Source organism: Arachis duranensis, chromosome 8, assembly GCF_000817695.3.
Source record: "Arachis duranensis cultivar V14167 chromosome 8, aradu.V14167.gnm2.J7QH, whole genome shotgun sequence".
Classification (NCBI taxonomy): domain Eukaryota; kingdom Viridiplantae; phylum Streptophyta; class Magnoliopsida; order Fabales; family Fabaceae; genus Arachis; species Arachis duranensis.
Genome location: NC_029779.3, coordinates 36,615,982 through 36,688,070, shown reverse-complemented (window position 1 = coordinate 36,688,070; position 72,089 = coordinate 36,615,982). Strand labels below are relative to the sequence as shown.

At 32.7% G+C, this 72,089-nt stretch overlaps 6 protein-coding genes across 9 annotated transcripts; 5 read left to right on the top strand and 1 right to left on the bottom strand.

Moving 5' to 3' along the window:
• The first annotated feature begins 13,014 nt into the window (after positions 1–13,014).
• Positions 13,015–14,557, top strand: LOC107462491 (transcription factor MYB41). The gene is made up of 3 exons (XM_016081093.3): positions 13,015–13,193; positions 13,337–13,466; positions 13,741–14,557. Exons 1-3 carry the CDS (start codon positions 13,052–13,054, stop codon positions 14,555–14,557), a joined length of 1,089 nt encoding a protein of 362 aa, XP_015936579.1. The 5' UTR covers positions 13,015–13,051.
• A 2,290-nt stretch (positions 14,558–16,847) lies between these two features.
• LOC107462501 (ubiquitin carboxyl-terminal hydrolase 14) lies at positions 16,848–23,172 on the bottom strand. The gene is made up of 20 exons (XM_016081098.3): positions 22,874–23,172; positions 22,411–22,582; positions 22,164–22,276; positions 21,744–22,080; positions 21,385–21,479; positions 20,977–21,110; positions 20,837–20,893; positions 20,654–20,731; positions 20,296–20,350; positions 20,175–20,216; positions 19,813–19,893; positions 19,235–19,433; positions 19,092–19,149; positions 18,890–19,012; positions 18,554–18,642; positions 18,374–18,463; positions 17,928–18,095; positions 17,692–17,810; positions 17,469–17,598; positions 16,848–17,303 (listed from the first exon to the last, which is right to left on the bottom strand). The coding sequence occupies exons 1-20, from the start codon at positions 22,985–22,987 to the stop codon at positions 17,125–17,127; spliced, it is 2,433 nt and encodes an 810-aa protein (XP_015936584.1). The 5' UTR covers positions 22,988–23,172; the 3' UTR covers positions 16,848–17,124.
• A 12,594-nt stretch (positions 23,173–35,766) lies between these two features.
• LOC107462505 (tRNA (guanine(37)-N1)-methyltransferase 1-like) lies at positions 35,767–42,848 on the top strand. 2 transcript variants are annotated; one of them, XM_052252488.1, is made up of 11 exons: positions 35,767–35,948; positions 36,944–37,008; positions 37,700–38,631; positions 39,459–39,557; positions 39,919–40,038; positions 40,137–40,303; positions 40,445–40,515; positions 41,343–41,485; positions 41,853–41,964; positions 42,148–42,260; positions 42,471–42,848. In XM_052252488.1, the coding sequence occupies exons 3-11, from the start codon at positions 37,804–37,806 to the stop codon at positions 42,612–42,614; spliced, it is 1,797 nt and encodes a 598-aa protein (XP_052108448.1). In that variant the 5' UTR covers positions 35,767–35,948; positions 36,944–37,008; positions 37,700–37,803; the 3' UTR covers positions 42,615–42,848. The 2 variants fall into 2 exon arrangements, with proteins under 2 accessions (XP_052108448.1, XP_015936589.1); XM_016081103.3 differs by lacking the exon at positions 36,944–37,008.
• Positions 42,849–48,413: 5,565 nt separating this feature from the next.
• LOC107462488 (uncharacterized) lies at positions 48,414–49,901 on the top strand. The gene is made up of 4 exons (XM_052253380.1): positions 48,414–48,666; positions 48,817–49,160; positions 49,364–49,534; positions 49,635–49,901. The coding sequence occupies exons 1-4, from the start codon at positions 48,414–48,416 to the stop codon at positions 49,899–49,901; spliced, it is 1,035 nt and encodes a 344-aa protein (XP_052109340.1).
• Positions 49,902–53,697: 3,796 nt separating this feature from the next.
• On the top strand, positions 53,698–67,588 carry LOC107462498 (universal stress protein PHOS32). 2 transcript variants are annotated; one of them, XM_052252655.1, is made up of 3 exons: positions 53,698–54,597; positions 66,908–66,949; positions 67,272–67,588. In XM_052252655.1, the coding sequence occupies exons 1-2, from the start codon at positions 53,847–53,849 to the stop codon at positions 66,913–66,915; spliced, it is 759 nt and encodes a 252-aa protein (XP_052108615.1). In that variant the 5' UTR covers positions 53,698–53,846; the 3' UTR covers positions 66,916–66,949; positions 67,272–67,588. The 2 variants fall into 2 exon arrangements, with proteins under 2 accessions (XP_052108615.1, XP_015936582.1); XM_016081096.3 differs by lacking the exons at positions 66,908–66,949; positions 67,272–67,588 and adding exons at positions 56,025–56,068; positions 56,385–56,685 and having other exon boundaries at positions 53,701–54,597.
• LOC107462499 (universal stress protein PHOS34) lies at positions 64,328–67,588 on the top strand. 2 transcript variants are annotated; one of them, XM_016081097.3, is made up of 3 exons: positions 64,328–65,159; positions 66,908–66,949; positions 67,272–67,588. In XM_016081097.3, the coding sequence occupies exons 1-2, from the start codon at positions 64,418–64,420 to the stop codon at positions 66,913–66,915; spliced, it is 750 nt and encodes a 249-aa protein (XP_015936583.1). In that variant the 5' UTR covers positions 64,328–64,417; the 3' UTR covers positions 66,916–66,949; positions 67,272–67,588. The 2 variants fall into 2 exon arrangements, with proteins under 2 accessions (XP_015936583.1, XP_020985158.1); XM_021129499.2 differs by lacking the exon at positions 66,908–66,949.
• Positions 67,589–72,089: the final 4,501 nt, after the last annotated feature.

Genomic DNA, 72,089 nt, shown 5'->3' with positions numbered 1-72,089 from the left:
ATTTAAAAAAAATATCTTTATTATAATTATATTAAATCAATATTCAATGTATTATTAAAATAATTATCAATCATCAATATTTTTATTCATTCTAATTATATTAATTGATATAGTTCTAATTCTCATTCATGTACAATAATTTTATTAGTAGATAATTATATTTACAATAATTAATTCTATCCACAAATTTATTATTAGATAGTTGTATCTACTGTACAATGTGTGTATGTATATATATATAAGGAGTAATAGTGAATTGTAACAATTATTTATCATATAGAAAATTCGTACCTTATATATAGTTCTTTTTCTGTTTATTATTTTTATACCTAATGACCTACGATTCTATTAACAGTATTATTTATGGTAGATTATGTAATGAAAAAATTTGAAAAATAAAGACAAGAGTAATGAGTAAAGATGGTTTGTAAGTGCTATTGTAAGATCACAGACACTTGAAAGATAACTACACAGTGAATAACGTGGTATATAAAGAAGTTTTTGAAAGCTTATAATGAAAAGGTAATAACGAAATCTCTTAATTAAATTTATTAATTTATTAAAATTTATTACTATCAATTTAAAAAATTGACAAATTTTAGGTGCTAATGGATAATACATTTTTATTGTACATTTATAACTTGAGAATATTAGAATTATCATAAAAATTCGTATTATGTTATTTTCCTAATAAGTAATTTTATGATTACATTAATCATATAATTTTGTATACTAACATTGATATAGTATTGTTTCATCTATCAACTGATTTTGATATTTTCTTACACATATAACAATTTATTAATAAATTTAAATATTATTAATTATTTATAATTACATTTAGTATATATATCTAATTTATTAAAAAAAATAAATTACTAAAAATAATTAATAATTATTTTAAAATTAATATAATTAATATTAAACTAAAAAAAAACAAACAATACATAATTCATTATTTTTTATTAATTAAATTATTATAATTTAAATTAATTTTAATAAAATAACTTAAAATTATAATTTCAATTTATGTCATCGTTACATTTGTTTGGAGACGAAAACGAAGAATAAGGAGGCATTTTTCAAAAATGAATTCATCCCCGATTCCCCCCTAGTGTGATGACGACTAATAAATACGACACAGTAAATACACTTAATTAATTATTTTATTTTATGATATTTTATTTTCTTATTAAAAATATGACATAATTGGTGAAATATATTGAGTACGATACCCTAGAATTGCTTCTTGGCCACAACATCTTGAATAAGCATGCAATTATTTCGCAAGGACACGTTAAGCTACCTGTTTGTATTTGCACCATTCATTGCCAGACAAAATTGTTGTTTCTAAAATATTTAAAAATATAATTATTATTTATGTTATTTTTTTATTATAAAAAAATGATTATTATTTGAGGAGGAATATAAAAATATAATTAGTTTAAAATTTTTAAAAAATAATATTATGATAAAATAAGTTTTTTTTCAAATTATTCAACAATTATTTGGATTTTTAGTGATAAGTATTGACGTGACCATGCATGATGCAATATTTGACAAATTAAATTACTTTACCAGCACACAATGCAATGTCTGGAGATAATTAATGTATATGTGGCTCTTCCCCTAAACACACACTGATACTTACGTGTTTGATTTTCTACTTAACCCACGCTTTAATTTATGCTATCATATCACTTGAAAAGGATCAGTTGCTTGTTACATTCCAGGTTCTATATATACATTTATTTGCATGTTCAAGATTTTTAATAACCTAATGTTGTACATACATGTTTGCAACAGTTGTTATGTATATCTCATACACTTTCTTTTATGATATAAAAGATAAATTAATTTGTTCACATTTTTTTATCAATTTTTTTAATACAAAAAATAAAAAATTAATAAAAAAGATGTATATAAAAATATATATATATTTATCTCGTAAAATAAGGCTTGTATAGTTGTATTGATGCTGAAGCTGGAAAGCCTATATCAATTATCATAGCGATGGTATCTTCGTCATTCAGGGGCGGAACTACATACTGCAAAAAGGGCAGCAGTCTCCCTTCTAATTTTAATGTTTTATATGTAAATTATATATAAATTTTAATTTAATTTTTTTAAAATTTATTTTAATATTATTTTATTATATAAATATTTTTAATTTATCTAATATTTCTTTTAGTTCCGCTCTGTAGTCAATGGCTACGTAGCATACGTATGAAGGTTCTGGAATCGTAGTCAACAGCTGTCCTACTTTTATTTTGTCCGTGTATTTGAATATTGAAACAAAGATTATGTGATGTAATGATGCTTTTTCATGGATATGCTAATTAATTCTTGGCTAAAGTATGTATTTGTTTTTCAAAGTTTTAAAAAAATTTTAAATTAAAATTAATATTTAATTTAATTCTCAATTTAAAATAAATTTTAATTTTATCTCGTTTTTTTTTTAATTCTTAGTCAATTTTTTTACCGTTAAATGTACATAACCATTATCCTTAATTCTAATCTTAATATTTTCTCCAATCTGAACCTGGACTTCTTTTTTGAACAAAGGACAAAGAAAATTCAACATATTAGTATATTACAGTAGAGTGACTAAAAAAAAATAACACATACAACAAAAACAATAAAAATACAAATATCATTAATCTATTATTATATTTGATATTATCATTAACAATTAAATAGTTCAATATCATACTACTTTTTATAGTTTAACAACTATCTTATTTTAATGTCTTCAATGCTATCTTTTTTGTTCTTAGATATTTTCGTATTTTGTGTCAATCAGATATTTTAAATTATTATACAAAGAATCTAATGAACTTTTTTTTCTGCTCATATTTTCTGTTAGACACTTTTGTTCGACTCTCAAACAGTTCTTTGATCATACCTGAAATAGCCCAAACTCTATTAAAGTATGTCAACCATACACACTACGCCTGCTAAATAAACTCATAGCAAAAAGACAAATTAAATGATGAACAAATTCTACATTTTTTTTACACATAACACATGTATTATCATTTTAATGAATGACTCCTAATCTACTCAATCGTTTTTTAGTATTCACCATTTCCACTAAAATAAACCATACAAAAAGCTCAATTCTTGGCGAGACCAAACCTCTCCAAATTGAACTAGTGAAGTTATAACTTGTGACTTCCTCCGAAATAGTCTCTATCTGCAATACCTGCACAAAAGAGTTAGCAAAAAAAATACTTTTGTTATCAAATTTTCATATCACTCTGCCCTCTCTATCAGTTGATAATTTAACTGGCTTTAACCTTTTATGGAGTTGGTTGACAAATGCCAACTCCCGTTAGAATAACTCTTTTCTTCAATAAAAATTTCATATCTATTCTAACCCATTTTAAAACCCACAGTTTCCTATAATAGATCCTTATTGGTTTGAAATAGAGAAAAGCCTAAAAGAAAACTCCCTTTCAAGGACTCACCTTGTAACCAATTATCTTTCCAAAATCAAGTTCTTCTCCCATCCTCTATTTTCATAGACAACCTACTAATCATCTTGTCTTTTTCCTATTGCTCCTTGAAATTTAACTTACATATATCTTTTCACATATCACCTCTTGAAGGTAGTAACTAATTTGATAATATTATATTGGGATATAAATTATTACAAGAACATACAATCTTATTCCATAATGGACATACAATCCTACTTTAAAAAATGCCAACACTACTTAAACAGAAGTGTTGTATTCTTAATCACCGCATCTCCCACTCCAATCCACCTAACTTTTTCGGTGTCTGCACTACTTTTCATTTTACAAGAGACATACCATTGTTTTCATTCTCTTTAATCCATAAATTTTTTTTTTGCAATGCAATCAACTTCTCTACAACCCTTTTTGGCATTTTATATAAGCTAAGATAGTAAACTGATAAGCTATTAAACACAGACTTGATAAGAACTAACTTCTCAGTTTTGTTGAGTACTTTCATTTTTTTTAGAGACTGAACTTCTCTTCCACCTTATCTATAATCGATTTTCAGGTCTTCACCATCCGAGAATTTGCTCCTAAGAAAACTTCAAGGTATCTCACAGGTAGAACAGCTTTCGTACATTCTAGTAACCCACACATATTTGACACCCACTCTAACTCACAATTAACCAAATCAAATTTGACTTGTCAAAGTTATTACTCAAGGCAGACATGAATTCAAAACATTACAGGAGCCTCTTATAGTTCAAAATTGTCTCTGCCTTTGGTGGGTAAAACAAAATAGTGTCATCCGTAAACTGAAAATATGACAGTTCTATATTATCTCTCCCAACCAATAGTGGGATATGCGCTCATTTCTGGCTACCTCTCCCACCATCCTATGCAATACATCAACAACAAGAACAAACAGGAATAGAGATAGTGAATCTCCTTATCTTAGACCTCTTTCCATCTTGAACGGTTTGGACTGTGACCCATTAATAAGAACTGACATAGAGGCTGTACTTACATATTCCATTACCTGTGCCCTGCATCTATGACCAAAGCCCATATTTTGTAACACAATATCCACAAACTTTTTGAAAATCTAACTTTATAATTGCACCTTCTTCTTGTGCATTCTCAACCACTGAACCATTTCACATGCAATGAGAATGCCGTCATGTATTTTTCGTCTCTTCACAAATGTACTCTATGTCTCTCCTACTAATCTTGGCATCATTGAACTTATCCTTCTCACCAATACCTTTGCATCACCATGTACACATATCCAACTATACTAATTGGCCGAAGATCTTTGATCTCCTTGGCACCCACAAATTTTACAGCTAACGCCACCCAAGTTACATTCACGCCCGTTGATAATTTGGCGCTTTGGAAAAAATCCTAATACAGCTGTAGTGAATTCATGACCAATCTCATTCCAACCCTTTTTGATAAAGTTCATGTTATATCCGTCATTACCTGAAACTTTAGTCGACTCACAATCCCAAACAACCTCTTTAATTTCCACAACAGAGGACATTACTTCCAATGCTGTAGCCTCTTCTCCATCAATCTTCTTCACTATTTCTTCCCGAAAATTAATCATTAGAGCATATTCCTGCCAATACATATCTTTATAGAACCCTCTAATCGCAACATTTATTCTAACCTGATTCCGTACTAACTTTCCATGAAGTAACAATGCATCAATTCTGTTGTTTCACCTTCTAGCGAGGCTACTTAATGAAAGCACCTAGTATTCTTATTCATATTTCTTGCATGTCGAGATCGAGACATCTGCTTTCAATGAATTTCCTTTCGAATATATCATTTCTCACAACATCTCACTAGGGCCTTGTGTCTAGCCTCCACCATACCGTCATATGCGCCCTTACTTACCATATCATCAATTTCCTTTAATGCATTTAAGTCAGTTACCTTTTTTTCTTGAACAATTTTAATTGCTCCTGATTCCAATTATTCAAAATTAATTCGTGAATTACTATTCTATCCTTCTCTTCACTGTGATCCATTGACTTTGCCACCACCAATTCAGCTGTCAGATCAAATAATACTGCCAACCTTTTCATTCATCTGTCACTTAAATCATGGTTTTCCTTCGTCCTTCATGAATTTTCACCTACTAGAATACTCTTCGCTCCATATATCTCATGTCCCACTTCCTTTACAAGAACATCAAACCCATTAGTATCGACCGTTATGTGAATTCATTCACTAATAACATCAAACATACATGTATCGATTTGGACTCTTTTAGAGCTAAATGATAAGCCTGATTTCGTCACTTCATCACACCATACTACTTCCCCCAATAACCACCTGTCATTTTGAATATTTCTGTGGACCATACATGCAACGACACTCCAACATATTCTAGCCAAACTCTTCTAGCCTCACTTTGTTCTGATTCTTCCCATCTCCAAACACTATGACAAAATTGCAAAAGTCTATTTATTTTGAAGGTAAAAGACTTCTCTGCATGCTTCACGGAGTCAAAAGTTAATAGTGCCTTATATGCTCCTAATTTTCGGACTTGAACAACCTGAGGCAAATTCTTACTAACTGCCTTCTTTAATGCATTGAAATCTATGGCCGTAGTCGTCCCCTCAACTAAACTCCTTGCTAACCAACCCATATTCTTTTGTGCAACTGTCACTTCAACCTTCTTCGTCCATCTATTTCCATTTGGGTTATTAACCGTCGTCTTCTTCATCGTCACTTTCCCACCTGCATGAGTAACCATATTGTCCCCACGTTGAGTCTGCCTATTTCCAGCAACATTTTTTACTCTTTATTTGGCATGCACTCTTTTTTTCTTCTCCCCATTGTCCTTTTATACTTAGCATCTTTTACTGAGATTGTCTTACCTCATAATCTCATGCGTCCATATCCGTTATAGCCTTCAAGGTCCCTTTCATCGTGTACTGTTGATGCAAGCTAGATACCGATTTAAAATTTTTCACAAGTTATGAAACTTAATTTCATCAATACTATAGTCTAAACCGATAAATAATCTTAATCAGAGTTTAGAAAGAAGATTGTCACAAATCAAAATAAATAATCAAGAATGTTAATTTTGGATCATTTTCTTAGACTTGCAATTGTATGTATTAAGGTTGGTTGTGAAATTGAGAGTTTTCAAACATAATTGCGAAAATTTAAGAGATTAAAAAATTAATGGAGCAAATAACAAATAAATTGCAAGAGAATAAAAATCAATAACCAAATGAACAATTAGCTAAGCAATCATGAAACTAAGAACAATTATAAGACAACTATACATTAGAAAATAATTAAATTGAACTAGGAGTAATCAAAGGAATGAGCTAAAGAAAGAGATAACAGTCAAATGATTAAAGGATCTTGGCTAGGATTGAGATTCTAGACTTTCCATCATTGTTATCAACCACAAACATAATAATGGTGAAAAGTTAATTTCACTTTGTTGACCTCTAACTAATGAGAAAAATCAAGTAGGTATAATTAATCTCAATCTACAAATCCTAATCAACTTATCAATTAAATTTGATGAAAGATTAGCATTAGTGAAAACCAAATTAACTAACAATCTTAAATTACCAATCAATATTGGACACTGATAACTCAAGGATACCTAATTACTCAATCCCAAGCCAAGAATTAAAAGTTCTACTCCATACTCAAATAAAATATTTCATCAAACACTTAGTGTGCAATAAAATAAAACGTTATGAAATTGCTAAAATTAACCAAAACTATATCTAATCACTAATACCAATCAATTAAACATATATAAAACATAAAAACATCAATTCATTAATAGGAATTCAAGATTCACAAGGTTTATGAACTAAGAAAATAGCAAAGTAACTCAATGAAAATTCTAAAAAAATTAAAATAAGAGAACAATAAAATTAAAGCAAAACTATAACTAAACAAGATTAAAGTTTAGAATTGAATGCAAAATTAAAAAGAACCCTAAGAAAATCTAGAGAATTTCTGTTATTAGAAAACTATGAGCAAAACTATAAAAACTATGTAGAATGATTATTTTCTCGGTGTGTGTATCTTCCCTTGAATCTAGGCCTCCAATGCTTCTGAAGGAAGCTGGGTTGGGCTCAAAATTAATATCAAAATTGCGGTCTCGTGCCTTTTTAAGTTAGGCGTGTGCTGCTCATCTTGCGTACGCATGCATCGTGTGTACATACAAATTGGCGATGATATGTATACATGATATTCAGATCTTTAAATCTTCATTTCTTTAAGATTTTTCCATTTTTTGCATGCTTTCACTCTATCTTTTTAAGCCACTTATTTTATCAGTTAAGTCTGAGATCACTCAACAAACACATCAAGACATCCAATGAAATAAAGATGAATTAAATATTTGATAATTCAATAGTTCCAAAAAACAATTTTAACATTAAAACACAATTAGGAGAATTTCTTGAAAGCATGCATATATTTGATAGATAAGTGTAAGATAAGCTGATAAAATCTACTATTTTCAACCCTAAATTTATTACAAAATATGAGTTTATCAACTGTATAAAAGCAAAAAGATATAATATATTATTTTTCTGTTTTTGAAAAAGATATGTCATTAATTTTTCTTGTCCAGTTAAATAACTGAAATAATTCTCTATTCAAAATATCTTTAAATAAATTGTCGAAGAAAATAGAAAAATTATTTTCCAAGCGATGATACCCTTCTTTGTTCCAAACCTTAAGAATTAAGATCCTTATTGCTGATGAAATTTTCTAGTCCTATCCCACTACGTGTTTTTTCCCTCTCTCTCATCTCTCTATCTAAACCTGAACTTTATCCCACCCAACACCTATCCCCCGCCACTGTCTATTGCGCCTCCCTTCCATGGTTCATATCTCTATCTCGCTGTCCTCTCTTACCACCGTGCCCCTACCTCCACCATTTACTCTCACCATACCCATGCCTTCCTCTTTTTCACTTTGTCTTTTGGCTTAAAAAATTAACTAAGAGTTTAATAATGTATAAGAATAAAATTAAAATTATTTTAAATATTAAAGATAAAATTAAATTAAACATAACGTTAAGAATAATTTTAAAAAATTTAAAAATATTAAAGATAAAAAAATCAAACAAAAGAGTTAATTAGTGATGTTCACATATTAGATTGGATATTCAATCGGATATGCGAATTTAAGGCGTTTCAATTTAAAAATAAATCTTGTTTTTAACTTTTTTTTAATAAATACACTACTTTTTCGTATAAAAAAAAATAACACAACTAATAAATAATATAATTTTTATTTTTAAATTGGACAGAATTTGCAGATCACATCGAATAATATTCTTAGCCTAGTCGATTAGATATTATCTGTGAAAATCGGATCGGATTAGTTCTTATTTTGTTCACTCTAGAATCAATTTTTTTTAGCCAATATCAACTAAATTTTTTAAATTATACTTTTATTCATCTTTATTCACATTTCTTCTTCCTCTTCTAAACATTATTTATCCTTCATTATCAGTCGTTACTGCCAACCACCGTAAATCCTAAATCTAAATTATTCATCTTAAATCTTAAATTTTAAATCGTCCAAAAAATAAAAATTAAAAAAAAGTAACTTTAATTTACATTAAAAAAAGAAATTGGTTAATATTAACTAATAAAAAATTAATTTTTCACTATAACAAAATAGAATTTTTGCAACGATGTTTTTTAACTACTTAACAATAATTATAAAATTGCCGTCCATTTGCGCATTGTCATCGCTAGTACATTGCGAAGATTTAGACAGCAGTTGATAAAGCTGTTGCTAGTTTACAACATTTAATGTGGTCTTTTTTCTGCTACAAAGAGCAATAATTTTAAATCAATAAAAATTATAAAAGTAATAAATTTTATGGAAAAATAATGTTTCTCCATAATTAAAGTAATTAAAATTTTTCTATAATTAAAGTAGTAAAATTGTAAACCAACGTAATTTTCTTTAATTTATATATATATAAAAATTTAATTTTAATACACTAATAATATAAAATATTATATATATTTATGTAATCACAATCNCATTTATAAATGTATATATATGATATATCTCCCTTATCATATCATGAATGCTAAGTTTGTTAGGAAAACTATATGATGTATGTGAAAGCGCATCAATGATATTCAAGCTTTGAGATTATTAGTTGACTACGTAGTACTCATTAATAAATTGCAACTCTTACTTTGTCGTTTTCAATTATTCCAAGTAATAATGCCTTCATGATTGGTCCACGTAAAATTTATGTTTTATGAGTTTCATGATGTTTTCCAATTGTAACTTTTATTTTAATATATCTAATGCATGCAACTAAGACATTTTTCACGTATATATTTTCAACCCTTTCCTCGAACTTTAGTTCCTAATTGGGTTATCAAAAGCTGTGAAATTTGAAATTAAGGTCTCAAATTAAATAGTTTATCGCAGCATTTTCAGTTTCATTTTCAACCATTGCAGGCAAGTCTAGTGTGCTATTAATTCAACGAAATGGACTATATATGGAGATGGCTTCTTCAGTCAAAGAGATATTGTGACGCTAATTCGGGTTAAGTACTTCAATCCTGCTAGGGGTGATTATTAAAACATAAATAATCTGCCAAATTATATGATTAAAAGGTTGCGACTTCTACAAAATTAAATATTATTCTTCAAATATGTAATTATCTAAGTTTAAAGGCTAATCCTTAAACATTCTTTGTAAAATAAAGAGTGTTGTATTCTTTGTTAATTAAATAATTTTTAATCTTTAATTTATTATATTTTATATCAATAATTCAAATTTAAAATTTAGACTTTAGAATTTAAAGAGCAATGCACTTTTTTAATTTTTCAGAGTATATTAATATTCGCCAAATTTAAAGTCATCATTAGTTTATTTGAAAAGATTATTAAATAACAACTATTTTTCAACTCAAGACTTTGATAGCAATAATTTCTGAAATAAGAAAAAAAAGGTAACATATGTATATGTTTTAAAAAGAAAAAAGGAGAGGACTTTAAAGTCATTGATCATCATTAGATCATTTCCGTTGATACTAAAAGAAATCATGCTTAAAATTGAACATTGTTTAATAAAAATCAAAACCCTTTTTCAACAACTTTCATGTGTTCTTCATGGATTGAAGTGAAAGTTAATTTTCAATTGTGGTCGTCTCTTAATTAACCCACAGTACCATCACATACACCACTCATTTTCTTGTTCTCTGAAATTCAATGAGGCATACAGCAGAACAAATTTTCCACACGAAAGAACATGTATGGCAAAACAGGTAAATTTACTATAAATAATTAGGGTTTAGGATATACTAGTATAACTATGAAGAAGAAGGTCAAATAACAGCGATGGAGAAGAATCAAATTTTGTCTTTCTTGTAATTTTCACCTATCACTTAGACCCTTGTTATATGGTTTGTCATAACCAAAATTCAAAATTATGTGTAAAAAAATTGATATGAAAGCTACTTATACACATCATTTCCAATATTTTCCATATTAATCATCATTAGTCTACATTTGATGGAAATATATTCATATTATAAATTAGTTATTATTAGTAGCTTTTGAATTCTATGTATAAATAATTATTATAGACCTTTATCTAACACCAATAATATTTTTAAATAAGAATCATAATGTACTTGTTAAAACAAAAACATATTATTGAATCCTTGCGTGAAACTAACGGAACATGTAATAGTAATATTAAAGTCTATACAGATATATGATAAGATAATTTTACCGTATAATGTTGAAGTGAGACCAATGGTCTATTTGGTCACATGTGAGAATAAAAAATATTGAAGTCAAAACATTTGTAATTGGAAGCAATTTTCACTGTTTTAGTTCGTTTAAAAATAGTATCTCTCAACATTTGTTTTGCCGTGTAACACTGTTGGCTATTGATGAACATAGTAAGAACCTTCCATAACAGCTAAGGCCAGTTATTTTACATACTATATATGGTACATACTTTGTAAACAAATTAAATGAAAAAATGAAGATATATATATGTTGACTTTTGACCAGAACAGATCAGAGGCGTTCACTGTAGCGCCGTCTGTATCTGCGTCAGTTGTGGAATAACGTCGCAATATGTCTTGCATGTCTATGGTGCCACATGTCATGTGTTTATTTATCAAACTTTATTTTCATTATTGGTAGAATTATTGGATATGTATGTGTTTCTTTTAATTTTAATCCATTATTCATGTAGAAAAATTTTATACTAATTGATACATAACCTATATCTCGATTACTCGAAAAACTTGGAACGAAACAATAAATTTGGATCCGAGTATTTAAAAAGAGAGACATAATCAACAAAATCTGATCATTTAAATCAGAACACGATAACTGACTCAGAATTACAGATCTATCTGCAACTGACGAACAAAATATCATTTATAAAGTCAAATACACAACCTCGACTAAAGATCATATTCTATTTTCAATTTTATATTCACTTAATATATTCACTAAAACTCCTTATTGACTTAATGAGTATTGGAATATCTTTTGTAAGTATTTCTGTCGTGGTGTTCAGTCCTGACCAACATATAGCTCTTCCTCCTTTTTTGACGACACCCTGATCGAAATTACTATAGCATATATATTTATTGTATGAAAAAAATTTACATAAGTTATCTTCATATAAAATTAATACTTAAAAACTATGAATATTATCTAATGATTTTTAATTTCCAGTTTCACATGAAGACAATGTACACAAGTCTTCAGCATATTGTATACGTTGAGCTCTTTTCAAAGTTTTTTGCGTACTAAACTGTTGATGTGGATAACTGTAGTGTTTGTGATATGGAAGCACATGCATGCTTTCAAGAGTTGAGACAAAAGCCAGCAAATAATTTTTAAATCATTGGTCCAAATTAGTCATTTTGATGTTAATCACTTAAGAAAATCAAATTACTTATCGGAATTACAGGTTTGCCCTTTGAACATTTTATTTTTATTATTATTACTATTACTTACTAATAACTATCATAGTCTCTTTCCATGCATTATGCTTACGTGAGTCATGACAGAAGAAAGGAAAGAAATAATTAAATAATTGAATAATAGAGAATCATGAAAATTATTAAATATATAATATTGAGGGGGTTAAAAACGAGTTAACATAATTGACATTCAAAAAGTTTTATTGAAAAACATGGAATAATGTACACATATATAGTTTTATTATTTTTTATATATATAATAAATATGACGATAATATTATATATATATATTAAGTAAATATAAGGCTATAAGATGCTTTAATTTAATTTCTCATAAAATGTATTTTTTATTCTTTTCAGTAAGACACGTCTCCTAAGTAATGAACAAAGGACGGTACCGAATCCCATTGACTTAGATTATGTTCCTTACATTGCTTTCTCATCCTTCTTCTTCTCCCTTTAACTATTTATATATATATTCTATGCTTTCTTATTTATTTCCTACTCCTTATTATTGCTTGCAAGTAGTAGAGCCTTTATCTCCTTACAACAAGTGTTCATAATATTTGTTTTTTAACTTAATATAAGTAATTAATCATCATGGCCAAGTCTTGTTCTAGTGAAAAGAACAATAATAATGGATTGAAGAAGGGTCCATGGACTCCGGAGGAAGATCAAAAACTCATTGATTACATTCAGAAACATGGACATGGCAAGTGGCGAACCCTTCCTAAGAATGCAGGTACTTTAATTTAATTAATAATCATCTTAGTTATATAAGTGTAGGTGTGTTAGATAATAAGGTATTATACATTTATGTATATACTTAATTAACATGAATATATTTGTAATGATTTAATAATGTTGAACATGTTTAATATATAGGATTAAAGAGATGTGGAAAGAGTTGCCGGCTAAGGTGGGCTAATTACTTGAGGCCTGATATAAAGAGAGGAAGATTCTCATTTGAAGAAGAAGAAATTATCATCCAGTTACACACTGTTTTGGGAAACAAGTAAGATTATTAAATCAAACCTAGCATCACCTAAAGAATGTTATCCTTCATTTTTAATAAGTCTATGTATAAATTATATTAAAGAAGAACCTTTTTGAATTTGCACATGTAATGTACAGAATTATTGCCAACTAATTCATAGACTTTTCGATTGTGTAAAGAATTAAAATTCATTTCATATACAGTACTCTTCAAAGTCAATTATACATGCTTAACTTAATTTGAACAGCATTATTTATAATTAAACTAAACTTTTTTGTGTAATGCTTATTAGGTGGTCTACAATTGCTGCTAATTTACCCGGAAGAACAGATAATGAGATTAAGAATTATTGGAACACTCACATCAAGAAGAAATTGTTGAAGATGGGGATTGATCCGATGACTCATACACCACGCCTTGATGTTTTTCAACTCTCTTCAATTCTAAGCTCAACCTTATACAATAACAATAATTCACCCCAAATTAATAATAATTATTACCCTACCCTCTTTGGTATTGGATCATCAAGTGTTGCAAATAATCCAAGCCAAGTCCTAAGTTTGCTCGCATCTCTTCTATCATATCAAAGCAGAAACAATGACAACATTTTAAATCAACAAAACCAACTTGGTACTATTAGCCCTCTATTATTGCAAAATCAAATGCACCTTAACCCTAGCCAAGCCTTCCAACCAAACCAACCTTGTGCTAATAATTTTCATGTGGAAACCCAAAACATGAAATCAAAATTAGAGCCTCAAATCCCTTCAACTTCTACCCCTTTTAGCCATCAAAATACATTACCAAATTTGTGGCACTATAATGGTGGCGGTTACATGGCTAATCAACAAGGTTTTCCTTCCTTGCTGGAAAATAATAATCAGATTTTGTGTAGTGAAGGGATTATGGCTAATTTCAATTTGATGAACTCAATGTTATCCTCTTCTACAGCTTCATCTTCTAGCCCCAGTAATTTGAATTCATCATCTTCAACAACATTTGTCAATGGGACAACAACCACCGAAGATGAAAGGGACAGTTATGGAAGCAACATGTTGATGTATAAATATAATATATCAAACGGATTGAATAACTCTGGACTTTTGTGATTGCATTGAACTCAGTTTTATCATTTCAAGTTGTGCTGTAATATGCTGATTATTATTATTATTATTAGTTTTGTCAATACTTTACATTTGTTTAGTTCAGTTTTAAGACTTTTTGAAGGTTCTTTTTTATAACACTCATGAATTTATTATTTACTAGATGATTTATTATTATTATCTTGCAAGATTCGTAACTAAATATATAAAATATAATATCACATTTACTTAATTTTAATAACCCAAAAAATTAAACCCAAAATGGCACGCGCTGTATGTGTCACAGAACTCATGTATATTAGATTATTACTCCTTTGGTATCTAATTAAAGAAATATATATGATAATTACATCTACCAAGTGTTTTGTTACATGAAACAAGCTGCGTTTATTTCTAAGAACAGGATAGGATAAGACACTGAGAATAGGATAGAATAAGATACTGATGGACAGAAATACAAAATTTTGTGTTCTTGTATTCTTTTTGATGATAAACTAGAACAAATTATAAAAATTCAATTTATTCTCATTTTTTTTCATTCAAAAAAATTGAGAAAAAAATATAACAATAAAAAATATATTTATGAAAAAATAAAAAATAAGTTGTGTCCCTTGTTAGTGTCTCCGTGTCCTTCCTGTCATGATGGACACAAAATACACTAATTTAATGTCTCGTACACATTATCTTTGTCTATGTCTCCTCTGCCAAACACGACTTTGTATCTCGTGTCTCTGTCTCAGTGTCCTATCTTTATAAACAAATGGAGACTATATTATCTTTTGTGTCCACCAATCACAATGTTTTCTAGTCTGATACATAATATAGATAAACATGTTGCATAGGTAAAAAGTTATACTTTATTAAAATAAAAAATGTAAGGCAACTATAGAAATAAATAAACATAGATTTCAATTGGCAACTGGCAGAACATAATTGATGGGACAGAAGATTTTTCATCCTTTGAGGATTTGAGATTTCGTCCACACAACAAAGCATATATATATATATGGATAGCTTGATTAATTAGTTTATAATTCAAATTGTCCAAAAGTTAGGCAAGTCCTAGTGAGCATGTACCATGCATTAATTAACTAATCAAACAATGTGTGAACATTGCTCCATCCCTTAGAGATAGCTAATCAAGAGAATCATAACTTTATTTAGATCATTTTTAAAAAAAAAATATTAGGTGAATAAATTATTTTTGTATCTGCATTTAATCAAGTATATTTTTTTTGTTTTTCTTATGTTTCTTCTATTTTGTTCTTCTTCAATTAAAATTTTTTATTATCAATCCTTAAATTATTTAACCAACTTAATTAAACTTAGTTACTAAAATGATTTGGTCATATAGTATTACCGATTTTTAAAAGTATATGACATTATTGGGCTATTGTGGATAATAAGTCATCGATGAACACGGTTAATTAATTAAGCTTACCATAGCATGGTCACGTACAACTCTAGGTTTCTTGCATGTTCCAAATATGTAATGAACAATAATCTCGTAAACAGTTCGGATTTATGAATTCAAGTATAGATTTTTGCGAGTCTTGTATGGAAAGAAATTGGGGTGTAAATAATTGCTGAAGAAGTAACTCTAAAGACTAGTTATTCTGGATGCATTTCCATATTTGGGAGGGACCACATAATTGGAATTTGAAAGTGAAGAGAAAAAGCGAATTGTGGAACTTGAACGCTACACTGAATAGAAACACATACACTCATAAATCATTATCACAACAGTCTACAACCTCTTCCGTCTACGCATCTACTAAACTGTTTCAAAGCTTTGACTCCCCCTCATTTTTTCTCTGTTAAAGTTCCCAATAAAATCCACTTCATGTTTCACGTGTCTTAAATTAAAACATAACATGAATAAGAAAAGAAGTTAAGTATATCATTTACCTCTCAAATGTTTTATTTTAATTTTATTCTAATGTTTCAATTATACTTTGAAAGTTAACACTCTTGACAGAGATAATGACGTTGCAATTATATGCTACCATATCACTAACATATAACAACTCTCAGCTGACACATCAACGTAAATTGCCACATCACTCGTATTCACCTGAAAGCCGAGTCCTAAGATATGTTCCTCGTAACACTGTATTTAACGTTCTCTGAAATTTAAAAATATTTTGTCGTCCCATCTTTAAATATATTAGATGCAGTGTGGTCTATCTTTATCCTAAAAGCATTCTCTTAAACTTCCATTCAACTTCTACACTAAGAAGTACTTGCCGGGATATAAGGTGAAACACAATCTAGCCGTTAAAGAGAAACATTCTCATGCATAAACTCATCAAATAACGCTTTGCTATTCAATTTCCAAACAGTTCATTTCTATGAATATCTGAGATAGGTATGAACGTTCGGTCTAGTTCTCACAGAATGGAAGCACAACTGGCAGACCCAAAAAATAATGGTACAGCCAAAGATGAGTGTTTACCATGCCACCAAGAAAGGTATGTAGTGTAGTAGCTGGTTTGTGCCATTCTATCCTCTTTACAGATGAAATGTTCATCATCACAATGTTCAAACATGTGATAAAAAAAACAGTATCTAATTCAACCATCAATCCTCTCGAAAAAATATAGATAGCCCATGTCCTTAGGAGGATTGACCGAAACCGCAACCTTGGCGTCATTGAAAATAACCCATCTACCTTCTTTCAAAATGTGAGCTACATAGTGACCACAATGTGTCGAGGTTCCCATGTGGCTAACAATTCCTATAAGTCGATATTCTGTGAAAAGCCAAAGGTACCCAAAAATTGATTAAAACCAACATGAACACTAGAATGAAAAATAATGGAATTTGAGCAGAGAAGTAGGATGAAGTATCACACCATAGGGCAATGACAATTACAGCATATACCAAAACAAAGTAATTGAAAAAGGTAATAACTTACTTCCTCCTCCATCTGACAAGCCAATATCATTTGAAGCAGAGGTTGTGTTTGATGCACTAGCATCCATACTAGAAACTGATGCATCGGGATTGCTGAATATCCACTCTGTTGCCTTCTCAATGTCTTCACCCTACAAGGCAGGTTTTACCAGTTCAGACTGTCTGGACGAACTCACCCAACAAAATCCAACAACGGGGAGAGGTAAACATCATAGAATAATTACCGATGCCTTCAATGCCTTTCGAGCAACATGATCTTCAAATCCAAAAGAAATGAGTATGTCCACTTTTGATTGATCAACATTGTCAGAGCTGTTCCCTTTTGAAATAGGGCTGTCAATATCTAATTAATAGAAAAAAATTACCATTATCCCCTGAATATTAGGTTTACAACGAAAAGCAACCACAAGATCAGCTAAAAGTAATTGATTCGCATGACAAAGGAAAGCAAAATAGAAACCTGGATCATCCATGTGAGATAGTAACCAATTCATTGCCTCCTCTACTCCAGCATTTAAGGTGTTAATAGCTGCCTTCTGACAATGAAGCTGGTTAAAACCCATAGAAACCAGCTGTGCCACAATGTCTTCATTGGCGGAAGGTTGGTTTGAATCCTCGTCAATGGGTTCTGTGCAACATGATGCAGATGTGGTTAGTTAACTTAAATACCATCTTCGAAAACCAAGTAACCAACACAGAATTCTAATAGAGAACATATTACACAATACAAGCAACTCATTCAAAAATGAAAACTTGACATGGTAAACAACCCATTGATGCGACAGAATGGATAAATAAGCATATATAGAATACATATCCAGACTGATTAATCCCAACATAGTTTAGTTGACACAAGCATGTTTCTCTGAAATCAAATATCTATTATCTACTTAAAATGTCACATACCCGCATCTGGTAACAGTTCTTCCCCTGGGTGATGACCTTTGCTACGCATATGATTAATATCTATGATATCAGGAACATCTATGTACACATCTGAAAGAAAACAAGTTATTAGTAATATGAAATTCTTTGAAAAATAATACTAAGCAAAGTGCATTAATGACATCTTGATAGAAGAATTACCAAGCTTTTTGGGCACCCATCCCTCCTCCATGACGAATTTCCTCATATGTAACACAAGGTAATCAGGGAATGATGTGAAACCAGCTGTCCTGCAGATCAAGAGTTTCAGAAGCAAAATTACTTCCAATGTACTATTAATAATAACACCACCACTACTTAGGACAGCAACAAAATATACCAGCCAATGCATATTTTTATCTACCCAGCACAAATGAGGATAACAGATTAAATTTCTCATGAAGCCAAGGAGCCATAAAATACCATATGGAACTTCTATCCTGTATGAACCAACATGCATGTCATTGTAATATAAGCTAAATTTTATTGAATGCTCACTTCAATGCTGTTGTCTTTGCTTTTAAGGCAGTGCTGTAAAAATCATGTATCTCCTCTGGAGCTGAGAAGTTTCTAAGGCAAGCTTCTAAAGGAACTCTTGGACGTACAATCTCTTCGGCCGACCTATTGGAAAAAATATCATTAGAAAAACCTATATAAGCAAATCTAGGAAATAGCAAGATCCCTGAGAATCTGGACTTACACATCCTTCCCTTCAGAAAGCTTCTCTGCTTTCAATTTGCGAAATAATTCCATTTCTTCTGCAATTCTCAAAGAAACAAAAGCACTAGATATTAGATCTAAATAATTCCCATTTAAGTCCAGGCTTATGATTTGAAAAACCACCTTTATTAGTTGCTTCGTGCAATGGGATATTAAGAGATAGAATGTAGTCTTGTCTTTTATTATATGCAACTTTTCCAGATGAACACAAGATTCGATCTTCAATACCAAACTTGAAACACTTTGCAGGATCTAGTTCAGCTTTCCCAGCATTAGATCTTTCAACTTGATCGAGAAAATGAAGGAAAAATTCTAAAGCATCCTAACAATATGTTGGAAACAAACTGTAAGAAGATAGCATAATAAATGTCCCTGAATGGAAAAAATTTAGTATATCGAAAATAGAAGGAACAAATTATTTTCAAACAGAAGTCCTTAAGTTGTCAGTTTTAGCGCTAGTAATAGGCCAAAATTAATTATAAGACGTAAAATTCATCATAACAATTGCAAGTAAAACATATCTACTTCCCATCTTCTAGTGCCTTGTGATGAGAGGAAGATACATTCTAAGGTTCATATATATATAGAATAAAATACTAAAATTAGATTCCAATGCAAGTTCATAAATAACTATGGACATCTCCAGCAACATAATAACACACTTTTTATACTATTGATTCATGTTAAGGGAATAAAAATACCTGTTGCCGCATAGATGAAAATTCAGGATGACTGGCAGCAATCACAGACTTGAACATTCGTGGAGGTATCCCTTCCTGTTTCTAATGTTTTAGTATATTGCAGAGGGGAAACCAGAGACAACAGGAAAGAAAAAACTAATCAAAATTAAAAACAATAAGATGAAACAAATAAAAAATTCTGATGAATGCGCATTAAAAAAGAAAGGCCGGAAGGGGGGGTCCCATTGACAAAAACTAGTAGTGAATATAATCCTAGAAAAATACACTGCCCGCAGAGGAAACTGATCAATTAAAAAATTTAAGTATTCATGATGACAAAAGCTGACTAGAAATCGTAGTCATCAAAGAGATAGAGAAATTACTGGAGTCTTAGTTGTGGCATCAATGCTTGAATTGTCATCATTCTGGAGGAAAGAAGGTGATATTAAGAACAAGAACATATCTGAACATATATTCAACAGAAATGTATTGATGGTTACGCACCTCATAGACTGGCATAGAATATTTGCCAGATAGTAGACCATGGGCCAGTTTTGTCCTGGAGTAAGACAAGAACCATTATTATACTTTTCTTTTGAAGATTTTTGTATGGGAAGATAAATCTGTTTTGAAGAAGCTATTCATCATTTATAACCTTTTGCTTTATTAAGAAGAGAGAATGACATGTGTAATTAATACCCAAATCCATGTTTACCATCCGAGAAGTATAATAGTATATTATAAACAAAAGATCCACAGATGCAGTGCCGAAGTTGTTCCAAGAATTAAGACACAGCACATACTGATTTAGAAAAGAGATTGCAACAGATTTCTAATAAATTACAACAATCTAGTTACTTACAGTTGCATATTCAAGTCGACGGTTGGATCAGCAGGAGCCGTCTCAAATGCCTTTTTCAGACTTTGGTTTATATAGTACCTGCCACACAATCATACCAGATATAAGATATTGAAGCAACTGCGAAATTGCAAATATGGTTCAAACAATTTGAAGGCGGCAAAAATATACAAGACACGAACAGACCTTGAACAGAATGATCTTGTTGTGAACACAACTTGCATAGTTGCTGCCAAGTAACAACTGAAAGAAATAAAAATGAGTAAAGTAGAAAGCAGATAAAGTAGTACACTGTAGCAACCAAGAGTCAAACAGGCCTACTCTACCTGTTGCCAAGATTGACCAATCCCGTGTATCCAGGTCCAAAAATTGGTTCCTTTTCCTCTCCGCTTTCTTGGATCCGATTCCAATCGAAATTGGTATTGTGATCAAGTTCTCTTTCGGCGGTCGTCATTTCAGTCTGAATATAATAAATTGGCAATTAGATAACATGTAACATTCAAACTCTTATGTGACATCATGTCCAATGCATAAACATCCAACAATACTCACATTAACCTAATGCTTAGAAGGGGAAGAAGCTTGACAAGCAATCGGCATATATTTGCACAATGAAACATTTTCTTTTTAAAGATGGTCAAAGGGCACAGTCATAAGTTCGGGTGAAAAAATGCCACGGAATTCAAGTACCATCAGGAATATATCAAGTTATCAACACAAGAGAAAGAATTAACCTTTTGTAGTGATGAGAAGTCAATGCCAAAAAAGGCCAGATGCTGTGCTAGATGTGGGTCTAAGACGCTGTTGTCCTCTGGATACGAGTAAACGTCTGAGCTGCCAAAATACATTATCCATAATTAGCACCGAATGTGAAAACAAAAAAAGATTAAAAGAAAAAAAAACCTACTAGCCTCTCCTTCACATTACTTATTTAAAACCAACATTACAGCAAAACAATGAAGTTTGTCAACATAATGATCATGTGGGCAATGGTAACCCTTCATGATTGCAAAGTGAATCAGGCAATACAAGTAATCATTGAAACTACTAGGACTATAAGAATGTCAAAGCACAATATGCTGTAGGGCATCACCTGCTGCTTCCAAATCAGCAGTGATAGTCCCGAGCTTTACAGCAAGAGGGTAGCCTGTCTCATTGTAATGCTCAACAGCATGGTTGTTTCCACCACTTCCATCCCAATTTCGCCTCCCACAAAGAATCATCCCATCAGTCAGATTTAGCCAAAGATTATCCGTCTTGTCACACTTGGCACATTTCCAACCAGACGGAGGGATGACAACACCATTGTCAAGTTGCTGTAAATTCATTGCATAGGTACTAACTGTTTTCTTATCAGCAGTCCAGGCTGCAACCTGCTCCTTCCGTTCAGCACCCTCAGCTAGTACTATAGCATCTGCAGCCAACCTTACCTGGAGTATTTTTAACGAAATAAGAAAAATACAAAAGAAATACACCACCATAACAAAAGACAGAAAGAACCATAAACAAGTACCTTCTCTGGCAATTCAACAGATGGGAATGGAAGAGATATATAGTTTGGTAAAATGACTATACTATGAGTTTCTTCATATTCGGGTTCATTGTTGTCGAATCCCCCTTCAACCCCTACAAATTAACAAGATATATAAAAGATAATACATCCATAAAAAGAACAGCAAATTTGTCAAACTGGTAGATAACAGCAGAAGCAACGGCAGAACACTGAATATTAGAGCAAGCTTAATTTTCATTTCACGAACCTATCGCCAAGCGGGTTGGTTTCTTGGTAGGCCTGTCTTCTGGAACCAGTTTCTTAGTCTTCTTTACATGCAAATAAACAGGGTTACCAGTCTTCTCGAAATTCCAACCCACACAGTCCTTCCCAAAGGCAAGGAAAGTGAACATGTCGATGTACAACCCACCCTCTGACTTCTGAAAAATAGAATTCAAAAAGAAAATAATGATTCAGCACCAATCAACATGCATCAAATTCAAATCACAGTGCAGCCCAACATTCAACAACAACAACAATATCTATATATAACCTATCATTTGAATAAACAAAATCCATCAAAGAACTAATTTTGATTCCATTTCCAGCTAAAATGAGCCAAGACAGTAGGAATCCAAAGAAGAAGAAAAATTGCTCAGTGAAGCTCTGGTATTCAGGGGGGAAAAGAAAAGAAAAACCCTAATAGTAATTTGATTTGGAATTTAGCTTACGGGGGTATCGAAGGAGAGGCAGCATTCATGCTTGAAGATGCGATTGGTGGGTTCGGGGATGCGAACGCGGGAAAGATTTGATCGAAGCAAATCCATAGGCTCCACTTCCATCATCGATTATTCTTTACCAAACACACCACTCGCCACACTGTACCCTAGAAAGAAATCCTTTTTGGTCTCGGAGAGAGAGATAGAGAGAGCTAAAAGAGTTTTTTGAGTAGCAGAAGAAATGAAGAAGAGGGGTTTGGTCTGGGGTTAAGAAAAAGGAAGAGAATCGGTATTTGCCCTAAAACACTATGCCAAGTTAAGTATATCCTTTGTGCCTACCTGCTTCTGCAAAACCCAATTGGGCTTCTCTGTCTTTTTCTTTTTCTTTTTTTGAAGTCTGTTGTGCCAAAAATTTGGCACAAACAGTTAAGATCGGAAAGAATTCAATAGTTAAAGTCAAATATCATATATGTATAAAGTATATTATAGTTAGAGAAAATAAAAATAGGTTAAGTTTAGTAGTCAAGTTATTTTATTTGTAAGATTATTTGTGGTTAAAGTTTGTTTGATACTCAAGACTACTTGAAATTCAAGACTATTTGAAGTTCAAATTTATTTGAAGTTTAAAATTATTTAAAGTACAAGTTTACTTAAAATCTAAGGTTATATCAATTAGTTAAGAATTTTTTCTCTATAATACGATTAGTTTCAATAAATTAGGGGAACTTTCATTCACTCATACACTTACTCACTCTAAGAATTCTTAGTCACACTAACGTACGGAAATAAAAGTCACGAGTCCATCTAAGTATTGGGAGACTCCATTTTGCTTATCAAATATTCTCCACATAGAACTCATTTACACATACAAGTTCATACAAGTCTTTTTAACCTAATTCACCTCACGCGTCACTGGCTAATCAATTTTTCAATCAACGCGCAAATATATAACTGCCTTTTTCGAAAGTATTTTGTTTTCTTTTTCGAATTTTTTCAGCGTTTTTGATCTACGTTCTCTTCCATCTCCGCGTTCTCTGTGTTTCTCTTCATTCGTTCTCTACGTTCTCTTTCGTTATCGTCGTCACCAACACCATCTCCTCATCCTCTTCCTCCTTCTTTTCTCATTGAAATTTCTTTTCCTCATTCTATTTTCTCATTCTCCTCCATCATCTTCATCATCATGATCATTATCGTTATAGTCATCGTCGTCTTCTTTCTACACTATCGTCGTTATTATTATCGTTATCGTAGGATTTTTATTATATTGATGACGTTGTCTAATCCAAAATTGATTTGGATGTGTTTTTTTTTATAATTCAGCCATTTTCGGGTGTTGTTTTCAAACTGAATTTGTGTGTCGCAACCATTAAGTAATTTTGGTGCATTTCTGAGTTAATTGAGGTTTGTAGCAAAATTTCGGTGTAAAAATTAAAAAATTTATGTGTTATTGTTAAGAAATTTTGGTGTATTTTTATTCTGATAAGTTTTGTATAATTCAAAACTCTTTCTCTTCATCTTCCTCCTCCTCATCTTTTCCTGCTTCTTCTTCTTTTTCATCATCATCATAATATTCTTCTTCTTTTTTCTGATTCATATTTTTTTTCTTATTTTACCTTCTTAAGTTTCTTTTTATTTTACTCTCTTAACAAGAATAAAAAACAAACAAATAAAGAAGAAGAAGAAACACATAATGCTGCAAAATTACTAAGAAAATGATGAACCTACATTTATTCAATTAAAAAGAAAGAAAGAAATAAGAAAAAAAAGAAGAAAAATTGCAACATTAAAAAAAATATTTTTGTGTATTTGTAGCAAAATTTCAGTGTAAAAACTAAGACATTTATGTGTTATTATTAAGACATTCGGTGTATTTGTATTCTAATAAGTTCTGTATAATTCAAAACTCTTCCTCTTCCTCCTCCTCCCTATCCTCTTCATCTTTTGCTGCTTCTTCCTCCTTTTTATCATCATCATCATCATTATCTTTTTCTTCTTATTTTACCTTTTCAAATTTCTTCTTATTTTACCTTCTTAACAAGAATAAAAAAATTAAACAAAGAAGATGAAAAAATACATAATACTACAAAATTATTTGGAAGATGATGGACCTATATTCATTCAACTAAAAGAAAGAAAGAAATAAGAAAAAAAAAGAAGAAGAAATTTTATACATGTTTTATTGAGTTACATGTCTTTTTGAACTCACATTGTATGATGCAATAAAAAAATAATAGCGGTATGTTTTAGTTTGTGTTTCAGTGTACTTATTGATGTTGTCCTCTTTATACTGTAACTAGACAATAAAATATTGTTATTATGCTTCTGATATTATTTTGTACATATTTGAGTGATTTGCAATTGGTTTTGTTCATTTATCAAGAATTTTGTTCATCAATTTATTGTAACAAACCATAAAATTTTGTTCTAGTGCTTTTGGTATTATTTTATGCATATTTTATTGAGTTGTATGTCTTTTTGAACTTACATTGTATGATATAATAAAAAATAGCGGTGTATTTTGGTTTGTGTTTTAGTGTATTTTGTTTGTCTTTCGATGTATTTTGTGTGAATTGAGGTGTACTTGTTACTGTTGTCCTCTTTATGCCGTAACTAGACAACAGAATATTGTTATTGTGTTAAAGGGGGTTCCGCGGTTACTCATTTTCGATATATAACTTTGGTAAGAGCCAGTTCATCTAAATAGAAATCTTAGGAAGAATTAGGTTGCTTCGTTCTGATGTTATTTTGTACATATTTGAGTGATTTGAAGTTGTTTTTGTCCATTTATCAAAAATTTTATTCATTGATTTGTTGTAACAAACCATAGAATTTTGTTCTAGTGCTTCTGGTATTATTTTATGCCTGTTTTATTGAGTTGCATGTCTTTTTGAACTCGCATTGTATGATGTAATCAAAAAATAATAGCCGTGTATTTTGGTTTGTGTTTTGGTGTATTTTGTTTGTCTTTCAGTGTATTTCATATGAATTGAGGTGTACACTTGTACTTATTATTGTTATCCTTTTTATGCTGTAACTAGACAACAGAATATTGTTATTATGCTTCTGATGTTATTTTGTACATATTTGAGTGATTTGCAACTGTTTTTATCCATTTTTCAGGAATTTTGTTCATCGATTTTTTGTAACAAACCATAAAATTTTGTTCTAGTGCTTATGGTGTCATTTTATGCATGTCTTTTTGAGCTCACATTGTTTTACTCTTTTAACAAGAATAAAAACAAAAAATAAAATAAAGAAGAAGAAAAAATACTTAATGCTGCAAAATTACTTGGAAGAGGATGAACCTACATTCATTCAACTAAAAGAAATAAGAAAAAAAGAAAAAAATGTATTAAAGAAAATATTTTTGTGCATTTGTAGCAAGATTTCGGTGTAAAAAACTAAGAAATTTATGTGTTATTATTAAGAAATTTTCGGTATATTTTTATTCTGATAAGTTCCGCATAATTCAAAACTCTTTCTCTTCCTCCTCCTCATCATCTTCTTCTTCTTCTTCATTTTCTTATTTTATTTTCTCACAGTTCTTTTTGGGAGAAAAAATCAAACAAAGAAAAAAAATACATAATGTTGCAAAATTAATAGAAAGAGAAGAAGGAAAAAAATGCAGCAACAACAGCAGCAATAAAAAGAATGACGAAGGCGTGAAGAAGAAGAAGAATGAACCTAAGAAAAAAGAGGAGGAACACAAAAAAAAGGAGGAGGGGGGAGGAACGCGGGGTACAAACATTGGAGGAGAAACGCGATGAAGAAGAAGAAGAAATAAAAAGAATGACGAGGACACAAAGAAGAAGAAGAATGAACGTAAGAAAAAGGAGGAGGAACACAAAGAAGAAGGAGGAAAAAAAGGAGGAGGAGGAGGAACGCGGGATACAAACATTAGAGGAGAAACGCGAAGAAGAAGAGGAAGAAGAAACACAAAAAAGAACGGCGTGATTTCACGAACACAAAAAAGAACGGCGTGATTTCACGAGTGTGTTATGTAAGTGGGTTTTGTTAGATTAGGGTTAGCTTGTTTGGACTTGTTTGCCAAAAAAATTTATATGTGTAGCAGGATTGAATAAATTAATAGACATGTTAATACTTATTATTCACTCGTCTAATATAAAATCAATTTTTTTACAAAAAGTTAACGAGTTAAGCCTCAAAATGATTCATGAAGTTACACTTGAGTCTTAAAATGGTCCTCCAAATTAATAATTATCTAATTTTGTCCTCAAAATTATACTCCAAAACTCATAATAGTCCCTAAGACATTTTTTGTCCATTGTTGCCATCGAAAAATTGAGCTGGACTAATTTTTCTCACGTTGACACTGACTAATTGATATAGCGAAAGAAACCCTATTTTTGCAATTTGGTCCTCTTAAACACCAACACCAACACCAACACCAACACTTCACACTTTTCTATTTCATTGCATTATATGAAAATCTCAACTTTTAGAGACCCACAATTCCTCTTAACCTTCCTCCATTCCACACTCCTTCAAATGAACTACCACGACTGCTAACCCACCGCCAGAAAATGTCGCCGCATCAACGCCGCCTAAGAAGAAGAAGATTGTGACGCAAATAGCAACAAGAAGGAGAAGAACAGGAATAACAATAAGACGAAGAAACTTAATGGCGGTATCTTTACTTCGTTTGCAGTCCTCGACGTGCAAGAATATCACAACTCCACTGCAACGCTCTGCCACCATTCCAACCACGACAACTTCTACTCCCGCGCGCAACGAAGAAGAATCCCACGAAGTAAAGAAAAAAAAGTCACATGCCATGCCGTAGCTCTACCGCGGCGGTTGTGGGTGAAGGACCATTCGGGAGCGTAATAGGACGAATGCAACAAGCCTGAATTTTTCAAAGAAGAGTTTAGAAAAGCATTCAGAATGGGAAAAACAACATTTGATTCAATTTGCGACGACCTCAATTCGGTGATCGCAAAGGAAGACACCACCTTGAGGAATGCAATTTCAATACGGCAGCGTGTGGCCTACGTGGAATTAAACTTGTTAATAAAAGGGGAATTAAAGTTGTTTTATGATTATATGAAAAGAGTAGAACAATTCGGGGATTAGGTTTTAATTAGGAGGAAAGGAACCAAATTGTAAAAAAAAAAAAAAAATCTTTTGTCATATTAGCTAGTCATTAAAGTGTCAGCGTGGTAAGAATCAGCTCGATTTTTTTATGGCAAGCTATGAATAGAAAATATTTTATGGATAACTATGAGTCCTGAAGTGTAGTTTTAAAGACAAAATTAAATAACTATTAACTTAAAATACTATTTTGAAACTTGAATATAACTTTAGAAATTATTTTTTGATTTTGTTAAGTTAGAAAATGAATTATAAATTTGTGGATATACAATAAGAAAATCATGTGGCATAGGTTATCGTTAATTTATTTTGTTTAAAATAAAGTCTAATAAATAACGAGATATTAAAAAATAAATTTAATTTTAATGTATTGTCAGTATAAATAATTTTATACGTGTATTCAATTATGTAATATTATATCAACAAAAATATTTACTTTTTATATTAATTATGTAAATGATTATAAAAAACGAGTGTAATTATACGACTGTATATATAACAAAACGTTTTATATTTACTATTCATCAAAATTAAACTCTTACAAAATTACTATTATTTAATTATTATAACAAAAAGTTGATGTTAACTGCTCTATAAACAGCAACTCGCTGGGTAGACGATAAATAGAATAAAATAGAACATCCACCCTGAACTAATCAAATAATCATTATTATATTTACATTCCAACTAATAACTCGTGGTCACTTCCACAACAACTATCCTGGCTTTCTCATTTTTAAACCACAACATGATGTGGCGTTAAAATAAGCGTTGTTAACGGATTTGATATGATAATAATAGAGTAATTTTTAATTTGTTAATGTTACACTTTATTTCATTCAATTTGACTCTCAATTTTATTTCTTCTGTTACATGACTTACATCTCGTAATTTATTTAAAGACATTTAAACCTACGTCTTATCCATAATAACTACTTAATATTACTTTAATTAAAAGATTTTATTAGATGCCAAGCACTTCTTCGTTGTAGCGACATCAAATCAAATAACTGTAATAACTAACGGAACCCATGGAATCTCAAACGCCACCACGCTTCTCTATTTTTCTCCTTTAATAGTTGTTTAATTAACCGCTTTCTCCAACAGTATATATATAATTATCTATAACAATAACAAATTAACAACGTTCTTATTTTTCTTTTTCTTCATAGGCAATTTAGCATCAACAACATAAGAATTATTCTATTTCTCTTCTTATTCATCTTCCATTTCCTTCAAAGTAATTAGGCCTATTTCTTAATTCGTTTTGTGAGATATATTGATGGACTCCATGGAATTCATAAATAATCATGGCATGCAAAGGAGCAATAGCAATAGCAGCAGCGACATAAGCAGTATGAGCAGAAGGAGCAGGTTGCTAACGTGTTTCAAGCCCACTGCCACCCTCGACGACGACGACATGCTGCTGTCTCCCGGAGGAGAGACTCGCCGGAGAAAGAGCAAGTGGCAGGCCCTCAGAAAGGCCATTAAAGAGACATCATTGGTTTGTTTTTGTTTTTTTTTTTTCCTCACACATCCTAATATATATTAATTATGCTAGGTGTTTATCAAAATTAATAGTAGAATAAATATTAAAATATAAAATTTATATTAAAAATAATTTAAATTAAATTATATATTTATACATAAATATAAAAAAAATATAAAAAATACATAAATACATCATAATTAATTTTAGTAATTAATTTTAATATATAAACAATATTTTTGTATATTTATATGCAAACACGATAGACATGCAATGAATCTAATTCTGTAACTAAAGATTTTTTTATTTTACTGATTAATGATTTTTTTAATTTCATTTAAGAATTTAATTCAACCACAAAATATAAAAAAATTATTAAAAAAATTAATTTTTTATATTTTTATTCAAACTATATTATTAGAAAAATGTAACATTTTGTCCCCAATAATGATGGTTTTAACAGGTTAGAACACTTTCTAACAAAAGAAAAGAAAGGAAGGAAAGAAAATTAAGATCAAATAGCAGCAGCAGCAGCATGAGCAGCATGAGCAGCCTGAGCAACATGAGCAGCAACGATAACAGCAGCAGCATTAGCAGCATTAGCACTAGCAGCAGCTCCAGCCCCAGCCTGAACTCCTTTAGCCCCATCCAAGATAACAATAACAGCAAAGTCTTAACCCCAACACTCACAATAAAAAACATGCGTTTGCATAATCTCCGAACCACCTCATTACCATCAAATCCTTCCAACAATTCCTCCCCTCTATTAACCACCTCGGCTTCTATAAGCTCAACAAGTTCATTTTCCTCTCGTCTTGGTTCAATATTTTCCCCTCATCATCATACAACCTCACCCAAATCACCCTTCTCGCCACAAAGTGTTTCCAATAGGACCCCCTTTTCGCCACAAAATCATCCTAGGACCCCAAAACAGGGCCAAATTTACATCAATTATAAGAGGGAAGGTTGCTCCTATGATGCTTACACAGCTACATACATGCTTTTGGTCAGTCTTTTGTTCTTGGTCATGTGGGGTAAAACCTTGGCTATATTTTACACTTCAATTTGGTTCTATGTGGTGCGTCCTGCAAGAAGAAGGCCAGAAATTAATAATTGTCAATATGGGCGTAATAAGAGTGGAGATTACAACCAGTTAATTGGGTTAATGCAATATAGGAGGAAGATGCTTAAGCAAGGGTCCCTTATTCAAAGGAGTGATACTAATTTGTTGTCTATGTCATCTTCTTGTTCTATGCCTACCCATTTGTCTTCAACTTTTAACTCCATGCGAAGAAATTCTTTCAGTGGAAAAATCAGTTGTTGACGGATTGGAGGAGGACAGCCTTTTATTCTAAATTTTGTAGTTTTCTTATGTTTCTTTTAATTTACTTGCTAATTATTAATTAGGATTTTTCTCATCATTCTCATTATGCCAAAGTGTTATATGTGCAGGACGAAAAATATAATGATATAGGATAAGATTATGTTGTTGCATTTGGAAAAATATTATGGGTCAATATTTTAGTTAGAGAAATGAAAAGTTGACTAATATTGACTCAAATGAAAATACAAATATAAAAAAATATTAGTCACTTAATATTATTTCTCTTAAATATTTAGAGTCAATTTAAATTGGTTTTTAAAATAAAAATATTAATTTTTTATTTAAAAAAAACTATTTTGCATTTAGAAAGTTTTTTTTTAATTTAAAGATTGGAAATTTCTTTTGTTTTTACTTTATTAAAAATAAACTATTGTTAGCATAAAAATTTTTTTAATAAAAATATTTCAAAAAAATGTATTTGAATATATTTAAAATTTAATTTTTTTTAAAAAGTATTTTCTTCTTTCAAAGAATCTAATCCAAACAAACACTTAGTGCTGCAGTTGATCTTCGATATTTAATTATTTATTTACTTTTGCTATATACATGCGCTTATTATTTATTTTAGATTGAAGTAATATTTTAATCATGAAGCAATTAAAGGTTTTTAATTTGTACGTTGGAAACCAAATCTGTCAATAGTTAGTGGATGTGAAGAGACTGCAATAACGACATTTTCAATCCAAGTGTTCCGTGATCTTTCAAAAAGGTAATGATTCTTAGTCGAAATACTGCTAAAAAATTAGATTGAGTCTACTATATTATATCTTCCTTTTTATTGAATGATTGGTTGCCCACTTCTGTTCATTTAGTTAAGGTAAACCGTGATACTAATATTTTTATTGTTGATCAATCTTCTTATTTTAGGTGTATTATTCAAGATGCCAGTGGAAATTAGACGAAGGTGAAGGCTCGACGATCACATGTGACTAAATAATTATTAGATGATTTGAAAAATTTAACTAAATAATCATCTAATAATTTTTAACTGTTAATTTTATACGAAGACAAGTGCATAGGAGTTTCTACGTCGCACGAAATGTTGTACATGGATTCTTGCATATGCTTTTGTTTTGCATCACGAGCATCACGAGTTTTTTTCGCATTGGAAAAGGCTTATTTTAGTTTAGAAGTGTGGTTTTGGACAAGTGACTTGTAAAACAAATAATAATCTAAATGTTTGTGTTGCAGTCCAAGAAGTAAAGCCCTGCTCGCACTAGCGCGCGTAGACAATGATATATATATAGTGAATAGAATTCATGAGATTATTGTGCATTGGAATTAGATTGTTAAAGTGAAGCTAGTGCAAAACAACATGTTGAATGGTTAGAACCATGAATAATCTTTGTACCATCCTTCATAGGGACTTCCAGCCTCCCTTCTTTAAGGTTGTTTCTTCCTGTTTTGTTTCTTTTTCCTTTCTTTTGTCACAAAAATATTTTAATTATTTTAATACAGACTTCCTACGGGTTATTACAAGGAGCGTGAAAAGATCATAAAGATAGAGGATCAAAGTTCATAAAAACTAGTTTTCAAAAAAAAAAATCATAAAAACTAACATTTTATATTGCTAAAAAAAAAGAGCAATGCTAGGGGCCAGCAATTTTTGTGATTGTTAGCCATCAACTAGCCATCAATGATGATTTGATGGTATGAGATTGGTGTGAAATTTTATCCAATGGCTCACCTTCCTCTGCTGGTTACATGCTGGTCAAAATTCAATAAAACTGCTGGCCCCTAGACTTTTCCAAAAAGAAAAAACTAAAAACGTCTCTTTTATTGAGTAGTATACGAGCATAACCATTGTGATTTTATTAATGTTTTTCTTTTGTTCAACAAATTAATTGACCTATATGTTATTTTATTCTAAAAGTATATAATAATATTGAGTAAAAAATAGTCTTCGTACATGGTACTAATTATTACACTTGTAAAAATAAAAAAAAGTTAACTACAAGAATGCTCTCGAATTATAAAATTATTAACAGAATTATCTAAAAAAATTTTAATTATAAAATATTCTTAAAATGCCTTTAAATGTTACATAAATAATAAAAAAATTACTTTTTTTATAAATAGTAAATAATTTTTGTATTTGATTATCTACTTGCTTGTGCATTTGATATGAAATTTTATAAAGATATTCAGATAACTATTTGAAAAATATACACATAAAGAAAATCGATCTCTATATTTATTTTTTAAAAATATTTTTGATCATTTTACTTAACAAAAAATATCAAATTTTAATAATAAAAATAAATTTAAGGTGACCAATATTTTTTTTTTATTTTTTTCTAACTTTTGAATCAACATTAGCAAAAACTCTCTTATTTTTAACACTAAAATATATATGCTCGAGAAACTGCATATAATCTCTTTAAAGCCCTTTTTTTATAGTATATATTTAATAATTTGATATTTTTTTTTTTGGTTTCCCACGGTATCCCCCAACCCGACAGGTCAAGGACTAATCCGCCGCGGTACTGAGCTCCATTTAAGGGTTTGCCGCTGGCCAATGGGTTGCTGCATGCACAAGGCGGGAATAATTTGATATTTTTGTTGCGTATATTTTGAGTGTTATTATGGATTGGCCCAACGCACAAGTGATCTCGGAGCATTTGGATCATGGTCCTCACAGCAATGTCGAAAGCCTCCCAAGGGGGAACATATTTGATCCTCTTTAAAGAGAAGCTCCCTTTCCCATTAACTTCTGTCTTCACTAGTCACTACATAAGAGGGAGCCCCACAACTCTGATGGTGCTAATAAATTCTAATGTTATGGTTTATCTTATGTTGAATTTAGAAGATTTTATTAACTTATCTCATATTTATTCAATGAAATAGTATTTTTTATAATTCTTTTTTAATTTGTGTTTAAGAGTGAAAATATGTTTTTTAGGCTTTTAAATTATTAAATTTAATTCACCTTAATTTTATACGATACCTTGATATGTTTGTTGAGTTATTTCAAGTTTATAAGACAAGAATTTGATAGAAGAAGTGAAAAAAAAAAACATGCAAAATGGAGAACTCATGAAGAAATGAACATTAAATTAGCTGGATTTTATTCTCTAATAGAATATAGAATTTGTATATAAACAAAAATAGTTTCAAATAGTTATATTTTTTAATAAAATCAAAGAAACAGAATTTTATAATTATTTTTATTTAATATAATTTTTAAATAAAAATAATTCTATTAAATAAAAAAGCGGACTCGAACTGCTGACATCCGCCACAGGGTAAACCACCACCTGGAGGATTCAATGCCACACGCACGCGTATGCGTGAGGAGGACATTTTCCAATCCACGCGTACGCGTGATGAGGCAATTTGCCAGGCGACGTGCACCCGTCAACCACGCGCACGCGTGATGTTGGTCACGTGACCTCATTAAAGGCAACACGAGGGAGGCGATTTTTGAGCCTTTCAGACCCAAATCCAACTCATTTATGAAGCTATTTGATGTAGAATTCAAGAGGGAATAAGGGGGGAGCAATTAGGTAGTGTAGAAATCATGTTTTAGGTAGTTTATAGAGAGAGAAGCTAGCTCCCTCTTCTCTCTAGAATTAGGGTAGAACTAGGTCAAACTCTCTTAAATTTAGGTTTTAATTCTTGTTTTTATCTAGTTTTCTTTGCAATTTTTTATTCTTACATCCTTGTTCTCTTAGTTCCTTTTGTTAATTTCTCTTTTATGTCATTTTTTATGTTATAAACACTCTTGTCAATTTCAATTTCTTTTAATGCAATTTGAGGTATTTCATGTTTAATATTGCTTTTTTTAGTTGTTATTGTTGATTCCTTGCATTAGATAGTTGTAGATTTTATTATTATTGCAATTTTATGATGCTTCCTTTTTATGCCTTCCAAGTGTTTGACCCAATGTTTGGTTGGACTTTAGAGTAGCTTTTTGAGCATTATTGGCTTTGAAAGAGAAATTAGGCAATCTTAAGTCATTAATACCCAACTTATGTTGGTGACCCAGAGTTGTTAGTTAATATTATTTTCATTGACTCTAATCTCTTGCTAATTCAATTAGTAAGTTGATTAGGACTTATGGATTGAAATTAACTAGTCTTATTTGACTTTCTATCAATGTGAAGATAACATTGTACCTTCTTCCGATGTTAGAGATGACGAAATAGGATTGGCTCTTGTTAATTATTGTATTATGATTAATGACTATGATAGAAAGCCTTGATTTTCAATCCTTGCCATGAATGTCTCTCTTTAGTATTTGTTATGGCCGATTTTCTGAATTTTTGCAAAAACGGCGCCGCTTGGATTGAGGAACCCTAACATTACCCAACCCTCACTCCAAAACGGCAAAACGCGCAGCATTCCCCCATCACCCTCGACCTTGAGCTGCTCCTTCCTCTCATCGTCATCGAGCTCCTCCCTCACTCCCTGACTTCCGTCTAGGCACTGGCCTGCTACCGCTGCCGTCGCAACTTCCTTTCCCACCATCGTGCAACCATCATTTGAGCTTCGAAACTACCGTTACCGGTCTCGCCTCCTGCCTCCGTCTCGTAGCTACTGTTCTGCTGGTGCTAACTCTATTCCACCGGTCAGTCCTTCGGATTATATACTCTTCCTGTGTGAAAACTTATTTAAAATTTTATACACAAATCTCATCTATGAAACATTCTCCCCCATCTTGATTCTCTTAACATCATTGTTCTGAAAATCGAACTGGACTAACCGGTTCAACCGAAAACTGGTGACCAAGCCGGTTCAGTTGATCATATAAACCTGTCTGCAAAAAACCGATAAAAGAATCAGTTGAACCGGCGGTTAATCGGTGAACCGGTTGAACTGATCGGTTTTTTAAGAAGTTCCGGTTTGGCAACAACGTCAAAACGGCGCCGTTTTACATTAAAAAAAGAACCCTAAATCGGCTACCCATTCAACCAGCCACGTCAACCGCCGCAGCCACCTCAGCCCCGCAGCCCCGTCGCGTGTGGAAGCTCGGCACCGTCGCAGGAGCTTGACGTCGTTTCCTCTGTTCGAGCGCCCTCTCTGTGTTCACCATGCCTCCGTCACCGTCACCGTGCCTCCGTCACCGTCCCTTCTGTTAGTTCTTCCCTCACCGCCGTCAGGTAGGTCTTCTCCTTTTCTCCATTTTGTAGTATTTATTTATTTAGACTGAGTTTTGCGCTGTTCATTCTTGTGATTACAGGTTCTGAGATTTCTGATTTCATATTTTAGTTACTTTTGGTGTCTTTGTTACAATGTTTATCACCCTTGTGATGTTATATTATATCTTATCTTCTGTGACTAGGAATCATTTAGTTTGGTTAATTACTTAATTTTCTTCATGATTTTTGTTAGCTTGATTTTGAATTTTGTTTGCTGTGACTTGGAATCATTTTGTTTGCTTAATCTCTCTCTGTCTTCGCCGGCAGTTCCGTCTCTCACTGTCACCGCGAGCTCACTCTATCATCGCCGTTCATCTCTCTCCATCTCTCGCCATCATTTTGAATTTTTTTTGCTGTGACTTGAAACCATTTTGTTTGCTGTGATATTGAACATTTTCCTTTGTTAGATACTTTGGTAGTTGATAATTATGACATGCTAGAATTATCAGAGGGAGATAATGATCAACATTCCAATTTGAGGTAAAGGTTCTACATTTTGTATCTATGCCAAATTTGGTGACCTTGCCCTTTGGCTTCAAGGATCTATGAAGCCATTACAGTATTTGTTGGTTTCAAGATGAATCAATCTTGTAGTGCTTCTTGAGTGACTACCAACTATGGGTTCACTTTAATTTTTGTTGCTGATGTATATTTTGATTCAGAAATCAGAATTATGGGAATTGTTGCTGATTTTCTGATTATGGTATTGAAATGATGTTGTTGCTGATTATGGGAATTGTTGCTGATTTTCTTAGTTTTGATGATTAGTACTTTTGTTAAGTTAAAAATGGTTGATTTTTTGTGTTGGTAGAACATTATAGGTGTTATTTAGGTGTGTCTTGATCTATCTATGAAACATTCTCCCCCATCTTTATTCTGTTAGCATACTCACCCTAAGTTTTATGCAGGAATGCAAATTATAGCGACATAACATGTATAACTTTCATTACAATCAGGTGAGTGCGACTGGAAGAAAGTCACATCCAGTACGTCCTGGCATGTTTCTTGAGACCGTCTCCAGGTTAATGTCAAAGTTATGCTTGTTACATTTTATTCTTTGGTATAAAGCAAATTGGACTAAGATGATATCTTTTATGCACTCTTTTATTGTTTTTGTTGTGTACAGTGAATTTGAAGTGTCGCGGGTTTTACCCATGTGATCATCTTATTAAATTAGAGCTTGTGAGTTTATGCTAATTTTGTAAAAGAGCTTATTTGGTTTATGTTTCTTTTGTTAAAAATATGTTTCTGAAGAATTTGACGTATGTATTCTTAGAACTGAGTGAACTTATATCAAGACAAATTGAAATGTTTGCTTGATTTAATGCAAGGTATGCGTTTTTTTTTTAATAATGTGTTGAATGTGTGGGTTTGAAGAGGCCTTTTAGTGCAAAAATTCCAGTTTGTATTAGCATTGTCCTATCCTGCCGTTATTCTGTGCATATGTTTTGAAATGAGGTTTTCTTGTTTGTACAATAAACCAAGTTATATAATCTGTAAGAGAATGCAAACAATGAATTTAGCTATTACTAACATTTTGTTGATATATATATATAAAGTAAATTATAATTATGTTTTAATGTGTTTATTTATATTTTATTTATTATTTTATTATAAAATAATTATTTTGATTGAACCACGATTGAACCGATTGAATCAATAAACCAATAAATCAGTAACTAAAGTGATTCGATGACCAATTCGATTTTCAGAACTTGACCGCAACATCATCCTCACTTGGGCTGAAACTACAACCATATTCATAGGCTCATAGAATCGGGAGTAGTAACAGAAACACAGACGCAGTTGATTCTGAATGAAGACAGCAGGGAGCATATTCCTAAGGACTCACTTCCCCACTCCAACTAAGCTCCTCTTCCTTCCTCTTACAAATCCCAAACACTCCCTCTCCCTAATTCCCATTTCCATATCCTTCACCCGCTTCTCATCCACCAATCCCAATCCAATCTTATACGGACCTTCCCTCCACAAAGGAACCGCTCCAACACTTCAACGCCCCCAAAACGATACCCTTCTCACCCTCCGTGAAGATGCCTTCACTCGCGTCTTCCACCTCTCTGCCCTCCGTGTCCCCTCCGCCCACTGCTCCGCCTTAGAGACTCGCCTCCGCGGCCACCTCCTCAACTGGCCTCGTGTTCGCAACATCGCTCGCGTCCCCGGTGATGACCTCGATCCCGACCTCGCTTCGCTAGTTACCTCCGGAGAATCAGGAGGAGGAGAAGAAGGACACGTGTCGTTGCAGCGATGGATTTACGGCCAAGCCGAGGGAGACGGCGACGTTTTGAGCCCGGTTCTGTACAGAGAGAAGCTCGCAAGGACGTTCAATACGCGTGGCTTCGTGAAGTTCAGGAACCTGGCGAAGATATCGAGGCCGCCGAAGAGGAAGAAGAAGAAGAAGGAGGAGGAGGAGGAGGAGGAGAAGGTGAAAGTCGAGAGATGCACGGGGAAGAAATGTTTTGCTACGGTGGAGGTTGTTGAAGAGGACGATAATGGAGGGGGTATTTTGGGGAATTTGGTTGAGGAAGAGTTTGGGAGGGAGAAGTGGAGGGGCTCCACGAGGTTGCTGTTGCTGGATGAACGGTATGCCGGTCGCGGCGTCCAAGACTTGCCTGAGGCTATCAAGGTGGTGTGTGTGTGGGTCTTTTGTTTCTGTGAGTTCTGTGACAAACAAGCATTTTGCAACTGCTTTCTATATCTGATTTTGTTCATATTATTATTAGTATCTGCAATCTAACTAATTCGGTTTGAGCATTGCGGAAACAAAGCTCTGGCACTAGTTCTTACCCGTTTCAGAAGACTTGAATATGATTGTTGATACGTTAGTTCTTACCAAGTGATGTTGGTCTTTGTAGTAGTTTATTGATGCTATGCTTTGGTATGCATTGGTTCTTGTAAATTGATACCAGCTGAATAGGTTAGACGAGTAACTTAATCCTATCACATATATCATACCTCACACCAAACAAGATATAATAAAAATGAGTTATGTAGTATATACTTATACAACATAACAAACAGGGCTTTAGGCATAGCATTGTGATGCTATGGTTCTAGGCATCTGAAAGCATGTATGTTAATCTCATATGATGTTTTGTGTTTGGTATGCTTTGTAAGATTGTACAAGCCATCTAGTCCTTCGTGCAATTTTAGCTTCATGCTGATGTGGGGAATTTATACTGTTAATCCTTGAGGACCTTAGTGTCATGTTATTTACGCTAGTTCAGTTTAATTGTGCTAGCATGAAAGTGAATACAAAACAGTTGAAAAATTACATTAATGTTTGGATATTTGTTACCTGATATTGGTCAAACTTTTCCATCTTGCTATTCGTAGTTTTAAATGGGATAATCATATGTAGATTCATATCTGTCTTTTGTGTATTATTATTACATTTTGTTTCTGACATTTTACCCATTCACTTTTGACATGGTTTATGTTTCCTGTCTTCAGGCCGTATTAAAGGAGTATGCCGAAAAGAGTGCAAATTTGACTTTTGAGCTAGTTAGGTGCAAATTGACTCTGTTTTATGATTATTGGCAGATGAATGAGGTAATTAGACCAAGGATATCCAGTTATCCACTGTTGTAAATATAAATCTCTTTTAGCCTGTGCTGTGTGTATCTGTGTTCAGTTTTTCATATGTAAAGATTTTTCTCTTTCTCTTGTCGTGGGAGATGAAATTCTCTTTTCACCCTCATGGTTTACATAAATGATATCTGTGCTTCAAAAATAAAATAATATGTTTTGCCCTGTGTTCCATACGATGTTTACTTTTTAATTTCAAATTTGTATTATGATCTCTAGAAGATATGTTCTTTTAAAAAAGAAATTATTGAATTTCTTTATCCAACTTCAAATTGTGAGTGAAAAAAGAAATTCTCAGTCAGTCAGTCCTTTATTATTGTTGCAGATCCTAGAGGTTTTGCTACCTGATGGTGTGGTTGTTCCTTCAGCTTTTGAGACCGTTGGTCACATTGCACACCTGAATTTAAGAGAGGAACATTTACCATACAAAACACTCATAGCAAAGGTTCTTTGTATAGAAATATCTTTACCAATCAAGTTAAACGTGTAACCTAGAACATTATAAAATTTCTTAATCATGTTAACACATACTATCATATTCAGGTTGTGCTGGATAAAAATAAGCCAAAGATACAAACAGTTGTGAACAAGATTGATTCCATTCATAATGAATACATGACCATGCAGCTTGAGGTTCTAGCAGGAAACCACTCTCTAGTTACCACAGTTGTTGAGAACGGAATACGCTTTCAGGTTGACTTAGCAACAGTGTATGCTCTATTTCCATCACTGACCAGTACAGAATATTTTGGAAGACTTGCTTTAATAATTGTTCAATTCATGTCAATGTAATAGTTCTCTATATCCTAACATAGTAAACACCTGGAATTTGCTTCTTTTTTACTATGCAGATACTGGAGTTCTAGGCTTGCAACTGAAAGACAAAGGCTTTTGAGTGGTTTGACACGGAAAGATGTTGTCTGTATGTATCTATTTCTTTAGATTATATACCAGCCTACTTATGTTATATTTCAGTTTCTGTGTCATTTGATCCTATGTTTTGAACAAATTTGGCTGTTCAGCGTAATCTGATGTCAGCTACCAATGATGAAATTTGATTGTTTGTAACAAATGTTTGAATATCAAAAGTGCTTAACGGTGACACAATTAGATAGTGCTACTTGGGTCTTGGTGCAGATTTGCTAAACAGTATGGCTGTGAGAATGAGATCATTGAGAAATGCTTGGAATTGAATTTTGTCTGAGATTTAACCTTTTCACAACTTATGGGCTCAGGTTATTTTAGTGCTACATGCTGGTTTACATAGATTTAAGCACGTGAAGAACTGATTTATGTGTTGAGTGGGTGTAGAAGTCTTGGATGGCTAGACAGCCCGTTGTTGGTAGCTGGATAGTGTGTAGTCTAGCAGCTTCTAATATTTAAGAGAGCAATTAATTTTTTAAAAATGATTTATTGTTTAAATGATATTTGCTTGAATTTATGATTTCCTGGAAAATGGGAACAGTAAAATTACTTTGAAGTCCTTATGACATTGAAAGTCTCAAGGAAAATAAAAACTAAGCAACAATTAGTGGACCTGCATAAAACAGACAGCACAAAAGTGTTGCTGTTGCTTCAAAGACTTTCCTTTTCCTTTTCCTTTTCCATGCAATAACTTCTCTTTTTATCTTTAGTTGGTGACTTGTTAGAGCATTTTCTGTATGTTGACTTAATGATAGGTTTTTTCTTTTTGGATAAAATTCATGACTACTAAATAATAATAATAATGTTATAAAATCATATTGACAGGTAATGTTTTTTCTGGAGTTGGTCCCTTGGCCATATCTGCAGCAAAGATAGTTAAGCATGTTTTCGCTAATGATTTAAACCCATTTGCAGTGGAGTATCTGGAAAGAAATAGTGTTCTAAACAAACTTGAAAGGAAGATTGAGGTATGCTTGCTTGTTAAGTGGTTATCTTCTCGAATATATTTCATGAACTTTTACACACGAAATGATAAAAAGGAAGCAGCTCCATGGAATATATAGATGCCATTTCTTTGTTAATGTAGAAGTGCTGAAAATATTTATATATGGATTAGCAGGTAGGAAGTGCGGACATAAGCAGGAATTTTCAAAGTGTCTCTTTAGGATTTGAAGTATTATTTGTGTGCTACACAATGATGTGACTGAGTGATGATTAAAAACTATGCACTATACCCATTATTAGTGTAGTTCCACATGTTGATTAATAAACAAAGCAGAAGTTACACTTGAATCAGCGTACAGTAACAATATTTTTCTTAATCGGTTGTTCTAGGTCTTTAACATGGATGGGAGAAGGTTCATTAAGGCTATGTATGCCAGTGATAAAGCTCAATCAATCACGCAAGTGGTTATGAACTTGCCAAATGAAGCTGCAGAATTTTTAGGTTGCCTTTCATGACTGGATCACTGTGACTTTCTTTTTTTATATCTCATGTTCCTTTAATCTATCCAAATATATGTCACTCATCTAATTTGATCGACCCTACTTTGTATGTAAGTGTTATAACTTAAATCTGGTTAACTGTTTACACCTTGATAAACTTCTAGATGCTTTTCTTCTACTGCAGATGCATTTAGGGGAATATATAAAGACAGACCCAAGGACACGGAATGCAACTTGCCAACGATCCATGTTTATGGATTCTCCAAAGCGCAAGATCCGGAATTTGATTTTCACGAGGTAAGTTGCTGGTATTTTATCTGTATATATTTTTGTGCAGTCATTGGATCAGACTCAACACCAAATGACTGGGAATTTTACCATTGTGTCACTGTTGAATGCATGTGACCTGTTTCTTTTTTTCCCTCTGCTTCCTTTTGTTTATTTAGTCATACTTATACCTTGCAACAAACATAAAAGCATGTTAACGAAGAAGCCCTTGTGGTGCAGAGAATAAGAATTGCCCTGCTAGAGGTTGCAGTCGACGTAGAAATGCGACGTGTACGACTTGTGGCGCCTGGAAAATGGATGTTATGTGCATCATTCGTTCTCCCTAGAAGTGTAGCATTTGCTAATACTGCAATTGATACTTAAATATTTTTTACTGTCATTTAGCCACATTGCATGGAGAAAGTTTTGTTGCATTACATTAGTTGCCCCATGCCCAGAGCGAATAATGTACATATGTTGTAACATGTATTTTTCAAAATCCATACCACAGCATAGCTTTGTTTATTTATTTATTTTCTTAGGATGTTTGAAATAAAAGTCCAATAACATGCATTTATTGAATTGTAAGAGCTGCCGGTGGGTTATTTTCGAGTTGAAGTTGATTTATCTTATTCAAGAGTGGTTCCATGATCGACCCAAATGCTGATACTGCCAGTTCCTCATAAATAACATCATTTTTCCTCAACAAAAAAAAATCATTTTTTTGGCAGACATCTTTTTATATGTTTCTAATGAAAATAAAATTAACAAAAGATGGGCAAAAGTACCTTTTCCTTTATTAATAATTATCCTCTTCCTTTATCTAAGCTGAATCACAAACAATCCCAATAATCAAGAGTATTTTTCAAATATTCTATTCAAATGTAAAATACTGTTCCAACAAAATTGGCCATTTATTTTTTAATTCTTTTTTCTTTCGGGATCTGTTATCCAAACATACCTGTGATTTATGGCTTACAATTACAGCCTTACACATGAGACAGAAAACAAGATCTTAAGGACCCAGTCAGGGGGCCAAAATAACATAACCACAAGAGAGTAAAATGTCTTTGCAACAAATCCAACAATGTTGATCTTTGAAGGTTCATACTTCATAGTATGAGCGAAAGATGGTTTGAACTTTGATGTCACATGTAGAAGCCCTTGAATTCTAGTACCACTGACTCCTAACTTCTTGTTGGGTTGTCTTCGACTCTTCGTGCATATCCCCACGGGGTCCACTTCATCTCTTGTATGGGCTGTGACACGTTTCAGTTTGGTATGCTTCCTCTTAATCACCAAACTGAACTTGCCTCCCAACTCAATTTTTTCTTAGTACTATCTGGATTTCGAAATGTTCTCACAATATTAATGTGTCAATATATGTATCCACTAACATATTTATGACATTTAAATTAATGAAAGAAATTAATTTTTACCTTTACCAATAAATTTGACAAATGTATTATTATTTAATTGGAGAGACATAAAAAGGGACACTACAAATATGACAAGTAATTAATCTGCTTTTGTATTTTGAATATGACTTATAAGTTCCTTGTCTGCTTGGTGTTTCTCAAATAACAAAATATATATATCCACACCATACATTCACAAAAAGGTAATAAAGATACTCTCTAAGTAATTGTGCATTATACTTACTCAATTCTAATATGAGTAATATCAATATATGATATGAGTATTCTTTTATCTTTGCGTGTGTTTTTAACCATGCTTTTAGAAATCGGACCAAATTAGTTGGTTGAATTGAATTAACTGAAAATCGATCACAAGATTAAATGAGTTTAATTTTAAGTTATGAGCGAATCAGTAAATTGATTAAATGAGTTTAATTTTTAGCAATCAATTAACTTAAAATAATAAAACACAAAAAAATATTTTTTAAAAATATATATTTTATGCATAAATATATTATTTTATGAGAGATATTACATAATCAAATCTTTTTTATAATTAAATTTAATCAAGTTTGTTCAATACTTGTTCGATGAGTAACTGAAGTGCATAATTGTAATGAGAAGATAGAATTATAGGAAGAATAATATTATGATGATTTGTGAAAAATGCGATAGATAGGTGAGAGAGTTGGAGGAGAGCTGAGAGAGGTGTGTGTTTACTAAGGTGGGAGTGTGGGACATGTACGAGAAACATGTTTGCTTTTATGTCTGTTCATTTTGTTTTCTAATTGTTTTCCTTTTGGCAGGACCAACACAACTACCAGGTGATGGTGACCCTTAAACATGCCCTTTTTCTTCTCTCTCTGCAATTTAATCAATGCTCTCTATATGTATCAACAACACACCCATCCTGGAATCCCTCCCTCCACGCTCCATATAACACTCACTACCCTAAGGACTAAGCTATATATATGTTGCTTTCATCAATATCTTCTTTGATCCATGTACTTCATCTATCCTTATGGCATAAGATGGGAGAGGGGCAAAAGGGTCTTTTTAGGATGGTAGGTAAGGGCAGAAGGGTAAAAGTGGAGTAGCAGAGGAAATCTCAGTTGAGATTGAGATCTAAATAATGATCTGGGGAGGTGAGTGTGGTCCTTCTTTGATTTTATTGTCTTATTGGTATGTATGTGTGAGAGAGGTATCTTTGGCTGTTTTGTATAGAAATAGTTATGCTCCTTCACTAGTTGCATAAAGTTACAACCAACAGTTACTCTAACAACACTATTCCTTTATGGCAATTCTCTCAACAAACAAATATTTCTTTTTTTTTTTTTTTTAAATAACAACGCTTCTCTTATGATCAGGTTCATCAGGACATGTGCTACGATGTTTTTGGTTGTGTATAATTTTTATGTTTTATTATGAATGGTCCTCCTAAAATAATGTATTAGTTGATTTAGGTCCTAACTTCTCTTCCCCACAACTTAATTGCATTGTCACACTCATTAAACCACCCCTTTTTGCTGCTACAAAACAAGAAGTGAAACCTTCGTCTTGGGCGGTGGATTCCTCCATATTTATGAAACATGAAGTGTGTTATATTTGTATGACATGCATTCATATAAAACAGCTGTTTGTGGGGTCCTGCTTTTCCTCTTCATTCACCCTTATTATTATTATTATTCCAACTACTAAAATTAAAAATTCAAAGATTCGATTAAAAATTAATTAAAGTTGAATTAGATATAATAAGATAACATTTATATATAAAATATACTTTAAAAATTAAACATATTTTTATATTTTATTATTTTAAATTCGTTAACCATTAAAAAAGAAGTGGATTCAAGTTTAGACAAATTCACTAACAACAACAGTTACTTGTTTATATTGTTAATTGTATAACCATTAACTGATTGTATTTGTAAATATATATATAGATTAGATTTTAATTGGTTAATGGTTATACACCAAAAATAATTTGAAACTAGCATGTGAAGATGTATAATTAGGAATGATCGAAATAGAAATATTGGGAATGTTTTGGTGTTGTTTTAATTTGTTATTTTGGCCTCCCCCTATGATCTAAGTAATAATGATGAAGTAGGTATTTGCAGAAGAAGAAAGCATGATTGCATTTTCGAAGGTTAATAATAGGTGTGTCAAGGTGGTCCCCTTCAAAGACAAATAATAATATTATTGTTACATTAAAGTGTGGTAAAAGTGAAACATAATAACACTCAGGGTAGGTTCACTTTAAGGAGAAAATAGGGTAAAACTTTTTTAATTGAATTTCTTAAGTAGGAATACAAACAAAATTCATCCATAAAATTTTTCCCCATCTTAAACTCCCAATCCAATCTACTCTAAAAGTAAATCAATTATGAACTATAATAATACATTGAAAATGAATATAAAAAAGAATAAAACAAGGAAATTAATGAAAGCAGAAAAGCAAATGCATGGATGGGGATCAGTTTGTGATCTTCAAGGTTGTTGGGACCAACCTAGCTATTCTTCAAGAAGCGGCGCTAGTATAATCCTGTGCTTGATGTTGTGATTGTGATTGTGGGATGGTGATTGTTACTTATACATGCCCTTTGATTTCATGATATTTGGTCCTGCTTCAACTCTTAGCTTCACCATTATTATCCTTTTACAAAATAAATGAAAATTCTTTGCAACCCTCACACACACGCTTTGCATCTTGGGGTCCCCAATTCACTAAGGTTTGCAAAAGTAGGGCATCATATATATGACTACTTGCATTCATGTTATCACAACTTAGGAGTCTTCATTAATTTCACAATGTATGAATACAAAAGAAACTAGCCTTTTTTTTTCGACATTCTTTAATTCGATAGGTTAATGACTAATCTATCACGAATTAAAGCTTAATTTAAAGATTTATTGTTAAACAATAAATTTTATATGTACAAAATGAGATTTGAATCCGACATTTATTTAAACAACAATGCTAAGGAACCAACTCTATATAAGTCAAGAATCAGCACCGGTGACTTTAACCGGATGTTGTTACCGATAAGCACACGGATGTTTCTTTTTCTTGTAAATTGGATGGTTTTGGATATGATTTCTATGTTTCATGTGTTACGCATTAATAAAACATAATTAATTATATGGAACCAAGTAATAAATGATCAAAGCATCTGTTCCGTGATTCTCTCTTAACACTAGCGTATCTTTCCTCATGTTTTGAACGTGGTCAATAATAATTTAACAAACAAATTAAATTATAAATTAAAAAACTAATTATAATTAATTATGTTGTTCTATTTTTGACTGATTATTAGTTGGTTTCATATGACCAATAAATTAATTAATAGATCAATCCAAATTAATTACGATAATAATTAGCTAATGTATGTTGGCTTGCATGTTCAAATTAACTTGTACTATATTATATATCAATTAACGTATTATGCGCACACAAAAAATTAACTATTGATCAATTATTTGTATAGAATATATATTTAAAATTAAAATATGTCAAATAATATATATTTTTATACATAATACATAACGATTGATTTTATAACTGATTTTTTTATGTACATAAATGTAGTAGTAGGATAATTATTTTTCTTAAAGTATTATTTATTTTATTTTATAATGAGAAATATAAATACAATAAAATAAAAAAAACCCAAAAGGTTACTTTTATTTTTGTATAATTGGTGTATAAAATTTTGAGATTATATATGACGTTGAAGCTAAGTTGTTAAGGTCGATGGAATGATGAGAGAACCATATATGCTTCTTTACATGTGCGTGGTTCAACTTTTTCTTGTTACTCAAATATGAAAGCCATCATTGCAAGTCTATTTCTATAGGCAGAGATTCTCATAATTCATGATCAATTATATCTTCTTCCTTATGATTGCCAAAAGCCTCCATCTTTTAAATGATTTACCACTTAGAACCGACCAACATTACGTGCGTATCTTTCAATTCCATATAACTATATCATCATATATATGCCCATTGCAAAACACCATCATATGAAAAAATAATACTAAAATTAATTTTATAATGACAAATTAACACATTAAAAATTAGTGTCACATATTGAATTTATTCTTATATTTAACACACCAAATGCAAAAGAATAATGTAACTTTCTGAAAAACGAACAATATGATAATGTAAAGCCTAATGATATGTTGCCATATAAATTTGTTATAAAACTGACAGAGTGAGAATGCCACAAATACAACTAAACACATATTTGGCCCACATTCCTCAAAGTTTGACACGTGTCACACGATTATCACCTCATCACAACTACTAAAAAACCCCACTCTAATGTAGAGGACCTTGCCTTTCACCACCAATCAAACTTATGCAACTAACACATGTGACGTAATCATAGGGTTATGCAAGGATCACATAATATTAATGCATTGATCTACATCAAAATACCATAATATTATTGACAAAAACTATGGAAATTTAATTTTAGGGTTTACTTATATATTATACTTATTACTAATAAAAGTTTTGTTGTTTAATAAATATCTAAGATATATTTGATAATTTCATAATTTTAAATGAAGGAGAAGAAGACGAAGGAACACACGTATGGCCATGTCATTTCACCATTTAAACACAGTCGAATTCTTTCTACTGAGTATATATATGAAAAAGATCATTTAGACCCATTTCAATTCTCTCTGAAAAGATTCCAACTTTCTGTTTCATTCCTTTTTTCTCTTCAACAACCACCATTACCCCTTCACCCATGGCTACTACTACTTCATTTCTGCATCTTATGGTTACTGATAACAACAACAACAACAACCATGAAGATCAACAACCCATGATGGATAATAATCCTGTTCTCAGTGAGGAAACAACAAGAACAAGGAGTTCTAATGAACATGGAGGAAGAATCATCAGATCAGGAAGGAATAAAGGTGCTCGTGTCAAACCAAAGAAACCGCCACAAAGAGGCTTAGGTGTTGAACAGCTTGAAAGGTTAAGAATGCAAGAGTGTTGGAAGAAGATGATGATGATGAACGACTCTTCATCTTCATCTTCTTCTTCACCCTCATCTTCATCTTCTTCTGGGGTTGTTCTTCCAACAACAACTTCCACAACTGCTGACTATTATCATCATCATCATCACTACCCTAATATGCTAGCTACTTTTGGTGGTAACAATGGTGGTGTTACTATGAAGTATGGTGCTGCTGCAGCACCATCAGCACCAAGAAGCCATGTCCATGCTGGTGGGTTTCAATTCATCCCTCAACAAGTTTTTCATGGAAGTGCTGTTGGTCATTTCATGGGGAATAATAGGAGTGGCTTTAGTGGCGGTTCTTCTTCTTCTTCTTCTTGTTCGTCGTTTGGATCTGTGGCAATGGCGCCAGTTTTTAATCCTTTGCTTGGAACCCCTTTGGTTGAGACCTCGAGATCAGAGCTCACTTCAATACCAAATCTTCACCACCATTCTCACCTTCATCAACCTCTTGATTTTTGCCTTAAGGTACTCTAATTGTTAATACCTCTTCTAACCAACTAATTAATTAATTAATCTCCATTTCAATGTGATTCTCGTTTCATGAATTAATGAATTGAACATCATTGGTATCATATGGCTTATCTAATTGTTCATTGTTTTGTGTTGATTAAATAATCTACTGCCCTAGCTTTTTGTTTATATTTACTTATTGCCATGATTTATCTCAGAAAACAAGGTTCAATAATGAGGAGAATGTGAATGGATCAAATGCAAGGAAGGAGAACCCTTTGATTATATGGAACAATGGTCCTAATTTTGTTGGATATGAAGCCCCAAACCTTGATGATAGGGAAGAAGTCACTGAGATTATTAAGAATGATGAAGCTGCTGCTGATGAGGTGGATTAATTAATTAATAATTAAAATTTATGTATAGATGATAGTAGGAATTTGGTTAATAAATGATTGAATAAAGGGGCATGTTTGTGTTTTATTGTAGGGTGTGGAAGTTGTTGCTGTTCACAGGAAGGGAAACTCAGTGTGTGGCAGAGTTTTCATGGAATATGAGTTTTTCCCAGGAAAAGATGGCAGAGGCACTTCTTCCAAGGAGCTGGAATTTCCCACAATTGCTGCTGCTGAAGCTGAAGCTTCCCCTATCACTGTTCCTCCTCCTCCTACTTCTACACCCTATAGAAAACTTCCTCCTCCTTCTTCCAATTCCAACACCAACAACAACATTGATTTGTCTCTCAAGCTTTCTCGCTAGAAAAGAAACCTTCATCATAAAGGGGGTCACTACTTTTTCTTTCTTTTCTTTTTGTCTTTCTTCTTGTTTCTGCTGCATTGTTCTTTGCATTCTCCAACTACAATACTAGTCTTCTTTAATTTTTGAACTTTTATTTGGTAGCCTAATACCTAGCAAAACAGTTCTATATGTATGACCTTGTTAGGAAAATCATCATCATCACTATCTCTATCTCCATATATCCTTCACAAGATTATGTCATTTAATATAGTCTCAGGTATTTTAATTTGTCTCCTCTTTACTTGATTCATGTTATATATTTTTAATTAATTAATGTTGGTTAATTATTGATACTGCATTATAAAGTATCTTCATTAATTATAACACAGATAGATTACAAATTTTACATATATTTATGTGCATGATAATTACAAGTCCATATTATTTAAGAGACTAAAACAAGATATAGACACAAAAGAATAACTCTTTATATAGACTCTGAACAAATGAACAGCTTCTATTACATGTATGTATAGATTTTGACTAAAATTTTTTTTATGTGATTCAAAACCCTAGCAACTGCTCCTTATTGTTTAGTCTTTGAACTTTAAAACACTTTGCACAATGTACAGCCACTTGCTTCTCTCTCTATTTTGTTTTACTTTATTATTATTATTATTATTATTATTATTATTATTATTATTATTATTATTATTAAAGGGTTTCTGTTATAGAGCTAAGTTTGCATCTTTTATGTGCTGAAACACATGGCTGTACATTCTGCTTTGCCCTTTAGGGAGATTGAAGTGTATATATAATGCCTTTTGATAAGACTACTGCTGCTTCTAAACACATGAAAAGGATTCATCACAATACAGGCAAAACAATACTGAACTCCTTAATGTCAAATATTAGTATTTACTTTTTCTATAAACAATTCTTTTTATAATAAAAAAAATAAATGTAAACTCAACATTGTTCCAACATTCTTTTTCATAATTTTTTTATAATATTAAAAGCAAATTTTTTATATTCTCTTACTTCTCATTAATTACTTTTAATACAAAGAATAAAGAATGTACATGAAAAATGTTCAACTATTGCTTCTCCTTAATATATAATTTCATTTAATTTGACTCTAAACACAAAATCTAAAAAAATTAATTCAAATATATAAAAGAGGAGGAATAATAGAAAATTTATTTTTTAGCTAATATTAATTAATTTTTAAAAATTATTTTACTATCATAAATTACAAATGTTTGATTATAAAGGTTGTTGTTATACTTTGTGATAAAACAAATTAAAGGGAGCATCTAGCAATACTATATACTAAAGAATGAGCATGTTATTATTGGGGGTTAACATTTGAATAGGTTAGTTTCCTTTTGCCAAAGTAGTAGTAGAATGTAGTACTACATACACTACTACACTGTGTGCAGCAGCAGCAGGCTAATTAGGACTGATAACTCTGTGATGAGTATAAATATGTTCAGGCAATAAGGCAGGTGACACTGTCAGTAACAAATGTGTGTGTACATATATATATATAAGCTTGTGGAAATTAAACCTTTTTCTTTTTTGGACTCTGTTAGTTTGTGTGTGTGTTTTATGATATGTGCCTTTATCATCATCATCAGCATCAACATCTTGTCTTTAACCTATGCCCAGCTTTTTCTTTTCCCTTCCGTCTAAACACATATAAATATTACAAGTTTTTGTAGGGTAGTACTTAATTATTAATTACTATAAAAAAAAGACTGCTTTTTTTTTTATATTGTGATAAAACTATATAGTTTAGTTATTAATATTTAATCTATCAATTGATGAGAGGATGCTAAGTGTATATCTGAATAGTGAATACTCATTATTATAACAATGTTGTATAGCATTTACAAAACCTGAGCTAGCTAGCGTTAATTTTATTGAGAATTAATTGGAACTATTTCAAAAATGACTAACTAATGCATGGGCATATATAACATGATATCAGCAAAATATGATGAAATGGAATCAAATGTGAATTTTACTACTTGCGTTATTGCATATGCAGCATTTAGATGAGAGAAAATAAAGAGAGGAGAATATAAGCATGGCATGATGTGAGTGTCTCAAAATGCTAGGTAAGGGTATCTATGACCATGAGTTCTCCAAAAGTATACATATATAGCGAAAAAACAAAAAATGATCAGCCACTAAAATTTTATATTTTTTTAAGTCTTTTAATAATTATTAAATAATCATTATTTAATTTAAATAGTCGTTGGTTTACATTATTAAAATATTTATGAAGGTCAAAGATCTATTTTTTATTATTTTTGACTTTTTATTTTTAATTATCAATAAACATAATAAATAAATAATAAAATAATAATTTATAAAATAAAAAATAAATTTAATAATTAAATAATATATAAAAAATAAATTATAATTAAAATTAAATAAAAATTATTTAATAATTATTATTAAAAAACTTAAAAAATATATTTTATTATTGGACTATTTAATGATTCAAATATTCTACACCATCAAATCTTATACCGAATGTAACTCTTATTGCTAGCAACACATTTTTATTTTTATTTGTGGGGCTTTATTTATGTGAAACGGCAATTTTATCTATACACCTATAACTATAATAAGTTCTAACCGGAAATTTTATCCTTATAGACAATATAAAGGGGAAATCATTAGAAACAGTAAAAATTGGACCAATGGTTGATTCAATATATTTTAGCAAAGTATAAAAATAATGATTGTTGAAAAATTCACAACAAGAAAACTGAGTTATACTCTGATCATTATCATATATGATCGGCACATAGTTTCCATTTGACAGTTAATGGTTACGAATAAAAAAAAGGAGACTTTAATTTATAGATCACTATAATATTGCTATACTATTATATTTCACTCTCCTTCGGCTGAGATATATGTTAAATCACCAGAAGATTATAAAGAAGAAATAAAGTGGAATATAGTGATCCAAAAATGCTACATGTACAAAATAAAAGTTACTAAATCAAATATCATGTATTATTTAAATTATTTTTAATATATATTTTATATTTAATATATTTTATAAAAGTAGCCGATTTATTAGTAATTATTTTTGTGTAAATAAAGCATGGTGGATAATAATGACAGGTGCAATGTGAATAAAATAATAAGCATCGTGTAATATATTCTTAGTAATGGGTATGGAGTATGGACCATCCTTTTTCATGTTCCAAAATTTGGCAAGTACTTTCCCCCTTGCACCCAACCACAACAAACGATTCAGACCCAGAAAACCATCAAATACTTTCTGACTACCTCTCCAATTTGGTCCCCAGTTAATTCTGAACTACCCAATAAATAGAATCGACCACTTTTTGTTTCATAACTAGAGACTTTTCAAATATTTGAATCGTACGAATATACTCAGTTTTTATTATAAAACAGGCACTATAAAAAAAAGCATTTCTCCAAAATTTTTTACATGATCTCTCGCCCCCTGTTTCGAGCCGAAAAGACCATGGGTCAGAGTGAGACAAGTAACATAAAATTGGGCCACCTAATACCTCCACTTTAAACCTTATCCACCGAATTTGTGGGCCTTGCACAAGTGTAGGTCCATTGAACCCGAGCCCACCACACCAACCTTAGATAAATCCGCTCACATGTTGATATAAATAAACTTATTACATTATTTTTATTCTTGTAATTTTATAAAATTAAAAAATATAAAATATTAAAAAATATTTTTAATTTTTAAAAAATATTAGAGCAATATTGATAGAAAAAGAAAAATCTATTATTTTAAATATATTCACATGAAAAAAGCACAAGAATGTGGCAGCAGCATCATCAACTCAAGAATGAAAAGCAAAGCATATTCACTATTTCAGTCTTAAACTCTCGCGCATAAGCTAAACTAAGCAAAACTACTCCAGATTCTTTCAGAAGATTAAAGAAACAAAGAAAATGCAGCACAACCAAAATGTCGATATTGACCATCAGCTCCCCGAAATCAAAATCCACCACCCCTCCGCCGCATCCGCCGCATCCACCCCGACGCCCACTGCCGGCGCTCGCCGCAAGATCGGTGTAGCGGTCGACCTCTCCGATGAGAGCGCCCACGCCGTCCGCTGGGCGGTCCACCACTACATCCGCCCTGGAGACGCCGTCGTGCTCCTCCACGTCAGCCCTACCAACGTCCTATTCGGCGCCGATTGGGGCTCCATCGACCTCTCCATCAACACTGATCCTGTCTCCGAGGAGGAGGCCGTCGCTGCCGCTAACCAAGGAAGCGGAGACAATCGCCGGAAGCTTGAGGACGACTTCGACGCGTTCACGGCGTCGAAGGCAGCGGATCTGGCTCGGCCGCTTAGGGAGGCTCAGATTCCTTACAAGATCCACATTGTGAAGGATCATGACATGAAGGAGAGACTGTGTCTCGAGGTTGAGCGGTTAGGGCTCAGCGCCGTCATCATGGGAAGCAGGGGATTTGGCGCCGTCAGGCGCGGCAGCGACGGCAAGCTTGGCAGCGTCAGTGATTACTGTGTTCATCACTGCGTCTGTCCTGTCGTCGTTGTGCGGTATCCTGATGATAAAGATGCTGAGGTTGCTGGTAACGCTGCTGCTGGAAGCGGTGCTCCTGCTGCGGTTGTGGCGGTTAAGGAAGGCGAGGATGGCGAGGCGGTGATCAAGCCGGTTCCGCATGAACATAAAAAAGGTTTTGAATTTGTTCGTTTGTTTCTTATTTTTCCGAGTTGTTGATTTTGATTTTGCTTTTGCCAATTGTGCAATTGATTGATTTTTCTGATTGGACCTTTTATTTAGTTTATGCTAATGATTTGAAGTGCGCATATTGAGTTTCAGCATGATCTTCAAAGTCATGGTTCGATCATAAGCTCATAACTATGAAGTTGCTTTCAGCTTAGAGCATGTTATTCAGTTATCGTTTATTTGTTTGCAAACTTAAACTATGAACCAAACTAACCCTAAGTTGTGGGTGTTTTTGTTCTTAGATTTGGTTATGGAATTTGTTGCAGTTATAGTAAGGGGCAACTTTTGTCGTTGATTTTGTGAATTGAAGAAATAATTTCCCGTGCTTGAGTATTTACGTGTTTCCCTTTTCTGTATGTAACATATTGTTCTTCACTGATGTTACGGATTGGGATTGGGATATGGATACATAGTTGGCTTGATAGCTGTGAATCATGAGAGTAATGTTGTGTTATATTTAGGTTTTGGTTTTGGTTTCGATCCTGGTAATTTAGTAGTAGAATGCTCTGAAGCAGGGTTGCCATTATTGTACAGATTAGTATTGTTGAACTTTGTGATTAGTTATAAGTTTTCTAATGAGTCCTCTAAGAATTGTTTGTTAAGGTTTCAAAATTGGTAAGTTTAATATATATATATATATATATATCAACGGTGTGTCAAAACCAAAGTGTTGATTGTTAGCTCTCTGAGTTATTGATTTTGAATCTACCTACTACTATCTGTGCAATCTTTCTCTAAAGCATGTGAAGAAAGTAAGAAACTAGTCTTTGTACTTGATCTCCAAAACATACCTACTATGCTTACCCCTGCAAATTTCAAACGAGCAATGCTAGGGGGCCAGCAATTTTTGTGATTGTTAGCCATCAACTAGCCATCAATGATGATTTGATGGTGTGAGATTGGTGTGAGATTTCATCCAATGGCTCACCTTTCTCTGCTGGTTAAATGCTGGCCAAAATTCAACAAAACTGCTGGCCCCCTAGACTTTTCCATTTCAAATTATGTGGTGTGGTGCTGCATTGTGCATGCCCGAGGACTTCGGTTAATCCCAAATTAGAGAAAACATGGTTTTATGTAAATATTAATATAGATGTTAGGGGATTTGGGCCTAGGGAAAAGGTGCATTTGCATTGCATATTTGCATTCCCCATGGTTTGTGATAATTGTAAACATTAGGGCCAGGCATCAGCTATTATTGATGAGGACCGTTATGGTGTATAATGCTGTGCTCATTGATGTTTATGTAGCTTCATGGGCTACATTTACATATACATTGTTGGCTAGTTATATTTGTTGCTGCAATGTTGTACTTGTTGATTCACACATTAGGTGCCACGTGGAGAGTATTTCCAAAGGATTTTCTTAATGGAGCAGAGGATTAGCTGGTGCCAAGACATTGCTTGATCCTGTCTCTTGAGGTGTGCACTTAAACTTTTTTAGTTCTTTCTTTTGTTGTTCTGCTGCGTAATAAAGGAAACATAGTTTTTTAAGTTATTGACTTATCATCTTCTGCTCTTCACGGTTCTGTTTGCACCAGTAATGTGCATGTTCAAAGTATTCCTCTTGCTCATTCAAGCACTTATTATATGTGTTAGACATAAGTCACATAACCATTTTCATTACCCTCCTTACTTCATGTTTCAGCCTCTTCTATTAAATTTCTTTTGAGTCTCATATATCTTGGCCTTTTAAGTCCTGACTATGTTCCCTGTTTTCGCATTTGTTTCATTGCAGAATGTATCACCTGATTCTAGAAGGTTCACAAAACATTTGTGGAGTGCTCTCTTACTTTTCCTGTCACCTTGTGCTTAGAGCATTTCCTGAGAAAAGATTAAGGATTGTTGTGCTTGTTGTGATCTTGGTTCGTTTAGGCTCCTAGAGGTTTTGTTTTCTCTTCCGAAACGGTATATACTTTCTGATGTTGTAGATGTAAAATGTCTCTGCCTTTGGACAGTTTATGGGGTAATTGTTCTCATTCTGTATGTGGGATATCATATTATATCATATAATGAGCACTCCCTATTTAGCTAGATTATATCAACGAATTGCAATGATGGTAAAAATTGCATATGCTTAACTAGTAATAAAATGTGAGATGAAATGTGATATACTGTAAATTTAATGAATTTATATAAGCATAAGAGATAAAAATGTCGATCAAGGAAAATGTATAATTCTGTAAATGTAGTGGTCAGGTTTTTTTCTTTTTAATTTTTTTCCTTGCCAATTATTAATCAGTTTTGTGTGCAATAGTATGCGAATTTCATTTAAAGAAATGGCATGGATACAATCTAATTATTGGAACGCCCAACAGAACAGACTCATGCATGCTAATACAGCGGCACAGATACTCATTATGAATTACAAAGGTCTAGTTTGGAAGAAATTTTATATTGAATTTATGAGACATTTTCACCCTATAAAACTGGAAATGAAAATGTTAAAAGTTGATCATATGTCCTGCATATCAGGTGATGTAAAATTTTATTCTGAAGTTTTGATTTTGAGGAGGAACTACTAAATGAGGGACATTGGCATATAATTTCTCTTTATTGAAAAACATAATTATATATTGACAAATTTATTAATATTAAATTATTATAAAAAAATTGTACGATTAAAATTTAAGACATACAAATATTTATAAAAAAATTTACATTTAAGCAATTCGTGAGCAATAGGCAAAAATAATAAATTTTAAAATATTAAGAATTTTAAATTTATAAAAAAAAGATTGGTTCGAAGAGTAATTTGATTTATAAGCTTTAATTTCAGACACTAAACTCAGTCGCCTTATAAAATTTTGCGGCTGATTTGAGTTATTTATAACGATGACATACAAGTGACATGCTTACAGCACGTGGCACTAGCATGGCATGTAGATAAATTGTGTTGTTTTAGACTGTGTTTGGTTAGTGTCTTTTAAGACATATAGACACATACACAAAGATACATAAACATAAAAATACACAAATTTTATAATGTATTTAATAATAATGTATAAGACACACATGTATAAATTAAATATCAATTTTATTTTCATTAAAAGAAAGGGAGGAGAGAAAATAAAAAGTGAAAAGAAAATATGAAGATAAAATTGGTAATTTAAAAAATAATTAGGAATAAAAATATCAAATTTTGTATCTCATGTATTATATCTCTATGTCTCAATTTTAAAAAAGAATATTAGATACATATATTTTGTGTATATCTCTATACTACTATATTCATTTAAATTTGTGTTTCAGTAAATTCACAGTGAACGTTACTGTGTCTAACAATTAGTGTGCATATTTTAACAAACAAACATAGTTATATAGCATTATCTTTTGCATTGACATGTTATGTATTACATGTCATTATCCTATTACATATGATCGAATAATTATCTGACACGTGACATTAATAGTTAATGTTAATATGCAAATTTAGAGACCGAATTAAATAAATTAAAATTTTAGAAAGTAATTTGAGAAAGTGATGCAATTTTAGAAGCCATTTCAAAAATTATATGGAAAGACATAATTAGAGAGAAATTAGATGAGTTAATACTTAAAATCGTCCATGAAAGATCATGCATTCTTTATTTTCGTCTCTGAATTATTTTTTTAATCAAATTAGTCCTTGAATAAATATTTTTAAATTATGTTCGTCCTTCCATTAACCTCGTGATGCTGCCATTAAAAATCTGCTGACATGGAACGTGAGCTGGCAGTCCATCCTACCAAACGACGTCACTTTGCACTTTAAAAGTATGCAAGTTGTGAAACACCACCCTTTTGAGAGTAGAGAGTGTAACGTTGTGCACTTTGTCTCCTGAACAAGTCCTCATTTGTTCTTCTTCACTCTCACCGTGACTCTTTATTTCTTTGACCCATAAACTACCATCACGAAGATGAAGAAGACCATGTCGTCGTCCGCAACCATTAGAGTAGTTGTGGAGCATTGTTTGTGCGTCAGTTCTGGAGCTTGGTGGAAATCTTGAAGGCAACGACACAGCGTTGTTTCTGCGTTCAACGTGAGAGGTAAAATTTTTGTATCTTGAAAAAAAATTGGTAACACTATGTATACCCTTAGTTTTTCCATATGATTGAGTCATGGTGAAGAATCTGTTAGTGCATAGGGTTTAGGGTTTCATTCCAGGGATTTAGTTTATGATCGGTTATATAGGTAACAATGGCAAGATTTTGTTTTTGTGTCTTCGAAAAATAATACTTGTTGTTTGTGTTAATGAAGTAATGGTTACTGGTTTAGTTATTGTGTTAGTGATGAGTTAGTCTTATGCATGTTCTGTGTTAATTTTTGATAGGGTTGGAGGTATTGATAGTCTTAGATGGCTTGCTACATTGACTTTTTTTTCTTAATATTGTTGTTTGCTATTATGTAGATGGACGGTCCTCCGATTACATTCATATTTCATCATGGTGGAAATTTTAAAAATTATGAGAAAGGAAGTAAAATCTACGAACCAGATAATACAAAAGTCTTGTTGGCGGTTGATGGGGATACTCTTGATGTGTTTTTTGTTAAAGGATACTATAAAGAACTGGAATATACTGGGGGACATATATTTGTGGAAAGTTCTTTGGCTGTCGCTTGAGGGTGGGCTGATAAAGTTAGAAACTGATAAAGATCTACTTAAAATGTGTAAGACTTGTAGAAGGAATCACAACGTCATGAACATATTCTTTGAACATGGAATTTCAGAGCCACACGTGGTGGAATGCATGAGTGAGGATGATGAAGTGATTATGCCAAAGAATGCCTCTTTGTTGAAGCTGCCCAGCACACAGCCTATAATGCAAGCTACTAAAAATACATCACAACCTACAAAGAGCCACTCACAACCATCGAAGACTAACCCCCTCCATTCCCCTTCCAAAAATATAGCCAAAGCCAATCCTACCTTTGCTGGACCCAATCCTCATCTCAAAAAAATAGACTATGTATAGCCTAATACAAGGTCCTCCCAACCCACACAGAAGCCCATTGACAAGCCCAATTTTCAGCCCACCAAAAAGTGTAATTCTCAGCCCATACAAAAGCCCAAATTCCAGCTCAAGTTCCAACAAAAAAGTTTCTCCCAACCTGCAAAACCTTGCATTGATCCTTTGAATCCTGCTGTTAAACCAAGAAGTGGCCATCAACCTCCAAAGAAGTCACATGCTCAAAATAAGAACAAAGAACCTCTGCAATTCACAAGGCCTGGTCGAGCTGTTAAGCCACTCCCAATTCAAAATGATAGTGACTCTCATGACTCATATGAGAATACTGAGGACCACTAAAATCTTAGAAGATCTCAGTGACACTGACAGTGGTAGTGATGACTTCAATAGTAGAGGACCAAAGAAAACTGATTTCAGAGAGAAGCATAGACCAGCTTCTTCTAGAGGGGCTAAAAAGGTTATTGACACCGATGACTTTAGTTATGAAGATATTGAAGAGGATGAGCCATCTGATTCTGGTAAGTCATGATTGGTCTTTCTTATGTTACTCATGTTATTTTATATCACACATGTTGATTGGAATACTAAACTTTATTGTACTTGGATTGACGGACTCGGAAGAGAAAACTGAAATTGAAGGTGAATCTGACTATGACTCCTAGCACTCGGCAGATATGGATAAGGTGTTGGACTCTAATGAAGAAGAAGCTACTTTGTATCCACCATACAATAAAAAGGTAAAGTTCAAAAACTTCAAACTTAAGGTAAGCATGATTTTTAAGTCGAAGCACCACTTTATAAATGCAACTAGGGATTACACCATACAATAGGGGGTATAAATATCATTTTTACTAAAAATGACAACATCAGAGTCAGGGCTGTATGCAAAATAGAGGGATGTCCTTGGGTTGTGTATTGTGCATGTAATAAGCAAAATGGGATTTGGCAAATTAAGACATTAGTTGAACACACATGTGCTAGAAAAAGAAAGAACAGGGCTGCAACACAGGAGTAGACCTTAGGTAAGTTGGTTCCTAAGCTTAGGAAGCACGCAACTACGAAGCATAGAAAGGTTTATGACTAGTTTGTGAGGAAGTGCAACATTAAGCTAAATAGTACCTGCATTACTAGGGCCTTAAAGTCAGCAAAGAAAGTAGTGAAAGGAGATGAAGTTGCACAATATGCACTTATCTGAGATTATGCTAACCAACTGTGGACCACCAACCCAGGTTCAACAGTCCAAGTTAGTGTCATTCCCATGCCTGAAAGTCCTCCACAGTTTCAAAGATTTTATGTATGTCTCGATGTGTGTAAGAAAGGATTCAAGGCCGGGTGTCGATCGTTGATTGGCTTGGACGGAGTCTTTCTGAAGACCTTACATGGAGGACAGTTGCTAACTGTTTGTGGCTAAGATGCCAACAATCACGTGTTCGTGATTGCTTATGTAATTGTGGATGTCAAAAACAGAGACAACTGGCAATGGTTTCTTGAACTGCTACACAACAACTTTGGTGACTACAAGGAAAATGGATGGGCCTTTATCTCAGATATGTAAAAGGTAAGGACCAATTTGATCCACGAAAAGATTTTAAAGGACCAATTTGATATACTGAAATATCTTGCAAGGACATATTTGATTTAATGAAATATCTTTTGAGGACTATTTTAATGCAACATCTTTTCGCTGCAATTTGTTTTTCCAAGGATTAGTCCCAGCCATACAGGAAGTAATGCTAAGAGTTCACCATCAATTTTGCGTGTGGCATCTCTGGAGGAATTTCTCAAAGTAGTGGGGGAGTATACAACTGAAGGAGTTGATGTGAAAATATGCTAGATCAAAGACTGTAAGTGACTTTGATAGGAACATAAAGAGAGTCAATGTGATAAACGAAAGGGCATGGCATATTTGGATAAGTGGTCGAAGGAAGCATGGACTAAAGCTCACTTTTGTAAGGGGCCAAAAATGGACACTATTTGTAACAATGCTTATGAGCTGTTTAATGCAAGGACAAAGTATGATAGGGCGAAGCCTATCCTCACATTGGCGGAGGAAGTTAGGAGGATGATAATGAAAACTATGATCGAGAATAGGCAGAAACTGACAAACTACCAGGGAATTATGTCTCTAGTGCAACAAAGCAAGCTTGAGGCAATGACAAAGTTTTCTCTGCATTGGTCCCCATAATGGAGTGATGATCAGAATGAGGACTTATACGAAGTTTAAGGTTGACTAAGGCTTAGTTTGGTAAAGCTTTTGCTTTTTAAAAGTAGCTTATGAAAGCTGTCTTTTAAAAGACAGCTTTTTAAAAGCTGCAGCACTTACGTTTGGTAAAATCAAATTAAAAATGGCTTTTAATAAGTACAAGCACCATAATTGTGTTTGGTAAAACAGCTTTTAAAAGTTGAAAAAATTATAATAAACATGTTTATAACAAAAAAATAATTTTTTTTTCAAATTCTTTAAAATTTTATATAATATTTTAAAATAAAATAATGTTAAAATAAAAAATTCATAATAAACATAAATATAATAAATAAATTCTTCTATTTTTTAACTTTAAAATTTTATATAAGTATCATAAAAATTTATTTTATCCTAAATATCATTACTAAAAATATTAAATTACCTAAATTACTATAATCTAAATTACCTAAATTACTATAATTACTCTTATGATTATATATCTATATTTATATATGTATATACATGTTGTTATTATAATTTGGACTAATGCTCATGCAAAAAAAATTTTATGATTGGTTTTCATCAACCTCTTCCCGTTTCAAAGAACAGAAAAAAACAAACAAACATAATAGATCTACTGAAAAAATACAAAATTAACGCAAAAAAATAATATAAATAGATAGAAGTTCATACCTAATATGTGATAGAGATGTATTTGTGTTGAAATTTGTGAAGATTAGGTTGAAAAATAAAAAATATATGAAGATTGTGTTAGATTTTATGAAGGTTAGGAAGAGAAGTTAGAAATATATGAAGATTTTAATGGCAATATAATAGCGGGAAATATGTGCGGGAAAATGAAAAAAATTTGGTAAGCATAAGCCAGCTTTGAAAAGCTCCCTCCTAGGTGCTTTTAAAAGCACCCCTAACTTTTAAAAGCCGCAAGCACAAGCACTTGAGCTTTTTAATTTACCAAACGCAAAATGACGTGCTTGTGCTTTTTAAAAGCACAAGCACCTCCTGAAAAAGCTTTACCAAACCCAGCCTAAGTATAATGGTTGTTGATTTAGAAAAGCGTACTTGCACATATAGATATCATGGTGTTAAACACTATCAAGTCTCATTGTTTTTTAAGGCCTTTATTTTAGGAACTTTATTATCTTTTTATGTCTCTGATTTTTCATTTACTTCTTTATATATGATAGTGTGAGTAATGCATAAATATATTTTCTTCACATGTGTACTCAAAATCCAAGTTACCATTTATAGGCTTTACTTTCAGTTTACAATAGTTTAGCCATGATAACTGAAAACAAAAAAATCAGAACCCTAAATCACACCACCATATCACATTCACTGTTTCCTACTTGTACATATATGACATGCAAAATAAAGCTACTACTAAGATGACTATTATAAGACCAGTAAACATGAAACACATTAACATTTTGAGTACTTTGACTTCTACTTCTAAACTACCTATTCTCCATGCTAATTTAACCTTCCAATCTTCATAATCAATCTCCAGTTTTCCATCAATTTCTGGGACTTTCCTTCGACCTTCTGCAACAGCTACATGTTCATTTTTCTCGACCCATTTAAAAAAAATTGCAGTGGCTCCCTTTCTGAAAACATTGAATAAAATTGTTAATCCCACATAAAGAGTGAAAGCTAGGATGATGCTATCATTCATACAAAATTAAACTCACCTAATATCTTGGACAAGTATGAAACAACCTATCTGAATTTTGTGATGTCCCAAATTTCTTAATCAAAGTTTTTTAAACTGCAGAAACAGATTTTTTCATCGTTTTTCCTTCTTCTTTGCATGGACGAACTCGAAGCATAGCTACCATGTGAGTGCGACGACAACCCACCACCGGGACTTCCACTTCCACTCCCCATCATGGCGCGAAAATTGACTTCCTCCTCCCTCAACAGTTGCTGGACCTGCGACAACACTCAAGCAAGGCATTCATGTTAATGAGAAGATGGGAATTAGGGTTTATTTATTTAAGACTTAAGGACAAAATTGATGCATAACTCAAAAACATATCTCGTTAACAATACACACACTATGTCAGGTGTTATTCGTGTTACCAGCTCACGTTTCAGGTCAGCAAATTTTTAACGATAGCGTTACGAAATTAATAGAAGGACGAACATGATTTAAAAATATTCGTTAAAGAACTAATTTAATTAAAAGAATAATTAGAAAATAAAAATAGAAAATGGATGAGTATTAACCCGAAATTAGATATTGATTTTGTGATCTCAACGGGGATAACTTATGCGACAATGGATTAAGTGGAGTGCATGATCCAGCCTTTCAAGAATCATTTCCCCAAAATCTAACAATTAATGAACAAACTTTTCAAATTAGGATTAAATAAAAAATACGTAACTAACCATTCTTTTTCCTTGTATAGTTTTTGGGAAATCATGACTACAGAGGAAATGCCAAGGCACAATTAATCCCCGTCATTAGATACACAGACAACAGATGGATATGCTTCAGATCATAATATCATATATTCTCAATGCAAGAACTAAGCAAAACTACTCCAAAGTCCAAAGTCGTCTTCAAAAACAACATTACCACGCTTTCAAGAAAAAAAAAATATTAAAAAAAGAAAATGCAGCACAACCAAAATGTCGATATTGACCCTCAGCTCCCCGAAATCAAAATCCACCACCCTTCCGCCGCAGTCGCCGCATCCACCCCGACGCCCACTGCTGGCGCCCGCCGCAAGATCGGCGTAGCAGTCGACCTCTCCGATGAGAGCGCCCACGCCGTTCGCTGGGCGGTCCACCACTACATCCGCCCTGGAGACGCGGTCGTGCTCCTCCACGTCAGCCCTACCAACGTCCTATTCGGCGCCGATTGGGGCTCCATCGACCTCTCAATCAACACTGATCCTGTCTCCGAGGAGGAGGCCGTCGCTGCCGCTAACCATGGCGGCGGAGACAATCGTCGGAAGCTGGAGGACGACTTCGACGCGTTCACGGCGTCGAAGGCGGCGGATCTGGCTCGACCGCTTAGAGAGGCGCAGATTCCTTACAAGATACACATTGTGAAGGATCATGACATGAAGGAGAGGCTGTGTCTCGAGGTTGAGCGGTTAGGGCTCAGCGCCGTCATCATGGGAAGCAGGGGATTTGGCGCCGTCAGACGCGGCAGCGACGGGAAGCTCGGCAGCGTCAGTGATTATTGTGTTCATCACTGCGTCTGTCCCGTTGTGGTTGTACGGTATCCCGATGATAAGGACGCTGAGGTTGCTGGTAGCGCTGCTGCTGGAGGCGGTGCTCCTGCTGCAGTCGCGGTGGTTAAGGAAGGCGAGGCGGTGATCAAGCCGGTTCCGCATGAACATAAAAAAGGTGTTGAATTTGTTCGTTTGTTTCATTTTTTTCCCCAACGACTTGTTGATTTTTATTTTGATTTTGCTTTTGTGAATTGTGCAATTGATTGATTTTTCTGATTGAACCTTTTATTTAGTTTATGCTAATGATTTGAAGTGTGCATATTGAGTTTCAACATGATCTGCAAAGTCATGGTTTGATCATAAGCTCATAACTTATTCAGTTATTGTTTATTTGTTTGCAACCCTAAACTATGAACCAAACTAAGTTGTGGGTGCTTTTGTTCTTGGATTTGGTTACGGAATTTATTGCAGTTATAGTAAGAAGCAACTTTTGTTGTTGATTTTGTGAATTGCAGAAATAATTGCCCGTGCTTGAGGATTTAAATGTTTCCTTTTCTCTATCAAACATATTGTTCTTCGCTGATGTTATGGATTGTGATTGGGATATGGACACATAGTTGGTTCGATAGCAGTAAATCATGAGATTAATGCTGTGTTATATTTAGCTTTTGGTTTTGATCCTGGTAATTTAGTAGTGGAATGCTCTGAGGCAGGGTTGCTATTATTCTACAGATTAGTATTGTTGATTTTGTGATTAGTTATAAGTTTTCTAATGAGTGCTCTAAGGATAGTTTGATAAGGTTTCAAAATTGGTAAGTTTTTATGAAAGAAATAAACTTCTGAAACTCCGAAGGCATTCAATGCATTCAGAACCCTAAGAATTTGTCATATTGGAAAGCTTAATAAGTGTCTCTAGGGCGCTTGATAGCAAACCCCTAATTGATAGATGATGTAATAATCAGTGTTACATTGCTCTCAATCATGTTATTTATGACTAATATATATCAACGGTGAATCAAAACCAAGGTTTTGAATGTTAGATCTGTGAGTTGTTGATTTTAAATCTGCCTAGTACCTATTTGTGCATCTTTTTCTACAGCATGTGAAGAAACTAGTCATTGTATTTGATCCCCAAAGCATATCTACTATGCTTGCCGCTGCAAATTTCAAATATGTAGTGTGGTGCTGCGTTGTGCATACACAGACTTTGGCTAATCCCAAATTAGATAAGACATGGTTTTATGTAAATATTAATTTAGATGTTATGGGCTTATGACCTAGGGACAAAGTTGCCTTGATATTGCATATTTGCATTCCACATGGTTTGTGATAATTGTAAACATTAGAGCCAGCTGGCCAGGCATCAACTATTATTGATGAGGACCATTATGCTGTATAATGCTGTGGTTCTTCTTGAACCTCTATTGTACTTCACAGTTTCTGAATTCTGAAATCAGATATTAAGTTGCGAATAAGTATACATGTTTTGTTTAGCTGGTCATTGATGTTTATTTAGCTTCATAGTCTCCATTTACATATACATACTTGACTAGCTAGATTTGTTGCTGCAATGTTGATTCACATAAGGTGCCACTTAGAAAGTATTTCCAAAGGATTTTATCATTTTCTTAATGAATGTAAACAGTAATGTACGCAATGATCTCTTTCCCCACAAATGTTAACTGCATGGCTCAATATGCTGTTGTTCTATTCATTCAACTACTGATCATTGGTGAACACTTGGCATTCTTATATTAAACTGAGGCATTGCTTGGATGAGTGTTGATTCATTGAACTATGTTATGTGAAACCTCTATTATTAGTGAATGTGCCATATATTGATTGTTGATATTTCCTTTTGTATACGTACACTGGTTGTAAAATTGAAATTTGGCCTCCTAATTGTTGGTTGGTTTGGAACAGAGGATTAGCTGGAGCCAAGTAATTGCTTGATCCTGTCTCGAGGTGTGCACTTCAACTTTTTTAATTCTTTCTTTTGTTGTTCCTGCTGTGTCTCTAGATGTTAAAAGAAATATAGTGTTTTAAGTTATCAACTTATCATCGTCTGCTCTTCATGGTTCTGTTTGCGCTTGCACCGGCAATGCGCTTGTACAAAGTATTCCTCTTGCTCATTCAAGTACTTATTAGATATCTGACATAACCATTGTCATTACTCTCTTTACTTCATGTTTCAGCCTCTTCTATTAAATTTCTTCGAGTCTCATATATCTTGGCCTGTTAAGTCCTGACTTATGTTCTCCTTCTACGCATTTGTTTTTCATTGCAGAATGTATCATCTGATTCTAGAAGGGATTCACAAAACGTTTGTGGAGTGCTCTCTTTCTTTTCCTGTCACCTTGTGCTTAGAACATATCCTGCATATGAACTCTGGAAAAGATTAAGGACAGCTTCGTTGTGCTTGTTGTGATCTTGGTTGGTTTAGGCTTAGAGGATTTGTTTTCTCTTCCGAAACGGTATATACTCGCTGATGTTGTAGATGTAAAATGTCTCTGCCTTTGAACACTTTATGGGTAATTGTTCTCAATCTGCATGTGGGATATCATACTATATAATATAATGAGTACTCCCTATTTAGCTAGATTATATCAACGAATTGCAATGATGGTAAAAATTGCATGTGCTGAACTAATAAAATATGATATACTGTAAAATTGAATGAACTTGTATAAGCAAAATAGAGAAAAATGTCAATCAAGGAAAAATGGCAATAAGATTTGAGGCATTACCTTGGTGTTAATAAAGTATCCAATTCAACTGTTTGGGAGCTACTATCATTCCAAATCTTGAGTTCCATTTAGGAATGTATCATATAAGGTTGATTCGAACACTTGATATTGGTTTAAATAAACGAGTGAGCTAATGGCTTATTTAAATAAACGAGTGAGCTAATTATTTGATTGGTTCTGTTGTATTGCAATATTTTTTTGGTTTTTTACGGTATTCACTAGCTCGATAAGTCGTGGATTAATCCATTTTTTGGTTGAACTAGTAAGATAACTACTAGATTAATCTAAATTGATTTGTTCCGTTGCATTATTGTTGCTACAATGGGCTTGTTTAATTTAACTCGCCCAAGACAAAACAAAAAGATTGGGGACTCCAAAAATATTTATCAAGTATTATATAGATTACTAGTATTTTTACCTGTAATAACATTACGGAATATATATTTTTTAAAATTATGGTTCATTTTGTTCTGACAGTATAAATTATGCATGACACAAGATTTATAAAATCAAATTATTTTTATAAAAAAAATCATAAGCTGACAAAAGTCTCTCGCTAAGAAGACCAATATATCTATAGATAAAAAATCAAATAATAAGATTTTTAATTATTATTTTTATATGAAAAAGTTTCATTTTTTATTAATAATTAATTTTAACATTCGTTATCTAAAATTTAAAACAATTTAACGTGCATACTTTTATAATTAATTAGGTGTTAAGTCTATTGCACAAATAGAAATCATTAATTTTTATACTTATTATTTAAATATAATATTTTTTTTCTCTCTCTATATATAAATATAATTAGATATTAATATAAAAAAATTATACGAATAGTTATAAAATGAGTAAACATCCAACCCGGTCCCTGTCCATTTTTCATAAGGACAAAGCGATCCCTATAAAAAAAAGGTACGTCCCGGCCTCTGTCTTTGTATTCCGTGAGACATGCCGGTCCTTCTGTGTCTTCCGGCATTGAAAACAACCGGAATAAGTATACGTGTCACTTAACGGCGATGAGCTGGCTGCCAGGTGTCCTTGAAGTGCCAAGCTGTCAATTTAAAAATGGACAGGGGTCGATCTGTCCCTGCCTCCAAATAAAAACGCTATCGTTTTAGGTGGGGGATTGAAATGGTGCGTATAGTACATGCCTTGGGTTTCCATTTAACCCTTCTTCCCTTTCTCCTAATTACAGAATACCCTTTCATGTTCTCTCTGAAGACGCCAAAACGACAACGTCTACCTGGCTGTGGAGTTGAGTGAGACGCTGGCAGTGTTGCTGACAACGCTCCAAGTGAAGATTCATACAACACCACTAACAGACTCCCTGACGACGTTGGCAGAACTTTCTTGGGCAAGTCTTCAAGGTAAGTAACAGATTATTCAAATAAAATATTAGTTACATTGTGTATTGTTTAATTAGTTTTGGGTTTGTGAGTGTTTACATTTTTTGTTTTCTGGTTTGGTGTCGCATAACAAAGATAGAGTTTGGTTAGGGTTTAATGTTGCTAATTTTGGGGCATTTTACCATCAAGGAATTCATATATAGAAAATAGGGTTCAATGGAATTCATATACAGTTTGCAAGTGGGTTCAGAATGCATCGATTTTTCTTGTGTCTCCATATATGTAATACTTCATTAGAATATATACCTACTTTAACTACATGTACTCTATTAAAATATATATGTACTCAATTAAAATCACAATTATTTATGTAGAGGTTGTAATATAAATATCATTTACTTTGTTTGTTTCAGATGGATGATTTTATGTTAATGGAAAAGTACATAAGTATCCACCCATAAATTTAGACTATGTTAACTTTTTTTATCTAGAAATTTTATTTAAGGAGTTAGGGTATACAACATATAAGGAGATGTATTGGTTTGACAACACTGTTGAGGACATGGAAGCTGTGCTACATGTTATTAAAGGTGATACTGAGATAAACGAACTGAGGAATGCTCTGAAGAGAAATATGGGCAACAATGAATTTTATCTTTACTTTGATCACCCGATAGATGTCCCTGAAGTTGTTGATGATGGTGTGGAGCGTGATAATGTTGTGCTGAGTGAATCATCATCATCTTCAGGTGGAAAGGATAGTATGGACACAGCTAAGAAAAATTCTGTCCAAAAAAGGCCTTCAAAGAAGTATAAGGGCATTAGAAGAAAATATATTCTGAGAGATGAAAGGTATAATGGAAGTAAAACTGACACTATAGGTGGAGGTTTAAGTGGCATTGGAACTAGTTTGGGTGGCACATTCGGGAGTGTTGGGCCAACTATTGAGGAATTGGATTCGGATTATGACAAACCATATGATTATGAAAGTGAAACATTCAACAGCCCAATGTCATATGAGGATGAAGGGAGGACTGCATATGATGCCTTTAATGAAGAAACTGAGTACGGGGAGGTTGAATTTAAAGTTGGACAAACTTTCACTACAATGGAAGCATTCAAGAGTGCGCTGAAGGATTACTTCGTATATAAGGGTAAAGATGTTATGTATCTAAAGAATGAGAAGCAGAGGGTCAGGGCAGCCTGTGCAAGTGAAAATTATTCATGGCTAATATTGACATCATGGAATAGTGCACATGGATGTTTTCAAGTAAAAACTTTGTTCAATGAGCATAATTGTGGGAGGAATTTCAGCAGCAACCTTGCTGATAGGCAGTAGGTAACTTCAAAGTTAGTTAAGAGGCTTCTTACTCAGCCAGACATGAAGCCAAAGCAAGCTATGGAATACATGATTAAAGACTACAACATCTAATTGAGTGGTAAAATGATAAGCAGTGCACTTAAGGCAGCTAGCGAGGAGGTAATTGGTGACGAAGGAGCACAATACGGTAAGATTAGGAATTACCTGATTGAATTGCATAGGACAAACCCTGGTTCAACTGTAAGATTAGACCATGGCTGCAGCAACTTTAGGAACTGCATCAAGACTTTTTAAGTTCATCCCCACTCCAGGGATTAGGCCTCCTAACAAGAATTGAGTAGTTGATCTAGTTTTAAAAGTTTGGAACTAGAAAGAATAGATAATTTGGACAATAACTTGTGGATACTGTGTCTATTTTGGTTATCAAATTACTTGCTATGACAACTATGTTGATTAGGGACCTTGTGTTGCCTTTGCTTTTGTTATTATATAATTAGATGCTAAGACATGCAACCAGTGATATAGTTGGTTGAATACTCTTTTGGATAACTATATTATTAAGGGCTGTTATGATGATTCCCTTATTCTATTATTATGGTATCATGTCTTAAGTTTCAATTTTCAACAGATGGCTTCTTACTTTGTTCAACAAATTCATAATGCCTTATTTTATTACAAAATCATGTATACTACTGCAGTCTTTAAAATTGAATAAACGAACATATAAAAACAAAAGCAGCTTAATTATATTTGTATTCATTCATCAAAAGTGATCAATAGCAACAAATGCCACAGCCTAAACAACTTAACAATCAAGATCACCATGTTTCATAGTATTCCAAAAGCAACATTTGATTTCTCTAAACTACACCACTACACAGGTTTCCAACTACAATTCCAACAACAAATGCCAACATAATACATCCAACACTATTGCATCTAATTTAACTAAAATTCAATCTAACTTTCTTCAAATGAATTTCTAAGCCAACCAATCTTTCCTCTAGCTCCCTAATTTTGTTATCATTTGCAGAAGAATGACCTTCTTTATGATTCTGATTCATCTTCAAACCTCCGAGCAAAAAAGTCTTCGCAGCATCCTCATTGAATGATGCAACATAATCATCAAGCTAATAAAAGTATTTGCAATGAGGTGTTGGAGTCTACAAAATAATATTTTTTATTCTGAATCTATTAGAAAACAGAGTAAACATAATTTTAATTGTTGATAAACCTACCTTGAAGTATGAGCATCAATGAGAAACAAAGTGAACAAAATTTTAATTGTTAATAAACCTACCTTGAAATATGGGCATCGAAAGAATAGTTTGTTTGGGTTCATATCGGTTCCAAATATGAACAAAATTGCATAAATTCCACAATTACACTCTGGGACAACCCACTTCTTCTTCCACCTTGATCCCACACTCCCAGTAACCTTCAAACTCCAACTTGATTCGTTATCAACTCTCCCACTTCGCCGATTTGATGTCGACCCACGTTCTTCACTATCAACCATGTTTTCCTAGGGTTTACAGTCGAACACAGTGATACATTTTCAGAGTATACAGTGAAGCAGTGCAGCATTTGAACCTCCCATCCCACCTAAAACGACAGCGTTTTTATTTGGGAGGCAAGGACAGATCGACCCTTGTCCATTTTTAAATTGACAGCTTGGCACTTCAAGG

Coding starts and splice junctions, on each gene's coding strand:
- LOC107462491 (XM_016081093.3), top strand. CDS start 13,052: ATGGCCAAGTCTTGTTCTAGTGAAAAGAACAATAATAATGGATTGAAG. Junction 13,194..13,336: donor AACCCTTCCTAAGAATGCAG/GTACTTTAATTT, acceptor TTTAATATATAG/GATTAAAGAGATGTGGAAAG. Junction 13,467..13,740: donor CACACTGTTTTGGGAAACAA/GTAAGATTATTA, acceptor AATGCTTATTAG/GTGGTCTACAATTGCTGCTA.
- LOC107462501 (XM_016081098.3), bottom strand. CDS start 22,987: ATGATGGAAGTGGAGCCTATGGATTTGCTTCGATCAAATCTTTCCCGC. Junction 20,217..20,295: donor ATTCTATGCCAGTCTATGAG/GTGCGTAACCAT, acceptor TCTTTCCTCCAG/AATGATGACAATTCAAGCAT. Junction 17,811..17,927: donor ATCTCACATGGATGATCCAG/GTTTCTATTTTG, acceptor TCTATTAATTAG/ATATTGACAGCCCTATTTCA.
- LOC107462498 (XM_052252655.1), top strand. CDS start 53,847: ATGCAGCACAACCAAAATGTCGATATTGACCATCAGCTCCCCGAAATC.
- LOC107462488 (XM_052253380.1), top strand. CDS start 48,414: ATGGCTACTACTACTTCATTTCTGCATCTTATGGTTACTGATAACAAC. Junction 49,161..49,363: donor CTCTTGATTTTTGCCTTAAG/GTACTCTAATTG, acceptor GATTTATCTCAG/AAAACAAGGTTCAATAATGA. Junction 49,535..49,634: donor ATGAAGCTGCTGCTGATGAG/GTGGATTAATTA, acceptor GTTTTATTGTAG/GGTGTGGAAGTTGTTGCTGT.
- LOC107462505 (XM_016081103.3), top strand. CDS start 37,804: ATGAAGACAGCAGGGAGCATATTCCTAAGGACTCACTTCCCCACTCCA. Junction 38,632..39,458: donor ACTTGCCTGAGGCTATCAAG/GTGGTGTGTGTG, acceptor TCCTGTCTTCAG/GCCGTATTAAAGGAGTATGC. Junction 41,965..42,147: donor TGAAGCTGCAGAATTTTTAG/GTTGCCTTTCAT, acceptor CTTCTACTGCAG/ATGCATTTAGGGGAATATAT.
- LOC107462499 (XM_021129499.2), top strand. CDS start 64,418: ATGCAGCACAACCAAAATGTCGATATTGACCCTCAGCTCCCCGAAATC.